Source organism: Dendrobates tinctorius, unplaced genomic scaffold (assembly GCF_039654945.1).
Source record: "Dendrobates tinctorius isolate UK_male_01 unplaced genomic scaffold, ASM3965494v1 ptg000080l, whole genome shotgun sequence".
Classification (NCBI taxonomy): domain Eukaryota; kingdom Metazoa; phylum Chordata; class Amphibia; order Anura; family Dendrobatidae; genus Dendrobates; species Dendrobates tinctorius.
In genome coordinates this window covers 14,037-86,125 of record NW_027361748.1, presented here as the reverse complement: position 1 = coordinate 86,125, position 72,089 = coordinate 14,037, and the positions used below count along the sequence as shown (strand labels likewise).

General features: G+C 47.9%; 1 protein-coding gene across 2 annotated transcripts; it reads right to left on the bottom strand.

Annotated features, from left to right (window-relative positions):
• Window positions 1-12,346: 12,346 nt before the first annotated feature.
• Window positions 12,347-69,004, bottom strand: INCA1 (inhibitor of CDK, cyclin A1 interacting protein 1). Of its 2 annotated transcripts, XM_073583677.1 has the most exons (7): window positions 68,879-69,004; window positions 61,417-61,476; window positions 61,098-61,214; window positions 60,963-60,990; window positions 55,176-55,366; window positions 20,131-20,317; window positions 12,347-12,529 (listed from the first exon to the last, which is right to left on the bottom strand). In XM_073583677.1, the coding sequence occupies exons 2-7, from the start codon at window positions 61,458-61,460 to the stop codon at window positions 12,434-12,436; spliced, it is 663 nt and encodes a 220-aa protein (XP_073439778.1). In that variant the 5' UTR covers window positions 61,461-61,476; window positions 68,879-69,004; the 3' UTR covers window positions 12,347-12,433. The 2 variants fall into 2 exon arrangements, with proteins under 2 accessions (XP_073439778.1, XP_073439779.1); XM_073583678.1 differs by lacking the exon at window positions 68,879-69,004 and having other exon boundaries at window positions 61,417-61,535.
• Between the last annotated feature and the right edge of the window lie 3,085 nt (window positions 69,005-72,089).

Below are 72,089 nucleotides of genomic sequence, written 5' to 3'. Positions count from 1 at the left end.
CGGTTGGTGGAAAGCGCAGCTTTCCGCGAACTCATGGCCTATGCAGTACCACGCTATGACCTACCCAGTCGCCACTTCTTCTCTCGCAAAGCCATCCCAGCCCTCCACCATCATGTGAAAGACCGCATTGTCCATGCACGCAAGCAGTCAGTGAGTGGAAAGGTGCACCTCACAACTGATGCATGGTCCAGTCGGCATGGCCAGGGCCGTTACGTGTCCATCACTGCGCACTGGGTTAATGTGGTGGATGCAGGGTCCACAGGGGACAGCGGTGGTGGGACAGTGCTGCCTAGCCCACGGTATAGGAAAGAGTTGGCTGTAGGCGTTCCACCCTCCTCCTCCAGAAGCGAAAGCTCGTCCACAGAGCGCAGTCGTACGAGCACTCCATCTGCAGCTGCCACTGTTGCACACGAGGTGTCCCCCTATCGAGCAGCTAGTGGAAAGCGTCAGCAGGCTGTGTTGCAGATGATGTGTTTGGGCGACAGACACACCGCCGAGGTGCTGGCCGAGTACTTGAAGCGACAAACTGAGTCATGGCTGGGCAGTGTACATCTTGAGGCAGGCAAGGTAGTTAGTGATAACGGCCGTAATTTTGTGGCAGCCATAGCCCTTTCAAAACTCAGCCACATACCTTGCTTGGCTCACACCTTGAACCTGGTGGTGCAGTGCTTCCTCAAAAATTATCCGGAGTTAACAGCCCTGCTCCATAAGGTGCGAAGACTGTGCGCGCACATCCGCCGGTCGCCTGTACACTCCGTTCGTATGCAGAAGCTGCAGCGATTGCTCCACCTTCCCAACCACCGCCTCATTATCGACATTGCAACAAGGTGGAACTCCACCCTGCACATGGTGGAGCGGCTGTGCGAGCAGAGGCAGGCCATAATGCATTTGTGGGAGGATACACGGCCAGGCACTTTGAGAGCAGACATGGAGTTGATAGGTGTGCAGTGGTCGAAGCTGAATGACCTCTGTAAAGTCCTTCAGTGTTTTGAGGAATGCACACGGCTGGTAAGCGCAGACGACGCCATCCTAAGCATGAGCATCCCACTTATGCGTCTGCTCATGCAAACTTTGACGCACCTTAAGGAGCAGGCGTCTGCAGCCAATGTTGATGAGGAGGAAGAGGTGGAGGGAATCCTTGATGACATTCAGCCATTGTCTGCTCAGGGACCTCTCCTGGACGAGGTGGAGGAAGAAGAGGAGGAGGAGGATGATGATGGGGATGATTACTTAGGGAAGGAGGATGCATCTCGTGGGGCAAGTGAAAATGTTGGCGTGGCAAGGTCTGGTACAGGGTTTGTGCGTGACTGGAGGGATGTGGATTTGCCAGAAAGTGCTCCTCCAACCAGCACTCGCAGTGCATCATTGACACCGGGAACATTGGCCCACATGTCAGATTATGCCTTGCGGATCCTAACAAGGGACCCCCGCATTGCCAAAATGATGAACGATGACGACTACTGGTTGGCCAGCATCCTGGATCCACGCTATAAAGGCAAATTACAAAACATCATGCCACAGGAGAACCTTGACCTAATATTGGCTGATAAACAAGCAACTCTGGTAAATCGGTTGCTTGAGGCATTCCCAGCACACAGCAGCGGTGATGGTTCTCACACGAGCCGTATGGGCCGGGGGCAGCTTGGCAGAGGTGTTCATGGTGCACACAGCAGAAGTGGCGTTGGAGACAGGGGTTTCATGACAATGTTGTGGACTGATTTTTCAAGTACCGCTCACACAACTGGTAATACAGCATCGATGGAAAATGACAGGAGACAGCAGTTGTCAACTATGGTTACAAACTACTTTTCCTCCCATATCGATGTTCTCCCACACAGGTCATTCCCCTTTGACTATTGGGCCGCTAAACTGGACACCTGGCCTGAATTGGCCCAATATGCCTTACAGGAGCTCGCTTGCCCAGCTGCAAGTGTGCTATCGGAAAGAGTCTTCAGTGCAGCTGGATCAATCCTGACAGAAAAAAGGACCCGTCTGTCAACCCAAAATGTGGATGATCTAACCTTCATTAAAATGAACCATGCATGGGTTTCCAAGGATTTTGTCCCACCTTCCCCTGATGACACATAGGGTGACAGAAAAATGGCTTGCTTTGGTCCACCTCTTCCTGGGACTTGACCTATTTCGCCTTTTGCATCAGCTGAATGTCCAACATCAACATATGCCACTTTCTAAAACTCCCTAACTGTGCTGCCTCCCCCCCCATGGCCGGGGTCACCACCTAGCGCACGACACCGTGCGAGTGCCGTTGCCCTGGACAGGTGGGTAGGCCGACTCTTGGGCGCGGGCACTGGCACAGGGTCCCTCATAGTGCAATCAAGTGTCTCTGACGGTGGTGGTGCACACCCGCCGTCAGATACAACGCCGTACTATGAGGGGCCCAGTGCCAGTACCGACGCCCACGAGTGGGCCCCCCTTGCTTGGGCAGGGCCTCAGCATTTGCAATCTTTACCTCTCCCTGCTCCTCCGCTGTGTAGTCTGGGCCGTCAAATCCATACTGTGCCTGACACCGTCTGAGCCTGCCTCCTGATGTATAGACATATCTTTTGAATGTGTACGCTATCCATACATGTTATCCGGGGATACGGTACCCTTTCTCACCTTTGTGCAATCACTTGCAAGCCATACTGGGCCTTACACCGTCTGAGCCTGCCTCCTGATGTATAGACATATCTTTTGAATGTGTACGCTATCCATACATGTTATCCGGAGATACGGTACCCTTTCTCACCTTTGTGCAATCACGTGCAAGACATACTGGGCCTAACACCATCTGAGCCTGCCTCCTGATGTATAGACATATATTTTGAATGTGTACGCTATCCATACATGTTATCTGGGGATACGGTACCCTTTCTAACCTTTGTGCAATCACGTGTAATCCATACTGGGCCTGACACCGTCTGAGCCTGCCTCCTGATGTATAGACATATCTTTTGAATGTGTACGCTATCCATACATGTTATCCGGGGATACGGTACCCTTTCTCACCTTTGTGCAATCACTTGCAAGCCATACTGGGCCTTACACCGTCTGAGCCTGCCTCCTGATGTATAGACATATCTTTTGAATGTGTACGCTATCCATACATGTTATCCGGGGATACGGTACCCTTTCTCACCTTTGTGCAATCACGTGCAAGCCATACTGGGCCTAACACCGTCTGAGCCTGCCTCCTGATGTATAGACATATCTTTTGAATGTGTACGCTATCCATACATGTTATCCGGGGATACGGTACCCTTTCTCACCTTTGTGCAATCACGTGTAACCCATACTGGGCGTGAGAACGGCTGGCGAGCTGTTAAGCAAGCTACAGCACCTGTGGTTTGCACACGTAAGTTTTTCATTTTTTTCAGGAATGACGGTTAGGCCTAATTCCGGAACTACGGTTGACCTGACGCTGTTTGGAGGGTCATGACTCGTGGGAATAACGCCGCCCAATCAGTTAACCTGCTAGAGAGATCCTTCGTTGCTCCCAAGCATGACATCACACTCCCTAGGAAGAAGGTAATGCCACTGTGGCGACCGTACTCCTGGGGGCGACACAAGTGCACTGATGCCCAGCCACTGCTCGATGAATCTGCTGGTACATTGACCCAGACCACTACATTCCCCTCGCACGCTACCCGGCCTGAATCTGACCCTGATGAAACTCAGGTTACCCTTCCCATATACAGTTCCATCTTACACGGTGACAAAGAGGAAGCTGCAGATGAAAGTGCAGGTTCGGCCCACCCGCCATCAGACACACCACCGTACTATCAGGGGCCCTGTGCCAGTGCCGTCGCCAACAAGTGGGCCCCCCCTGCTTGCTCAGGATCACAGCACTTGCAAGGTTGAAATACTGTGCAGTGAGATGGAAGATGGGGACGACGAGGAGTCCAGACTAGTACAGGGATTCCCTAGCGAGGAGACTTATTTGATTGTTTTCAATGTTGGGACAGCAATTTTTGGGGAGCACTATACTCTGGAGAATGATAGATGGGGCCCACCATACACTGAAACATTCCAAAGGTGGACATCAGACACTGGAGCAGCATTTACAGGGCCCATTATACACTAGAGCATTAGAAATGGGGCCCATTATGTTTGGAGCATTATTTGGGCCCATAAGACAGTGGAGCTTCATCCATGGGGACCAACATATACTGTAGCATTATGTGGAGCTCATCATATACTGTTTCAAACATTATCTGGGACCAATGATTCTGTATGGAGAAATAGATGGGCCTCGTCATGAGATGTAAAAAGTGAAGTATTTTTCATTGTACTATACCGCTATTTCTCTGCCGTATCGGAGCATGATGAGTTGTGGTATTATGTGTCAAAGGGGCGCTCTTTCGCCCAGGGCACATGAAAACCTGGAGCCAGCCCTACCCCCCCACAACTTTAGCCAAATAACCCCCATTTTTCAGTGCGTAACTTGTATTATGAAGTTAATTAAGGTTGACCAGCTTAAGTAAGAATTGATGCTTTTGGCATTCAAATGAGCACTGTAGGTGTGTTTCCTGTCCTCCTCTCACTGCCGACTTTTATTCCCCATTGACTTACATTGGGTTTCGTGTTTCGGGACGACCCCGACTTTTCCCTATAATCGGCCGATCTTGCTCGACCCGACTTTTGGAAAAGTCGGGTTTCACGAAACGAAACTCGACCATAAAAAACCAAAAGTCACTCAACTCTAGCGCTGAGAAGAAGCACTTCTTCATTTTATATGTTTATTTCTTCTGTCAGAACAGGGGCTGATCGGCCATGTTGAAGATCCCTGTGCTCACAGCTGAGCTCGGTTAGCCACTCCTTTTCCCTTTATAATCTGGGCTCTGATACAAATACTTGTCAGAGCTAGCATTTGTTGCATGGTGTCACGGGGTCCTTCTCCGATACCACACAATCAACAGAGCGAGGGAAGGGTGAACAATCCCAAGACCTTTATTACAGGCAAAATTAGAAGGTCCATAAACAATCCACCACACTGAGGATACAATAGTCCAGAACAAGAATGTAGTCCAGTAACAGGATAAAATGTCCAGGGAGACGAGATTCCAAAACTAGCACCAGAGGATAAAAATGGGTCCTTCTCTCTGAAGTGCTGTCTTTACACAATCCACTCCAAACAGGAACTGACTTGCCCAGCTCCTGTTCTCCCCACCCCCTTCCTTGTGTCCATGGGTAGTCAAACAGGTTGGGGCGGTTTCCATGCCTCCCAGAGGAGAACAAAGGAGCCTTGGGGATTAATGCACTACAGGGGGTCATCAAGAGACAGACACAGTCAGGCTGTAGACCCACAGGGCATCAAGAAAAACACTATGAAAACAAGTGAAATAGAAATATACACAAAATGACATCCACATAGCATATCACACCATCACAACCTCCCCCCATAATAAGTGAGCACGCCATGAGGTCTACACAGACCTCTGGCCTGCTCACTTTAGTCCACATTGCTGTTATTTATAATTCCTTGTACAGTGGCAGGGGTAGGTCGGCCTGGGGAACCTATGGTTCTTCTTGTCAAGACAGCCCATCGGCGTTCTGGTGTCAGCTTCCCCGCTTGTATTGGATGGAGAAGCTGTAGGGTTGTAAGGGCAAGCTCCACCGCAGCAATCTTCCATTGTCCCCTGATACGCGGTTCAGCCATGTGAGGGGGCTGTGGTCTGTAAGAATTGTAAAGTCTCTGCCATACAAGTATGGCTGCAATTTTTTTAGCGCCCATACGATGGCAAGGCACTCCTTTTCAATAGTGGCATAGGCAACTTCCCGATCCAGTAGTTTCCAACTGGCAAAAGCTACAGGATGTTCTTCTCCGGCGGCGTTCACTTGGCTAAGTACTGCCCCAATCCCAAAGGAGGATGCATCTGTCTGCACGCGGAACCTGCGTTTATAATCAGGGGCAGCCAAGACAGGAGCAGTGATGAGGGCGGTCTTTAACGCTGAAAAGACATCCTCGCATGCAGGCGTCCACGTCACATTCCTAGGCATGTTCTTGCGGGTCAGGTCGGTTAGGGGCTTGGCCAAGGGGCTGAAGTTAGAAACAAATTTGCGATAGTATCCAGCAGTTCCTAAAAATGCAAGTACCTGCTTTTTAGTCTGGGGTCTACACCAGTTGCTAATGGCTTCTACCTTGGCAGGCTCAGGCCTTAGGGTCCCACCCCCTACTCTATACCCGAGATACTGCACCTCAGCCATCTCTATCTGGCACTTACCAGGGCGAATGGTCAGTCCTGCAGTAAGGATACAGTCCAGCACTATGCCCAAGTGTTTAAGATGTTCCTCCCAGGTTGTGCTAAAAATGGCAATGTCGTCTAAGTAAGCACAGGCAAAGTCCTGACATTGTTGTAACAGTCGATCCACCAGTCTCTGGAAAGTAGCGGGGGCAGTTTTCATCCCAAAGGGCATTCCCAGGAACTCAAAAAGCCCAAATGGAGTAATGAAGGCTGAGCGCTTCCGAGCGTCCTCCATTAGGGGTATCTGCCAGTACCCCTTGCTCAAGTCTAACGTGGTCACAAATTGGGCACTGGCCAGACAATCCAATATCTCATCAATCCTGGGCATGGGATAAGCATCAATCTTGGTGGCATCATTTAATCGTCTATACTCAAAGCAGAATCGTGTTGTACCATCCTTCTTGGGGACCAGGACGACAGGAGAGGCCCAAGAACTGTGAGATGGCTGAATAACTCCCAGTCATTTCATCTCCTCCAGTTCATTCTTTATCATGCCTTGAACAGCCTCTGGAACCCGGTAGGCAGCCTGCTGGATGGGGCGTTGTCCGGGGGTTTCCACATGGTGGCTGGTGAGAGTAGTCTTCCCCGGCTTTGAGGAGAAAGCAGCAGCCCTCGGCCTTAGTACGGCGACAATACCGTCCTTTTGTATATCCGATAAATGGAAGCTCAGGGGTACTTGTTCCAGTGATCCTCCCGCTTGGGAAACCTGGAGGAGATCGGGGAGATATTCGGCGGCGGCGGTATCACTAGGGGGGTGGCAGACAGCTAGAACAGGCAGAGATCGGTCGTGGTAGTCTTTCAACATGTTAATGTGGACGGTTTTCTGTCGTGACCACTAGAGTCCAGGGCAATAACATAGTTAGTGTCATTAATTTTCTTGACAACCTGATAAGGGCCTTCCCACACTGCTTGAAGCTTGTTGGCAGGGGAAGCAGTAATCATGAGCACTTGCTGTCCTTCCATAAATTCCCGGTTCCTGGCATTACGGTCATACCAGGTTTTTTGTCTGGACTGGGCCATTCGCTGATGTTCTTTAGCCAAGGTAGCTAGCTGGGCGAGACGGCCTCTGAGCTCTAGAACATAGGGAACGATGGGCATTCCGGTATCTGAGATGTCTCCCTCCAAATCTTCTTTCAGAAGAGTGAGAGGCCCACGGACCTTCCGACTAAACAGTAGTTTGAAGGGAGAGAACCCTGTGGACTCTGGGGGAACCTCCCGATAGGCGAAGAGGAGATGTGGCAGGTACTTTTCCCAGTCTTTTTCAACGTCAACAAAAGCCCTCAGCATATTTTTTAGGGTTCCATTAAAGCGTTCACATAGTCCGTTGGTCTGCGGGTGGTATGGGGTGGTGCGAATGGCTCGAACACCACAGGTATGCCATAGGGACTGGACCAGATCTGACATGAACTGAGTGCCTTGATCCGATAATATTTCACTAGGAAACCCTACCTGGGTAAAGATGGTAACAAGGGCCTCGGCTACCTATACTGCTGTAATACTGGACAGGGCCACAGCTTCAGGATACCTAGTGGCATAGTCCACCACGGTCAAGATATATTTTTTCCCCGACCGGCTGGGGTGGGCCAGAGGACCTATGATGTCGACAGCTACACATTGAAATGGTTCCTCAATTATGGGCAGGGATTGCAGGGGTACCTTATGTCGAGCTCCTGGATGCCGCATTCGCTGGCACACATCGCAGGTGCGGCAATAATGGGCTACCGACTGCGAGACGCCCTGCCAGTAAAAACTTTGGGTGAGTCTCTTTTCAGTCCTTTTTCTCCCTTGATGCCCAGCCAAGGGGATGTCATGGGCCAGTTGGAGTAGCTGTGCCCTGTACTTCTGAGGGACAATGAGTTGCCTGGTTGTTGCGTCAGGGTTGCTCTGGTCACTGCCCTTTGTTACACGATAATACAGTCCGTTTTCTCGATTGAAGCCATCCCCATTATCTCCCATGTGCCCAGTTTCTGCCTTTCGCCTAAGGGCTGCTAAGCTAGTGTCACCCTCTGTTTCTCTCCTAAACTCCTCTCTGTCCCAAGACTCTCCCAATGTAGTAGCAGCGAAAGTATTGCTTACCGACTCTGATGCGGTTCGTGGTGGTTGGTCCCCAGTGGGGTCCGGATGACGTAGTGCTTGAAGGGCCTGTAGTCGGGTGACTGCTCCCACAAATTGGCACTGTAACTCCCCAATGTCGTTACCAAGGAGGATATCTGCAGGAAGTCCTCCCATAACTCCAATCCAACACAGTTTTTCTCCACAACCATAATCCAAACGCACAGAAGCTCGCTGTATATATTTGCGGGCACCCCCCGCCAGAACAATGGGAATACCCGGACCCTGGTAAATTTCCTCGGGTCGAACCACACGGGGGGTCAGCGATAGTCAAGAATGCCCCCGTGTCTCTATATCCTGACACTTTGTATCAATCAATTAAGACATCCTGCAGGTGGCGTTGCCGTTGCTCTGAGTAGCTAAAAGACAGAGGCCGGAGTCCGTACACTCCAGGAGGAGTATCTATGGTGCCGTGGTCAGTGGTCCACTCTGGTGGGGGTGGTGGTAGCTCTTCCTCAGGCGTGGTGGAGTGCACAAGATTCACTGGACGAGGTGGGGCTGCATGGGGCTCCCTCCGAATCCTGGAGGGACAGCCAGACTGCAAATGTCCAGGTTGCCCACACCCATAACACCTCCTCTCTGTGATACCCCCAGGTTGTGGTTGGAACTGTTGGGGTCTAGGATTGTGAGGCGTGATTGTCATCGGCTTGTGACTAGGTGGAAGGGCAGATATAACTGGAGGGGGACGGGGCGCGGGAGCAGGCCGTGGTTCATTGTCCAGAAGTCTCCTCCATTGCGGCCGGATAGTAAGGGCTTCATCGGCCAGGGCTGCAGCTCTATCCACGGTACACGGCGTGCGCTCCCGGACCCATTCCCGTACCTCTGCGGGGCACTTGGCAAGAAATTGTTCTATAAGGAACGCCTGTATAGCATCTTCTACAGTAAATGCGTTTTCTGCTTCTAGCCATCTCCAACATGCCTGGGACATCTTATGTGCATACATCCTAAACGATCCCCCCGTGGTGCATGGGAGGTCTCGGAACTTGGCCCTATATGAGTCTGGGGTGATAGCATGGTAATACAGGATAGTCCGCTTTACAATGTTATAATCCCGATTCCGAGGTGCGTCAATGGTTCGGTAAGCCTCCTCCATGCTTCCGTTCAGGAGCCCCACTAACAAACGCATCCAGCTAGAGTGGGGCACCTCCATCACAGCACACTGCTGCTCAAAGTCTTTGAAGAACCCCTCCACATCTCCAGAAGCCTCATAAAATGGCTTAAACTCTGTCCGGGTGATCCTTACAGGCTGCCGGATCGTTGGGATTACAGTCCACATTGCGTTACTCCCTCTTTCAAGCTCCATTGCTTCTTGCCTCCGCTGTGCCTGGCGGGCAGCCTCCTCCTTGTACTCCTGAGAGACGTCGGGGCCCAGAACCGCCATCTCTTCTACGTACCACACCAACCACTGGCTTTTCTGGATGGGGATCCCTGTCTCCAGTGCTCGCCCTTCAGACATCTGGGATGAGGTGGCCGGGCTAGCACCCACCAGTAGGTCAATTAAGGAATCTTTAGTCAGTCCCTGGTAGTTCAGGCCCAGGTCTCTGGCTCTCTCCTGTAAACTGGATACAGTCCGATTTCTGTACTCACTCTGTGGGTGGTTCTCCATTGGGTTATGCTCTGTTGATCCCACTGCTGCCACCAGTTGTCACGGGGTCCTTCTCCGATACCACACAATCAACAGAGCGAGGGAAGGGTGAACAATCCCAAGACCTTTTAATACAGGCAAAATTAGAAGGTCCATAAACAATCCACCACACTGAGGATACAATAGTCCAGAACAAGAATGTAGTCCAGTAACAGGATAAAATGTCCAGGGAGACGAGATTCCAAAACTAGCACCAGAGGATAAAAATGGGTCCTTCTCTCTGAAGTGCTGTCTTTACACGATCCACTCCAAACATGAACTGACTTGCCCAGCTCCTGTTCTCCCCACCCCCTTCCTTGTGTCCAGGGGTAGTCAACCAGGTTGGGGCAGTTTCCAGGCCTCCCAGAGGAGAACAAAGGAGCCTTGGGGATTAATGCACTACATGGCCTCAACAAGAGACAGACACAGTCAGGCTGTAGTCCCACAGGGCACCAAGAAAAACACTATGAAAACAAGTGAAATAGAAATATTCACAAAATGACATCCACATAGCATATCACACCATCACACATGGCTAATGGAGGGAGAGGAGTTCTTATGAGAAGGAGAGTTGGAGGATCTATTAGTGACTGATGCTTGATTTCTATGTGTGGTAAATCTCTATCCTTCCCTATTTTGGTTTATTCCCCCACCTTCACACCTCAGTGCATTCCTCTGTTATATGTGAATGAATATTTTGTATGCCTGGAGTTTTCCGTCCACTCTTGTTTGTGTTGCCTTGTTTGTCGGGTTGGTGTACTACGGCACACAATAGCACCCCTTTTCAATGGGTGGGGGAAGAGAACAAACAGTGGGCTAACACGGGAGATAAGGCAAAGGTGGAGGCACCGATATCTTCACCTTCAGAAGTATCCCGGGGAGTAGGGCGAGCTAGGGCGACCCCTAGTGTTAGGGACAGGGAAGGAGCCCCTGGTCCTGGGTCGACCAACAGCTGTGATGTGACATCCATCTTCCAGAACCACTGCCAAATCCAATCCGGAAGTTCTTCCCACATTAACCCCGCTATTCTACACCTTACCCTGACACATTACATAGGGACTGTATACATACACATTAAATGCATAAAAAAACTCATAACGCTGTTCACATTACACTTATGCATATGGCGGCTGCTTTGAAGGCAAGACCGAGTAAGGCAGTCCACATCATCACAAGGGTATAAACTCTTTCCAACATCTATGCCAGGGCACAGGTCTCAGGCTGTAGCCATTTTTGCACCAAATGACAGGTAAACCAAGTGGGACCTGTGAAGCTTGTCCCTGTGGTAGCACCAGAGGTGCACATGCTATGCCCTGACTGCCAGGGTTCCGTCCAGACAAGCCATAATCTCTGCCTTCTGGACTACTTTGTCATCCTGTAAGACAAGGTCATAGTTTGCCTTCTGTGGTTCCCCAGTCAGGTACTGCTCTGGGACCTCTGCCATTGCTCTGTGGGAAGTTTCTCCCTCTCTGCCACCCTTTAAAAGATAGTAACGAAAGCTCAATGTCGTCCTCCAGTCATTTTCTGCAAGGCCTCCTGTACTATTCACCTCACACGGTTACCATCACCTTGGCTGGCGAGAGGTGCCATCTCCCTGAGGCGGGCTGTCTCTGCCAAAAAGAGCTATCTGATGCTGCTGCCGAACTATTGCTAAAAATGCTGCTGTTGCTGAAGCTGCTGGATCAATAGTTTATTAGTTTCTTGTTGGGCCTGCTACTGCTGTTACTGCTGCTGCCAGTGACCAGGACATTTAGTCTTCACACTGCAATCACTGTGCCCTTTAGGACTTCATGCCCAACACCAATTGTAGGGCTTCAAGCTCTCTAGCAGCTGTCAGAGCACGCACAGGCACCGGGCTCTTCCACAACTCTCAAATGAAAAGGAACAGCATTTTTCCAGCACAATCAAATAATAAAGCAGTCCTTTCACTGGGCAGAAAAAAATAGTTCACCCATTCAGTTGTAAATCCATCTCCCACTCTAGCAGTGACTGTCTATAATTGGTCTTTTCCCTCTCTAAACACCACAGACGCTGCTGAGCTAGCCCAGCTGCCTGTTATTACACGAGTAAACCCCGGGCTTGAGTGTATGGGATTGACCTTTCCCACCCAAGCTCTTTTGGTTGCTCCTAAATCCTGGACCCAAATGCAGTCCACTCAAAAATCTTTGAAGTAACCTGTTGTTCCTGGTGTATTTTCTTCAGGGACTTACATCACAGAGGCCAGACATCTGGGTTACACATGCCTGCCATCCAGGACTTTACTTCCTGTTTCCGTACGAATTATATAGAATATTAAAAGCATATCAGTAGAAAAATACAGAAAGCCCTGGCAAGAGTATGTGAATGATAAGAACAGTGACCGCAGTCCATGACACAACATCTGCTTTATTATAACTCTAATAATATAATAAACTGATAAAAGAAGCAGTAAGAACATTATAACATCGGCTGCTCAGAAAAATCTCCCGGCCGGTCCCCACCCATCAAAGCTTCTGTCCATGAACGGTGTGGTGGTATCATGCTGGGGGCTCAACCACGGGAACACTGCCTGTGTGATAAAATACCAGTATTAGTGATTTGTCATCTAGGATTATAAACTACCTCATATTAAATCTGTGGATGTTCAAGTCCCCTCACACCTTACTTATCACCTTTACTCACCGATGCTGACTCCAGCCCCAGCTCTACCACATCACACATTACTGCCTGTTACATCTTTAACACCACTTTGCCCAGACTCATTGGTCCTGCTGGACCAGCATTACCTGTTCACATTGCTCAAGAACTGCTCTTCTGGACCAGCAGCTTTGATTATCTACCTAATCAGATGAGACATAACACTGCCAGCCACTACACCTAATCGTATTCCCTCCTATGAACTTCTAATCCACCCTTACCATATTCAGTCACTCCACCCTAGTCTCTTCCTACTCACATACAGCCGCTCCTCTCTCGTCTCTTCCTACTAACATACAGCCACTCCACCCTCGTCTTTTCCTTCTCACATACAGCCGCTCCACCCTTGTCTCTTCCTACTCACATACATCCCTTCCACTCTCGTCTCTTTCTACTCACATTCAGCCCCTCCACTCTCATCTCTTCTTACTGTCCTGTCACACTTAGCGATGTACCAGCGATCCCGACCAGCGATATGACGCGGTCAGGATCGCTGGAACATCGCTAAGTGGTCGCTAGTGAGCTGCCACACAGGCAGATCTCACCAGCGACATCGCAGGGGTCGGGGGTCGCTACTTACCTGTCAGACGAGGCGATCCTGCGTCCTCCCGCCCGAGTCCACGCTCGTCGCTCATCTCTCCACAGGAAGCGCAGCAGGAAGCTGACGACGAGAAAAGGTCCTGGACGTTCTCGCGCGATCAGCGATAACCAGCGGGGGAGTTGGTAGGAGGTAAGTATCAGACATAGCGATATCGCTAGCAATATCGCTATAACGTCACAAGTTATAGCGATATTGCTAGTGATATCGCTTAGTGTGAGAGTACCTTTACTCACATACAGCCGCTCCACCATCGTCTCTTCCTACTCACATTCAGCCGCTCCTCTCTCATCTCTTCCTACTCACATTCAGCCGCTCCTCTCTCATCTCTTCCTACTCACATTCAGCCGCTCCAACCTCGTCTCTTCCTACTCACATACAGCCCCTCCACTCTCATCTCTTCTTACTGACATACAGCTGCTCCACCATCGTCTCTTCCTAGTCACATACAGCCACTCCACTCTCATCTCTTCTTACTCACATACAGCCGCTCCACCATCGTCTCTTCCTACTCACATACAGCCACTCCAACCTCGTCTTTTCCTACTAACATACAGCCGCTCCACCCTCGTCTCTTCCTTCTCATATACAGCCGCTCCACCATCGTCTCTTCCTACTCATATTCAGCCGCTCCACCCTTGTCTCTTCCTACTCACATACAACTGCTCCACTCTCGTCTTTTCCTACTAACATACAGCCACTCCACTCTCGTCTCTTCCTTCTCACTTACAGCCGCTCCACTCTCGTCTTTTCCTACTCACATACAGCCGCTCCACCCGTCTTTTCCTACTCACATACAGCCGCTCCACCCTCGTCTCTTCCTTCTCACATACAGCCGCTCCACCATCGTCTCTTCCTACTCACATACAGCCACTCCACTCTCATCTCTTCTTACTCACATACAGCCGCTCCACCATCGTCTCTTCCTACTCACATACAGGCCCTCCACTCTCGTCTCTTCTTACTCACATACAGCCGCTCCAACCTCGTCTTTTCCTACTAACATACAGCCGCTCCACCCTCGTCTCTTCCTTCTCACAGTCGCTCCACCATCGTCTCTTCCTACTCATATTCAGCCGCTCCACCCTTGTCTCTTCCTACTCACATACAGCCGCTCCACTCTCGTCTCTTCCTACTCACATAGAGCCGCTCCACCCTTGTCTTTTCCTACTCACATACAGCCGCTCCACTCTCATCTCTTCCTACTCACATACAGCCACTCCACCCTGGTTTCCTACTCACATACAGCCGCTCCACCCTCGTCTCTTCCTACTCACTTACAGCCGCTCCACCCTAGTCTCTTCCTACTCACATACAGCCGCTCCACCCTCGTCTCTTCCTACTCACAGCCACTCCACCCTGGTTTCCTACTCACATACAGCCGCTCCACCCTCGTCTCTTCCTACTCACATACTGCTGCTCCACCCTCGTCTCTTCCTATTCACATACAGCCGCTCCACTCTCGTCTCTTCCTACTCACATACAGCCGCTCCACTCTTGTCTCTTCCTACTCACATACAGCCACTCCACCCTGGTTTCCTACTCACATACAGCCGCTCCACCTTCGTCTCTTCCTACTCACATACAGCCGCTCCACCCTCGTCTCTTCCTATTCACATACAGCCGCTCCACTCTCGTCTCTTCCTGCTCACATACAGCCACTCCACCCTGGTTTCCTACTCACATACAGCGGCTCCACCCGCGTCTCTTCCCACTCACATACAGCCGCTCCACCCTCATCTCTTCCTACTCACATACAGCCGCTCCACCCTCGTCTCTTCCTATTCACATACAGCCGCTCCACTCTCGTCTCTTCCTACTCACATACAGCCACTCCACCCTCGTCTCTTCCCACTCACATACAGCCGCTCCACCCTCGTCTCTTCCTACTCACATACAGCCGCTCCACCCGCGTCTCTTCCCACTCACATACAGCCGCTCCACCCTCGTCTCTTCCCACTCACATACAGCCGCTCCACCCTCGTCTCTTCCTACTCACATACAGCCGCTCCACTCTCGTCTCTTCCTACTCACATAGAGCCACTCCACCCTCGTCTCTTCCTATTCACATACAGCCGCTCCACCCTCGTCTCTTCCTGCTCACATACAGCCACTCCACCCTGGTTTCCTACTCACATACAGCGGCTCCACCCGCGTCTCTTCCCACTCACATACAGCCGTTCCACCCTCGTCTCTTCCTACTCACATACAGCCGCTCCACTCTCGTCTCTTCCTACTCACATACAGCCGCTCCACCCTCGTCTCTTCCTACTCACATACAGCCGCTCCACCCTCGTCTCTTCCTACTCACACACAGCCGCTCCACCCTCGTCTCTTCCTACTCACATACAGCCGCTCCACTCTCGTCTCTTCCTACTCACATACAGCCGCTCCACCCTTGTCTCTTCCTACTAACATAGAGCCGCTCCACTCTCGTCTCTTCCTACTCACATAGAGCCACTCCACCCTTGTCTTTTCCTACTCACATACAGCCGCTCCACTCTCGTCTCTCCCTACTCACATAGAGCCGCTCCACCCTTGTCTCTTCCTACTCACATACAGCCACTCCACCCTTGTCTTTCCCTACTCACATACAGCCGCTCCACCCTTGTCTCTTCCTACTTACAGCCACTCCACCCTGGTTTCCTACTCACATACAGCCGCTCCACCCTCGTCTCTTCCTACTCACATACAGCTGCTCCACCCTCGTCTCTTCCTATTCACATACAGCCGCTCCACTCTCGTCTCTTCCTACTCACATACAGCCGCTCCACTCTTGTCTCTTCCTACTCACATACAGCCGCTCCACTCTCGTCTCTTCCTACTCACACACAGCCGCTCCACCCTCGTCTCTTCCTACTCACATACAGCCGCTCCACCCTCGTCTCTTCCTACTGACATACAGCCGCTCCACCCTCGTCTCTTCCTACTCACATAGAGCCACTCCACCCTTGTCTTTTCCTACTCACATACAGCCGCTCCACTCTCGTCTCTCCCTACTCACATAGAGCCGCTCCACCCTTGTCTCTTCCTACTCACATACAGCCACTCCACCCTTGTCTTTCCCTACTCACATACAGCCGCTCCACCCTTGTCTCTTCCTACTAACATAGAGCCGCTCCACGCTCGTCTCTTCCTACTCAGATAGAGCTGCTCCACCCTTGTCTCTTCCTACTCACATACAGCCGCTCCACCCTTGTCTCTTCCTACTCACATACAGCCGCTCCACTCTCGTCTCTTCCTACTAACATACAGCTGCTCCACCCTTGTCTCTTCTTACTCACATAGAGCCGCTCCACTCTCGTCTCTTCCTACTCACATACAGCCGCTCCACCCTTGTCTCTTCCTACTCACATACAGCCGCTCCACTCTCGTCTCTTGCTACTCACATACAGCTGCTCCACCCTTGTCTCTTCCTACTCACATAGAGCCGCTCCACCCTTGTCTTTTCCTACTCACATGCAGCCGCTCCACTCTCGTCTCTTCCTACTCACATACAGCTGCTCCACCCTTGTCTCTTCCTACTCACATAGAGCCGCTCCACCCTTGTCTCTTCCTACTCACCTAGAGCTGCTCCACTCTTGTCTCTTCCTACTCACATAGAGCCGCTCCACTCTCCTCTCTTCCTACTCACATACAGCCGCTCCACTCTCGTCTCTTCCTACTAACATAGAGCCGCTCCACCCTTGTCTCTTCCTACTCACATACAGCCGCTCCACTCTCCTCTCTTCCTACTCACATAGAGCCGCTCCACCCTTGTCTCTTCCTACTCACCTAGAGCCGCTCCACTCTCGTCTCTTCCTACTCACATACAGGCACTCCTTACATCTGCAGGTAAACAGCATTTCTGCATATGACAGGTTCCTATTCAGTCCAGTTTACTTTAAGTAATCCATCACTCATAGATTTCACTGTGGTGAATGTTTTCCTTTCATTGTTTTTTGATTTGCACAATTGTTACCTTGTGTTGTTCACCTGTCCCAGCTCCAGCACTGGGTTTTGTGTCATCGTTCCTCTACGGCAGGCTTCCTCTGAGCTAGGGCACGTTGGCCCACTATAGGAACCCAGCAGGTCTCTCTCATGTCGTCATCTCAGGCCTTGTGAAGTGGACTACTAAGCTGACTACTGTGCTGGCTACTGCGCTAGCGTGCCACCTGAATATTTTGACAAGAATACTACCATGCAATTTCCAAGAGTGTAATGCCACTACTCACTTGGCTGTGTTACAGTCAGATGCCTGACTGTGTATTTAGCTCAGCTGTTTCTGAGTGTCAAATGCACAATAGTCTCTTCTACAACAAAGTGCCTGATTGTCTACTCAGCTCTGTTGTTTCTCAGTGCTGTCTGCACACCCAGCTCTGCTTCAACGAGGTGCATGTCTACTTAGCCCTATTGTTTCTGAGTGCCATCCGCACACCCAGTTCTGCTGCTACAAAGTGCCTGATTGTCTACTCAACTCTGTTGTTCTCAGTGATGTCTGGATAAGAATGAAGTGATTGAACAGAGTCAGCATGGGTTTGTAACTAATAAGTCATGTCAGACTAACTTAATTTCCTTCTATGACGGAATCACTGATTAGGTGGATCAGGGAAATGCTGTAGATATAGTATATCTTGACTTCAGCAAAGCATTTGACAAAGTATCTCATACAATCCTTATTGAAAAAATGACTAAGTATGGAATGGACAAGGCAACTGTTAGGTGGATTCATAACTGGCTTGGTGATCGGACCCAAAGAGTGGTCGTAAATGGCTGCACATCCAGTTGGAAGAATGTCTCAAGTGGGGTACCACAGGGCTCTGTCCTGGGCCCTGTATTGTTCAACATCTTTATCAACGATTTAGATGAAGGAATTGAGGGTAAACTGATTAAATTTGCTGATGACACAAAGCTAGGAGGGATAGCTAATACTAGAGAAGAGAGAGAGAGAGAGGATTCAAAAAGATATAAATAAACTGGAGAAGTGGGCAGCAACTAACAGAATGGTTTTTAACAGGGAAAAATGCAAAGTACTACATCTGGGCAATAAAAATGAAAAAAGCATATACAGAATGGGAGGAATAGGGCTAAGCAACAGCACACGTGAAAAACACTTGGGTATACTAATAGATCACAGACTTAATATGAGTCAACAGTGTGATGCAGCAGCAAAAAAGGCAAATGCAATTCTAGGATGTATTAACAGAAGCATACAGTCTAGATCACGTGAAGTCATTATTGCCCTCTACTCCTCTTTGGTCAGACCTCATCTGGAATATTGTGTCCAGTTTTGGGCGCCACATTTTAAAAAAGACATCAACAAACTGGAACAAGTTCAGAAAAGAGCGACCAGAATGGTGACCGGTCTGCAAACCCTGTCTTATGAGGAAAGGTTGCAGGATCTGGGAATGTTTAGCTTGCAGAAGAGAAGACTGAGAGGAGACTTAATACCTGTCTACAGATATCTCAAGGGCTGTCACATTGTAGAAGGATCAACTTTATTCTCATTTGCACCAGGAAAGACTAGAAGCAATGGAATGAAACTGAATGGGAGGAGACACAGATTAGATATTAGAAAAAACTTTTTGACAGAGTGATCAATGCGTGGAACAGGCTGCCACGAGAGGTGGTGATTCCTCCTTCAATGGAAGTCTCCAAACAGAGGCTGGACAGACATCTGACTGGGATGATTTAGCGAATCCTGCTTTGAGCAGGGAGTTGGACCAGATGGCCCAGGAGGTCCCTTCCAACTCTACGATTCTATGGGTCTATGATTCTATCTACCTCAGGGGGCTTCTCTGCCCTCATCTACATCCATAGACATTAATATGGAAGAAAGTATGTGCCCCCCACATCCACCTCCGGGGGCTTCTCTGCCCTCATCTACATCCATAGACATTAATATGGAGAAAGTATGTGCCCCCCACATCCATCTCCGGGGGCTTCACTGTCCTCATCTACATCCATAGACATTAATATGGAAGAAAGTATGTGCCCCCCACATCCACCTCCAGGGGCTTCTCTGCCCTCATTTACATCCATAGACATTAATATGGAGGAAAGTATGTGCCCCCCACATCCACCTACGGGGGCTTCTCTGTCCTCATCTACATCCATAGACATTAATATAGGGAAAGTATGTGCCCCCCACATCCACCTCCGGGGGCATCACTGTCCTCACCTACATCCATAGACATTAATATGGAGGAAAGTATGTGCCCCCCACATCCACCTCCAGGGGCTTCTCTGTCCTCATCTACATCCATAGACATTAATATGGAGGAAAGTATGTGCCCCCCACATCCACCTCCGGGCGGGGGCTTCTCTGTCCTCATCTACATTCATAGGCATTAATATGGGGAAAGTATGTGCCCCCCACATCCACCTCCGGGGCTTCACTGTCCTCATCTACACCCATAGACATTAATATGGACAGTAAAATGGCCTTACCAAAAATTGTTCCCGTAAAGTTGAAAGCTACAATTGTTTCTAATGCTTTGTACATTAAACCATTAGATCTTAGGGGCCAAGGCCGAGCCCAGAGCATTTTCCCTACTCCACCAAACTTTACAGCCAGCAAAATGTAACCATGCTTATCTAAAGCATACAGACTATCTACCACTACGTAGTATGGACTGGCCATCTGTTGCCACATCTTGGGATTTCTGCCCCTCTACCTTGGATGTCTTGATACTCTCATTTATGGATACCTTCTTTTCCAGTTTTTCACATCAGCTTTGATTTTATTACCTAGTGCTCTCTATTATTTTGTATTATCTGGGTGTTAACATTTACAGTATGTGTGTTTTTCAGGCAGATGATCTGATCACGGTCCTATGACAGGAAACGTTTTCAGAATCTCACTGGATTAATAATATGATATCCTGAAAACTTACTCCACGAGGGCTGCGAGTTGGTGAGCCCCTGAAGATGGGCCCGTCTGGATCGCTGCCCCTGACGTCATCATTCAGGAAAGGGAAGAAGGTGTCCTGATCTGGGTCGGGTCCGCTGGCTTGGCTTTGTAGTTCCTCTTTGTTCCTGTCTTCATAGGCGTTGTACCCTCCCCACTTTGTGGTCTTCAACCTGTGAGAGACGAGACACAGCCTTACTAGTACGATCATTGTCTGTAGGCATTTTGGTTTTATCAGTAATCTTTCTAGTCTAGACGGGTCCTTGTGCCAATGTTTTATGTTGTTCGTGTTGCAGCATTTCCTGGCCGTTGTGAATACCAGTATACCCTCTGTGAATACCAGTATACACTTGTTATGGCATATTTGCAGGTGGTAACAAGTCAACTGGTTGCTCCTTGTACACAGCTCCTTCTCTGACCCAGGAGAGCCCAGCATAAAGAATTATCACTGATACACAGGGTGCACGCCTATTGTCTTTTTTCATTTAACAAGGCTGAACATGTTCTGAAATATACCGCCACAGCGGGCACATTCCTCTTCTTCACCAAGGTGATATGATAAATACAGCATACTCCAGAAGAAGGGCAAGGCGAGGTACACTGTAGAGCCTTGCAGTTCAATTTTGTTAATCCCTTTCCCCTCCCCGCTGCTTGTCAAATACCAGTCTGGGGAATGCCAAAAATGTCCTTTTTTTCTGGCTTTTGAGGAACACAAGGCCTGAATCTCTGCAAAGACAACGACATTCCCCTCATCAGGTATCTGCTCCTTCCTAAATCACAATGCACACGGTACCACTGGGCACTGCAAGAAAGGAAGCAACATTTAGGGGTTTTTGTACCATTTTGCAGAGCCCATCTTTGCGTCATTTTTCAATCCCGCACTCCCACGACACAGGAGAGAAGATCCCTGTATGACAATGTAGCAAGAAGTCTTCTGTCAAGGTCAGGGGTGGATTAAGGGTAGCCAGGGCCCGGGGCAGTTCAGACTCTGTGGGCCCCCCTCGTCACGTGACGGGGGTCACGAATCGTAGAGCCACACTCTACATAGAGAATAATGGAGCCTCCAGCACCTACCTCCACCCGCAGAGCCGCACTCCACATAGAGAATAATGGGGCCTCCAGCACCTACCTCCACCCGCAGAGCCACACTCTACATAGAGAATAATGGGGCCTCCAGCACCGACCTCCATCCGCAGATCTGCACTCCACATAGAGAATAATGGAGCCTCCAGCACCGACCTCCACCCGCAGAGCCGCACTCCACATAGAGAATAATGGAGCCTCCAGCACCGACCTCCACCCGCAGAGCCGCACTCCACATAGAGAATAATGGAGCCTCCAGCACCAACCTCCACCCGCAGAGCCACACTCCACATAGAGAATAATGGGGCCTCCAGCACCTACCTCCACCCGCAGAGCCACACTCTACATAGAGAATAATGGGGCCTCCAGCACCGACCTCCACCCGCAGAGCCGCACTCCACATAGAGAATAATGGAGCCTCCAGCACCTACCTCCACCCGCAGAGCCGCACTCCACATAGAGAATAATGGAGCCTCCAGCACCGACCTCCACCCGCAGAGCCGCACTCCACATAGAGAATAATGGAGCCTCCAGCACCGACCTCCACCCGCAGAGCCGCACTCTACATAGAGAATAATGGAGCCTCCAGCACCGACCTCCACCCGCAGAGCCGCACTCCACATAGAGAATAATGGAGCCTCCAGCACCGACCTCCACCCGCAGAGCCACACTCCACATAGAGAATAATGGGGCCTCCAGCACCGACCTCCACCCGCAGAGCCGCACTCCACATAGAGAATAATGGAGCCTCCAGCACCGACCTCCACCCACAGAGCCACACTCCACATAGAGAATAATGGAGCCTCCAGCACCGACCTCCACCCACAGAGCCGCACTCCACATAGAGAATAATGGAGCCTCCAGCACCGACCTCCACCCGCAGAGCCACACTCCACATAGAGAATAATGGAGCCTCCAGCACCTACCTCCACCCGCAGAGCCACACTCCACATAGAGAATAATGGAGCCTCCAGCACCGACCACCACCCGCAGAGCCACACTCCACATAGAGAATAATGGAGCCTCCAGCACCGACCTCCACCCACAGAGCCACACTCCACATAGAGAATAATGGGGCCTCCAGCACCGACCTCCACCCGCAGAGCCGCACTCTACATAGAGAATAATGGGGCCTCCAGCACCGACCTCCACCCGCAGAGCCGCACTCTACATAGAGAATAATGGAGCCTCCAGCACCGACCTCCACCCGCAGAGCCGCACTCCACATAGAGAATAATGGGGCCTCCAGCACCGACCTCCACCCGCAGAGCCGCACTCTACATAGAGAATAATGGAGCCTCCAGCACCGACCTCCACCCGCAGAGCCGCACTCTACATAGAGAATAATGGAGCCTCCAGCACCGACCTCCACCCGCAGAGCGGCACTCCACATAGAGAATAATGGGGCCTCCAGCACCGACCTCCACCCGCAGAGCCGCACTCCACATACAGAATAATGGAGCCTCCAGCACCGACCTCCACCCGCAGAGCCGCACTCCACATAGAGAATAATGGGGCCTCCAGCACCGACCTCCACCCGCAGAGCCACACTCCACATAGAGAATAATGGAGCCTCCAGCACCGACCTCCACCCGCAGAGCCGCACTCCACATAGAGAATAATGGGGTCTCCAGCACCGACCTCCACCCGCAGAGCCGCACTCCACATAGAGAATAATGGAGCCACCAGCACCGACCTCCACCCGCAGAGCCGCACTCCACATAGAGAATAATGGAGCCTCCAGCACCGACCTCCACCCGCAGAGCCGCACTCCACATAGAGAATAATGGAGCCTCCAGCACCGACCTCCACCCGCAGAGCCGCACTCCACATACAGAATAATGGAGCCTCCAGCACCGACCTCCACCCGCAGAGCCGCACTCCACATACAGAATAATGGAGCCTCCAGCACCGACCTCCACCCGCAGAGCCGCACTCCACATAGAGAATAATGGGGCCTCCAGCACCGACCTCCACCCGCAGAGCCGCACTCCACATAGAGAATAATGGGGCCTCCGGCACCTACCTCCACCCGCAGAGCCACACTCCACATAGAGAATAATGGGGCCTCCAGCACCGACCTCCACCTACAGAGCCACACTCTACATAGAGAATAATGGGGCCTCCAGCACCGACCTCCACCCGCAGAGCCGCACTCCACATAGAGAATAATGGAGCCTCCAGCACCGACCTCCACCTACAGAGCCGCACTCCACATAGAGAATAATGGAGCCTCCAGCACCGACCTCCACCTACAGAGCCGCACTCCACATAGAGAATAATGGAGCCTCCAGCACCGACCTCCACCTACAGAGCCACACTCTACATAGAGAATAATGGGGCCTCCAGCACCGACCTCCACCCGCAGAGCCGCACTCCACATAGAGAATAATGGGGCCTCCAGCACCGACCTCCACCCGCAGAGCCGCACTCCACATAGAGAATAATGGAGCCTCCAGCACCGACCTCCACCCGCAGAGCCCCACTCCACATAGAGAATAATGGAGCCTCCAGCACCGACCTCCACCCGCAGAGCCACACTCCACATAGAGAATAATGGGGCCTCCAGCACCGACCTCCACCCGCAGAGCCGCACTCCACATAGAGAATAATGGAGCCTCCAGCACTGACCTCCACCCGCAGAGCCGCACTCCACATAGAGAATAATGGAGCCTCCAGCACCGACCTCCACCCGCAGAGCCGCACTCCACATAGAGAATAATGGAGCCTCCGGCACTGACCTCCACCCGCAGAGCCACACTCCACATAGAGAATAATGGGGCCTCCAGCACCTACCTCCACCCGCAGAGCCGCACTCCACATAGAGAATAATGGAGCCTCCAGCACCGACCTCCACCCGCAGAGCCGCACTCTACATAGAGAATAATGGGGCCTCCAGCACCGACCTCCACCCGCAGAGCCACACTCCACATAGAGAATAATGGGGCCTCCAGCACCGACCTCCACCCGCAGAGCCACACTCCACATAGAGAATAATGGGGCCTCCAGCACCGACCTCCACCCGCAGAGCCGCACTCCACATAGAGAATAATGGAGCCTCCAGCACCGACCTCCACCCGCAGAGCCGCACTCCACATAGAGAATAATGGAGCCTCCAGCACCGACCTCCACCCGCAGAGCCACACTCCACATAGAGAATAATGGGGCCTCCAGCACCGACCTCCACCCGCAGAGCCACACTCCACATAGAGAATAATGGAGCCTCCAGCACCGACCTCCACCCGCAGAGCCGCACTCCACATAGAGAATAATGGGGCCTCCAGCACTGACCTCCACCCGCAGAGCCGCACTCCACATAGAGAATAATGGGGCCTCCAGCACCGACCTCCACCCGCAGAGCCGCACTCCACATAGAGAATAATGGGGCCTCCAGCACCGACCTCCACCTGCAGAGCCGCACTCCACATACATGGCTGCTCTCAGTGCTGTGCGCACAGGACCTGTGATGAGGTCACAGGAGGGGAGGAGACAGGGGTCACATGATCGGGGGCCCTGACACCTTCCCTCCTGTGATCTCATCACAAGCCTTTGCACGCTACTTGTAGATGCTGCTGGTAGCAGAGCACATAATGCCGCCCCCACGGTCACTCACTTTTAGGTGGGGAGAAGATGGAGTGCCATTGCAGCAGCCAGCAGGAATGTGGTGGGGGCCCCCTTAGAAGCTCTTGTGGTGGGGGCCCCGGGGCTGAAGCCCCGCCTGCCCTGCCTATAATCCGGCCCTGTGCGGTGGCGGATTATAATGGGGCAATTTACTGGCCTGGGCTGTGGGCCCCTTAACCCCACTGGGCCCGGGGCAACTGCCCAAATTGACCTCATTATAATCCGCCACTGGTCAAGGTAACAAAACTCATTGGACGAAACTACTTGGTGGTCCGTCATCTTGTAGTTGTTTTTAGGGATCTGACGTCAATTATTGGGTTCTATTCAGACTACTAGGTTCAGGATCTTCGGGCAGAACGGTTACTGACTCAGAGTCTCAGACAGGGCTGATTCAGAGACAAGGACTAGGGACCTTGGGTTCAGGACTGGCCACACAAGGACCAGGGTCTTTTGGTTCAGGACAATAGCCATACAAGGACCAAGGACTTTGGGTTCAGGACACTGACCACACAAGGACCAGTGACTTTGGGTTCAGGACACAGACCACACAAGAATCAGGGACTTTGGGTTCAGGACAAGGACCAGTGACTTTGGGTTCAGGACACTGGCCACACAAGGATCAGGGACTTTGGGTTCAGGACACTGGCCATACAAGGACCAGTGACTTTGGGTTCAGGACACTGGCCACACAAGGATCAGGGACTTTGGATTCAGGACACTGACCACACAAGAATCAGGGACTTTGGGTTCAGGACACTGACCACACAAGGACCAGTGACTTTGGGTTCAGGACACTGACCACACAAGAATCAGGGACTTTGGGTTCAGGACACTGGCCATACAAGGACCAGTGACTTTGGGTTCAGGCCACTGGCCACACAAGGACCAGTGACTTTGGGTTCAGGACACTGGCTACACAAGGATCAGGGACTTTGGGTTCAGGACACTGGCCATACAAGGATCAGGGACTTTAGGTTCAGGACAATGGCCACACAAGGACCAGTGACTTTGGCTTCAGGACACTGGCCACACAAAGACCAGTGACATTGGGTTCAGCACACTGGCTACACAAAGACCTATGACATTGGGTTCAGGACACTGGCCACACAAAGACCAGGGTGCCACGACACAGCTGACGTGTGACCCGGGACCAGGGGCTCCTTCCCTAACCCTACCACTAGGGGGTGCCTTAGCTCGCCCTATTCCCTGGGATACTTCTGACAGTGAAGATACTGGGACTTCCACCCTTGCCTTATCTCCTGAGTTAGCCCTCCGTCTGTTCTCATCCCCCACCCAGGAAAGAGGGGCGCGATTGTGCACTGTAGGCTACACAAACAAGTGTTAACAGAAAACTCCAGGCATACAAAATATTCACTCACATATAACAGAGGAATGCATCGGGGAGTGGAGGATGAGGAATAAACCAAAATAAAGAAGGGGAGGGAATTACCACACTTACAAACTATGCAACAGTCACAGGTAACTCCTCCAACATATGAACTCCTCCTTCTCATATGAACACCTCTTCCTCCTGAAGCCATGCAGCAAATCCTAGCTCTGATAGGGATTTGCATCAGAGACCAGATTATAAAGGGAAAGGGAGTGGCTAACAGAGCTCAACTGTGAGCACAGTTTTCCAACACGGCCGATTAGCCCCTGTTCTGCCAAAAGGAATAAACACCATTTAAAATGAAGAAGTGCTTCTTCTCCGCGACGGAGTAGGAGCAATCAGATGCTGCGATCTACTGGCTCCTCTCTGTTGCGGTAACCCCGTGACACTGGGACTTTGGGCTCAGGACATTGGACACACAAGGATGAGGGACTCGTGTTTAGGACACTGGCTGCACAAGGACCAGGCACTTGTGTTTAGGACACTGGCTGCACCAGGACCAGGGGTTCAGATTCAGGACATGGCCACACTAGGACCAGGGGACATCACAACTCACCAGTAGACCACCACACTACCTAATAGTTCTATGTTGCTTCGACATCTCCCCATTGGGGAATGCGCTTTTTAAACAAGATGCCTCCCAGCTATTGGCTGGGAGCCATCTTAAAGGTGCGCTCACTGGCCTCTTAAGAACGGACAGTGTCGGTGTGTTAGGCGCGCTGCCAATAACCAGGAAGCAGGGAAAATGCCGAGGGACACACCATGTGGACTGGAGCAGTGAGTATGCCAGTGTCTCTGCATGAAGGAGGGAAGAGAGCTATGCGTGGGCACCGACAGTAGCGTTACAACATGGTTATCTAAAGATGCCCGCACTGAAGTTGCATCGGGGCTTGGAAGTATTGGAGAAGAATGAGTTAATTGATAAGGACAATTTTGCTTTCTTTAGCTAAAGAGCAATAAGACAAGAAGTAACAAGATTGATGTTGCAGTAATCATGAGCACAGGGATGAGAAGCCTAAAGAATCTCATAAGATGAGCGGCTTCATTTACAGGACATGAGTCTATGTGCACATGACCCTGCAGAGATGTCATCTGTGTGCCGGGGCCTCTGTAGACATGACACTGACCTCCTGGGATATTCTGTCGTCTTTCACCAGGGCCTAAATGTTCACTGATCTATTCCCTTATAAGAAAAGATGCTGCATCTAAAGCCACATTAGGAATTGATAGCTGGGGAGGGCAGCAATGATCTTTTCATCTACCAACGTCCATTATGAGGTAATTGGCTCATATAATGATCAGCGAGATGAAGACATGTCATATGTACTCCCTGGGATGTTGGAAGGATTTAATTAATGGTTGTGATGGTGTGATATGTTATGTGGATGTCATTTTTTGTATATTCCTATTTTTAACAATTCCAGTTATTTTCATAGTGTTTTTCTTATTACATTGTAAGTCTACAGCCTCACTGTATCTGTCTCTTGATGACCCCCTGTAGTGCATTAATCCCTAAGGCCTTTTGTTCTCCTCTGGGAGGCAACTTGTTGGACTACCCCTGGACAAGGAAGGGGGTGGGGGGAAGAACGGCAGCTGGACAGGTCAGTTCCGGTATAGACATGATGGTGAAAAGGCTGCATTTCAGAGAGAAGGATCCATTTTTATCCTCTGAATGCTAGAGTTGTGGAATCTCGTTTCCCTGGACATTTTATCCTGATACTGGACTGCCTTCTTATTCTGGACTATCTTATCCTTTGTGTGGTGGACTGAATATGGACCTTTTCGTATTTTTGCCTGAATAAAGGTCTTGGGATTGTTCACCCTTCCCTCGCTCTGTTGATTGGGTGGTATCGGAGAAGGACCCCGTGACAACTGGTGGCAGCAGTGGGATCAACAGAGCATAACCCAATGGAGAACCACCCACAGAGTGAGTACAGAAATCGGACTGTATCCAGTTTACAGAAGAGAGCCAGAGACCTGGGCCTGAACTACCAGGGACTGACTAAAGATTCCTTAATTGACCAACTGGTGGGTGCTAGCCCGGCCACCTCATCCCAGATGTCTGAAGGGCGAGCACTGGAGACAGGGATCCCCATCCAGAAAAGCCAGTGGTTGGTGTGGTACGTAGAAGAGATGGCGGTTCTGGGCCCCGACGTCTCTCAGGAGTACAAGGAGGAGGCTGCCCACCGGGCACAGCGGAGACAGGAAGCAATGGAGCTTGAAAAAGGAAGTAACGCAATGTGGAGTGTAACCCCAACAATCCGGGAGCCTGTACGGATCACCCGGACAGAGTTTAAGCCATTTGATGAGGCTTCTGGAGATGTGGAGGGGTTCTTCAAAGACTTTGAGCAGCAGTGTGCTGTGATGGAGGTGCCCCACTCTAGCTGGATGCGTTTGTTAGTGGGGCTCCTGAACGGAAGCTTGGCGGAGGCTTACCGAAGCATTGATGCACTGCGGAATCGGGATTATAACATTGTAAAGCGGACTATCCTGGATTGCCATGCTATCACCCCAGACTCATATAGGGCCAAGTTCCGAGACCTCCCATGCACCACGGGGGGATCGTTTAGGATGTATGCACATAAGATGTCCGAGGCATGTCGGAGATGGCTGGAAGCAGAAAACGCCTTTACTGTGGAAAATGTTATACAGGCGTTCCTTATAGAACAATTTCTTGCCAAGTGCCCTGGAGAGGTACGGGAATGGGTCCGGGAGCGCACGCCATGTACCGTGGATAGAGCTGCAGCCCTGGCCGATGAAGCCCTTACTATCCGGCCGCAATGGAGGATGTTGTGAGTTCATTTTCCCCTCCGTCACTGAGGCCTGGTGAACTCCCTATTCTAGTGAAGGAAGGTAGTGAGCCTGATTATCAGGCACCTGGGACTAATGAAGACGATTGGCTGAGTGGAGTCACTGACTGGATTTAAGGCAGCCTACGCCCTTTCTGCCCTGCGGGTGATTTCTCTGTGGACTCTTGGACACCAGTCTGATTCCTGCTCTCCTAAAGCTAAGTTTTCTGTTTTGCCTTTTTGCATTTAAGATTTGTTTTTGTTTTTCTTGCTTTTTGGATTCTGCCACTCCCTGCTGGAGTGTGCAGTGTTCCGTAGCTCTGTCTTCTGAAGGTGCCTGAGTGCTGATTTAGTTTTTGAAGCTTAGTTGCTTCAGGGCCATTTTTATATCAGCTTGTTGGCTTTTGTCTCTGATAGGGTTTTGGCAGATTGCAGACAGCAGCCTTCCTATCCGTTCCTATCTAGGTAGTTTTTGGGCCCCGTCTTTGCTCAGTCTGTCTTTCTGTCTGTGTTGGTGTTTTCATCTTGCTTCACCGTCATTATATGTTGGGGGCTGCCTATTGCTTTGGGGTCTGCTCTGGGGCAGTTAGATTTCCCCTTTCCTTCTTTAGGCCTATGTATCTCTCCGGCTGTGATCGAGGGGTCTAGGTCATCGTAGGAACCCCCCCACGGCTACTGCTAGTTGTGTTGGTAGGTTCAGGGGTCTGCAATCTGATAGTTGCCAACTTCTCTGGTTTTCTGGACTTAGCTAGCATTTCTGTTTTTGCCTCCTACGGTGACTCATTCATAACAGAAACACACGCCAAACCGCAGATCCTTGGGTACTCAATAGCAGGAAAGAATTGTGTTTAAAAAAATAAAAAAAGTGTGTGTATATTCTTTCCTCTATATCTCTGAGGCCGTAGGGGGAATTTTTTTTTCTCTCAATGGAGATAAAGCAAGTGTCTGATCGTGTGGAGCAGCTCGCTGCTGAAGTGCGAGGAATTTCCGCCTATCTTGCTCGTTCACATGCTGTTGAACCAAAGATCCCCACACCTGATGTATTTTTTGGGGATCGATCTAAATTTTTGAGTTTCAAAAATAATTGTAAATTATTTTTTGCTTTGAAGCCTAACTCGTCAGGGAGCCCCGCGCAGCAGGTTAAAATTGTCATCTCTTTGCTGCGCGGCGATCCCCAGGATTGGGCGTTTTCTTTGAAACCAGATGACCCTATTCTGACTAGTGTGAACGCATTTTTTCAAGCCTTGGGGTTGCTGTACGACGAACCTAATGCTATTGATCAGGCTGAAAAGACCCTGTTAGCATTGAACCAGGGTCGAGAATCTGCAGAGTTGTACTGTCAAACGTTCCGAAAGTGGGCGGTCCTTACTACCTGGAATGATAGTGCCTTGGCTGCTCTCTTTCGGAAGGGTTTGTCAGAAGCCGTAAAAGATACTATGGTGGGATTTCCTGTTCCCTCTGGTCTGGACGATTCTATGTCTTTAGCCATTCAGGTTGATCGGCGTTTACGTGAACGCAGGATTACACGAGAGGTGTTGCCACCGGTTGAACAGACGTCTGAACCTATGCAATGTGATAGAGTTTTGTCTAAGGCGCAACGTCAGGAATTCAGAAGGCGTAATAAGCTGTGTTTTTTCTGTGGAGATGCCTCACATATTATTTCTGTTTGTCCTAAACGTGAGAAACGCTTTGCACACACGTTTTCTGTTGGTGGGGTCCAGCCTAAGTTTCTTTTGGCGATTACTCTGATCTGTTCCCTGTCCACATTTTCCGCCAAGGCTTTTGTGGATTCGGGAGCAGCGCTAAACCTAATGGACTTGGATTTTGCTAAACGTTGTGGATTTCCGTTGACACCTCTGCAGACGCCTATCCCTTTGAGGGGGATTGATGCTACCCCTCTGGCTAAAAATAAACCTCAGTTTTGGACCCAGTTGGTCATGCGGATCGCCCCAGACCACCAAGAAAATTGCAGATTTTTGGTGTTGCATGGTCTGCATGATGCTGTTGTTCTGGGGTTTCCCTGGTTGCAGATTCATAATCCAGTTTTGGATTGGAAGTCTGTGTCTGTGGTGAGTTGGGGTTGCCGGTGTACCTTTAGTGAGGCTCCGTTTTTTTCCACCTCTCCTCAGTCGCATGAGGTTCCTGACTATTTGGCGGACTTCTATGATGTATTTAGTGAGAATGAGTCTGCGTCCTTGCCTCCTCATAGGAATTATGACTGTACAGTTGAACTAAGCCCGGGGTGTAAATTTTCTAAGGGTCGGCTCTTCAATTTATCTGTACCCGAGCACGAGGCTATGAGGTCCTATATTAAGGAGGCGTTGGAGAAGGGTCATATTAGACCATCCTCTTCACCCTTAGGTGCCGTTTTTTTTTTTGTGGCCAAGAAGGATGGTTCTTTAAGGCCTTGTATTGATTATCGTGCCCTCAATAAAATTACTATCAAATATCAGTATCCGTTACCCCTGATTTCGGATCTATTCTCTAGAGTCAGAGGTGCTTGCTGGTTTACCAAGCTTGACCTCAGGGGGGCGTATAATCTTATCCGCATTAAGCAGGGGGATGAATGGAAGACGGCGTTTAATACTCCGGAGGGACATTTTGAGTACCTAGTGATGCCTTTTGGGCTCACTAATGCCCCTTCTGTCTTCCAGTGCTTCATGAACGATATTTTCCGAGACTTTGTCGATAAATTTTTGATTATCTATCTGGACGATATTTTGATCTTCTCAAAGGATTGGGATGCTCATGTGGAACATATTCGGACAGTGTTCCGGATCTTGAGAGAGAATTCTCTGTATGTCAAAGGATCAAAATGCCTTTTTGGAGTACAGAGGATTTCTTTTTTGGGATTTATTTTGTCTCCGTCAACTATTGAAATGGACCCGGCCAAGGTACAGGCCATTTATGATTGGGTTCAGCCCACTTCTTTGAAGGCCCTCCAGAAGTTTTTGGGTTTTGCTAATTTTTATCGGAAATTTATAGCAAAATTTTCTAGTATTGCCAAACCATTGACTGACCTGACCAGGAAGGGTGCGGATCTGTTGAATTGGTCTCCGGAGGCGGTTGCTTCCTTTCAGGAGCTGAAGCGTAGATTTACCTCCGCCCCGGTTCTGCGGCAGCCTGATGTCTCACTCCCGTTTCAGGTAGAGGTGGATGCTTCTGAGATTGGTGCAGGAGCGGTGTTGTCCCAAAAGGATCCGGTAACATCTAAAATGAATCCCTGTGCTTTCTTTTCCCGAAAGTTCTCTTCATCTGAAAGTAACTAAGATGTGGGGAATCGGGAACTGTTGGCCATGAAATGGGCATTTGAGGAGTGGAGACATTGGTTGGAGGGAGCCAAACATCAAGTTGTGGTCCTCACTGACCACAAAAATTTGATTTACCTAGAGTCGGCTAAACGCTTGAACCCTAGACAGGCTAGGTGGACCTTGTTTTTTACACGTTTTGATTTTGTGGTCTCTTTCCTTCCTGGACTAAGAATGTCAAGGCAGACGCCCTCTCTAGGAGTTTCTTTGCTGATTCTCCTGTGATGACCAAGCCTGCTACCATCTTAGGCGAAGGGGTAGTTCTTTCTGCCATCTCGCCCGATTTGAGACTTGCTCTGCAAGAGTTCCAGGAGGACAAACCTGAGCGTTGCCCCAGTGGAAAGTTGTATGTTCCTGACCAGTGGAAGAAGAGAGTGATGTCTGAAGTTCATTGCTCTGCATTGGCTGGTCATCCAGGTATTTTTGGTACTAGAGATCTGGTGAGTCGCTCTTTTTGGTGGCCCACCTTGTCTCATGATGTCAGGAATTTTGTGCAGTCCTGTGGGACTTGCTCCCGTTCTAAATCTTGTTCTCGCTCTAGTGGGTTGTTGATGCCTTTGCCGGTCCCCAGGAGGCCATGGACCCATATTTCAATGGATTTCATCTCTGATATGCCGGTCTCTCAAAGAATGACTGTTATTTGGGTGATTTGTGATAGGTTCTCTAAGATGGTTCATCTTGTACCACTCCCTAAGTTGCCATCTTCCTCTGAGTTGGTGCCCCTGTTTTTGCAACAGGTGGTTCGCTTGCACGGGATTCCTGAGAACATTGTATCTGACAGAGGAGTTCAATTTGTGTCTAAATTTTGGAGGACGTTCTGTTCCAAGTTGGGAATTCAGTTGTCCTTCTCCTCTGCTTTTCACCCTCAGACCAATGGGCAGACAGAGAGAACAAACCAGACCTTGGAGTCGTATTTGAGATGTTTTATTTCCGCTGATCAGGATGATTGGGTTTCATTTTTGCCCTTGGCCGAATTTGCTTTAAATAATAGAGCTAGTTCTGCCACTTTGATGTCACCTTTTTTTTGTAACTTTGGGTTTCATCCTCGATTTTCTTCAGGGCAGGTGGAGCCCTCTGCCTGCCCAGGTGTTGACACTGTGGTGGAGAGAATGCACCAGATCTGGGACCAAGTGATGGATAAGTTATCTCTCTCCCAGGAAAAGGCCCAGCGGTTTTCCAATCGACATAGGACCATTGGTCCCCAGTTTAAGATTGGTGATATGGTGTGGTTATCATCAAAAAATATTGCTATGAAGGTGGCTTCTCCTAAGTTTAAGCTTAGATTTATTGGACCTTACAAGATTTTGGAGATTATTAATCCGGTCTCTTTTCGTTTGGCTCTTCCTGTCACATTTAAGATCCATAATGTGTTCCATAAGTCCTTGTTGAAGAGGTTTGTTGAGCCAGTTGTGCCTGAGGTGGCACCTCCGGACCCTGTATTGGTTGAAGGTAACTTGGAATATGAGGTAGAGAAAATTCTGGATTCCCGTCTGGCTAGACGGAGACTCAAGTATTTGGTTAAGTGGAAGGGTTATGGTCAGGAGGATAATTCCTGGGTCTCTGCCTCTGATATTCATGCCAAAAGATTGGTGCGTGCCTTTCATCGGGCTCACCCTGATCGCCCTGGTGGCGTTGTTGAGGGTTCGGTGACCCCTCCTCAAGGGGGGTACTGTTTTGAGATCATTTTCCCCTCCGTCACTGAGGCCTGGTGAACTCCCTATTCTAGTGAAGGAAGGTAGTGAGCCTGATTATCAGGCACCTGGGACTAATGAAGACGATTGGCTGAGTGGAGTCACTGACTGGATTTAAGGCAGCCTACGCCCTTTCTGCCCTGCGGGTGATTTCTCTGTGGACTCTTGGACACCAGTCTGATTCCTGCTCTCCTAAAGCTAAGTTTTCTGTTTTGCCTTTTTGCATTTAAGATTTGTTTTTGTTTTTCTTGCTTTTTGGATTCTGCCACTCCCTGCTGGAGTGTGCAGTGTTCCGTAGCTCTGTCTTCTGAAGGTACCTGAGTGCTGATTTAGTTTTTGAAGCTTAGTTGCTTCAGGGCCATTTTTATATCAGCTTGTTGGCTTTTGTCTCTGATAGGGTTTTGGCAGATTGCAGACAGCAGCCTTCCTATCCGTTCCTATCTAGGTAGTTTTTGGGCCCCGTCTTTGCTCAGTCTGTCTTTCTGTCTGTGTTGGTGTTTTCATCTTGCTTCACCGTCATTATATGTTGGGGGCTGCCTATTGCTTTGGGGTCTGCTCTGGGGCTCAAAGCCGGGGAAGACTACTCTCACCAGTCACCATGTGGAAACCCCCGGACAACGCCCCATCCAGCAGGATGCCTACCGGGTTCCAGAGGCTGTTCAAGGCATGATAAAGAACGAACTGGAGGAGATGAAACAACTGGGAGTTATTCAGCCATCTCACAGTTCTTGGGCTTCTCCTGTCATCCTGGTCCCCAAGAAGGATGGTACAACACGATTCTGTGTTGATTACAGACGACTAAATGATGCCACCAAGAGTGATGCTTATCCCATGCCCAGGATTGATGATCTATTGGATCGTCTGGCCAGTGCCCAATTTGTGACCACGTTAGACTTGAGCAAGGGGTACTGGCAGATACCCTTAACGGAGGACGCTCGGGAGCGCTCAGCCTTCATTACTCCATTTGGGCTTTATGAGTTCCTGGGAATGCCCTTTGGGATGAAAACTGCCCCCGCTACTTTCCAGAGACTGGTGGATCGACTGTTACAACAATGTCAGGACTTTGCCTGTGCTTACTTAGACGACATCGCCATTTTTAGCACAACCTGGGAGGAACATCTTAAACACTTGGGCATAGTGCTGGACTGTATCCTTACTGCAGGACTGACCATTCGCCCTGATAAGTGCCAAATAGGGATGGCTGAGGTGCAGTACCTCGGGCATAGAGTAGGGGGTGGGACACTAAGGCCTGAGCCTGACAAGGTGGAAGCCATTAGCAACTGGTGTAGACCCCAGACTAAAAAGCAGGTACTTGCGTTTTTAGGAACTGCTGGTTACTATCGCAAATTTGTTTCTAACTTCAGCACCTTGGCCAAGCCCCTAACCGACCTGACCCGCAAGAACACGGCTAGGAATGTGACGTGGACGACGGCATGCGAGGATGCCTTTTCAGCGTTAAAGACTGCCCTCGTCTTGGCTGCCCCGGATTATAAACGCAGGTTCCTCGTGCAGACAGATGCATCAACCTTTGGGATTGGGGCAGTACTTAGCCAAGTGAACGCCGCTGGAGAAGAACATACTGTTGCTTTTGCCATTCGGAAACTACTGGATCGGGAAGTTGCCTATGCCACTATTGAAAAGGAGTGCCTTGCCATCATATGGGAGCTAAAAAAATTGCAGCCCTACTTGTATGGCAGAGACTTCACAATTGTTACAGACCACAACCTCCTCACATGGCTGAACCGCGTATCAGGGGACAATGGAAGATTGCTGCGGTGGAGCTTGTCCTTACAACCCTACAGCTTCTCCATCCAATACAAGCGGGGAAGCCAACACCAGAACGCCGATGGACTGTCTTGACAAGAAGAACCATAGGCTCCCCAGGCCGACCTACCCCTGCCACTGTACAAGGAACTATAAATAACTGAGCAATATGGACTAAATTGAGCAGGCCAGAGGTCTGTGTAGAACTCATGGCGTGCTCACTTATTATGGGGGGGAGAGGTTGTGATGGTGTGATATGTTATGTGGATGTCATTTTTTGTATATTCCTATTTTTAACAATTCCAGTTATTTTCATAGTGTTTTTCTTATTACATTGTAAGTCTACAGCCTCACTGTATCTGTCTCTTGATGACCCCCTGTAGTGCATTAATCCCTAAGGCCTTTTGTTCTCCTCTGGGAGGCAACTTGTTGGACTACCCCTGGACAAGGAAGGGGGTGGGGGGAAGAACGGCAGCTGGACAGGTCAGTTCCGGTATAGACATGATGGTGAAAAGGCTGCATTTCAGAGAGAAGGATCCATTTTTATCCTCTGAATGCTAGAGTTGTGGAATCTCGTTTCCCTGGACATTTTCATAGAATCATAGAATCATAGAATCGTAGAGTTGGAAGGGACCTCCTGGGCCATCTGGTCCAACCCCCTGCTCAAAGCAGGATTCGCTAAATCATCCCAGTCAGATGTCTGTCCAGCCTCTGTTTGAAGACATCCATTGAAGGAGAACTCACCACTTCTCGTGGCAGCTTGTTCCACTCATTGATCACTCTAACTGTCAAAAAGTTTTTTCTAATATCTAATCTGTGTCTCCTCCCATTCAGTTTCATCCCATTGCTTCTAGTCTTTCCTTGTGCAAATGAGAATAAAGATGATCCTTCTACAATGTGACAGCCCTTGAGATATTTGTAGACAGCTATTAAGTCTCCTCTCAGTCTTCTCTTTTGCAAACTAAACAATCCCAAATCCTGCAACCTTTCCTCATAAGACAGGGTTTGCAGACCGGTCACCATTCTGGTTGCTCTTTTCTGAACTTGCTCCAGTTTGTTGATGTCTTTTTTAAAATGTGGTGCCCAAAACTGGACACAATATTCCAGATGAGGTCTGACCAAAGAGGAGTAGAGGGAAATAATGACTTCACGTGATCTAGACTGTATGCTTCTGTTAATACATCCTAGAATTGCATTTGCTTTTTTTGCTGCTGCATCACACTGTTGACTCATATTCAGTTTGTGATCTATTAGTATACCCAAGTCTTTTTCACATGTGCTGTTGCTTAGGCCTATTCCTCCCATTCTGTATATGCTTTTTTCATTTTTATTGCCCAGATGTAGTACTTTGCATTTGTCCCTGTTAAAAACCATTCTGTTAGTTGCTGCCCACTTCTCCAGTTTATTTATATCTTTTTGAATCCTCTCTCTCTCTTCTCTAGTATTAGCTATCCCTCCTAGCTTTGTGTCATCAGCAAATTTAATCAGTTTACCCTCAATTCCTTCATCTAAATCGTTGATAAAGATGTTGAACAATACAGGGCCCAGGACAGAGCCCTGTGGTACCCCACTTGAGACATTCTTCCAACTGGATGTGCAGCCATTTACGACCACTCTTTGGGTCCGATCACTAAGCCAGTTATGAATCCACCTAACAGTTGCCTTGTCCATTCCATACTTAGTCATTTTTTCAATAAGGATTGTATGAGATACTTTGTCAAATGCTTTGCTGAAGTCAAGATATACTATATCTACAGCATTTCCTTGATCCACCCAATCAGTGATTCCATCATAGAAGGAAATTAAGTTAGTCTGACATGACTTATTAGTTACAAACCCATGCTGACTCTGTTTAATCACTTCATTCTTATCCAGGTACTGACATACATGTTGTTTAATAATTTGTTCAAAGATCTTTCCTGGTATAGAAGTCAGACTCACCGGCCTATAGTTGCCTGGGTCCACCTTCTTCCCCTTTTTGAAGATAGGAACAACATTTGCTCTTCTCCAGTCTTCTGGGACTTCTCCTGTTCTCCAAGAATTTTCAAATATTATGGAGAGGGGTTCAAAAATTTCTTCTGCTATCTCCTTCAGTACTCTGGGGTGTAATTCATCTGGACCTGGAGACTTGAATTCATTTAGGTTAGCTAAGTGTTTCCTCACTATCTTTCTGTTTATAGATATCCTGGATTCTTCTATACCCTTAATAGGACAGTGAAGAACAGTTGATGTCACATTTCCTTTCTGAGAGAAAACAGATGCAAAATAGGAATTTAAAAGTTCGGCCTTCTCAACATCCTGTCTTACCATTTCATCATTTTCATCCTGTAAAAATCCTATAGCATCTTTGACTTTTCTTTTACTTTTGACATATCCCCAAAATCCTTTATTATTGCTTTTGACATCTCTTGCAAGCCTCAATTCATTGTCAGCTTTAGATAATCTGATTTGTGCCCTGCAGGTTCTACAGACAGCATTATATTCTTCTTTAGATATGCCTCCCTCTTTCCATTTTATAAACATTTTTTTCTTCCTTTTTAGCATGTGCTTAAGTTCTGTGTTCATCCATCCTGGCTTCCTTAAATGCTTCCTATTCTTCCCTCTTTTCAGAATTGTTAACAATTGTGCTTTGAGAATTTCATTTTTCAAGATTTCCCATCCTTCCTGGACATTTTTGTCTTTAAGGATATCCAGCCATTTTATCCTGATACTGGACTGCATTCTTATTCTGGACTATCTTATCCTTTGTGTGGTGGACTGAATATGGACCTTTTCGTATTTTTGCCTGAATAAAGGTCTTGGAATTGTTCACTCTTCGCTTGCTCTGTTGATTGTGTGATACCAGAGAAGAACCCCGTGACACCGTAATACTCGGACTCGGAAGACTGCAGCCGTTCACCCTCCTCAAATCCATAAGTTGCCCTAGCTGAGAGGGGCTGTTAGGAGCTCAGCCGGAGTGACCACCATGCAGGAGCTGAGGTCATGATTTTCTGGCTATAATGGATGCTAGTCTACATATGGACAGACTAGGGGAAGACACGAATGAAAGCAAAAGGATCCAAGGATGGAGGCAGTGAGTGACACTACACAGGAGCCCGCTCACCATCAGAAGCTGCTGGTCCAGCTGATAACTCTGCCTCCCATAGTGCAGTCGGGAGGACTAAGCAGGACCGGGCGTGCATGTGCTCGGGGTAAGAAGAGTCATAGAGAGAAATTAAAATCCATAAGACATCTCTGGAAAGGAGACAACTCACATTGAACATATGGGATTAAGAGAATGTGAGAGAAACTTATTATAACTGAGGAAGTGAGAGAGCTAACACTTCAACCTCCATTGAAGCAGGGACCTCCTGCAGTTGTAAGGATATGGACATGCTGCTCATGTTTAACCTTGAAGAATCAAGTTTTATTACTGTAGTGTGTGCAATGTGATAAGTGATAATATGTAATGTGAACTGTGTTGTGAATAGTGATGTATGTTAGATACAGTATGTGTAGTTTGACTGTGAGAAGAGCTAGAGTTAATGTTTGGGATTAGCCCACATTTCGAGGGGCTAGTGCAAGGAAAAGTTTCCTACTAGGAAGTGAGTGCATATTGAGTGGACTACAAGATCCAAGGTAGTCAGTACCGGATTTAAGGGCCACCCTAAATGAGAGGAGAAGGGATAGCAATATTCTGAGCATAAGTGACAAAGAGACAGAGTGGCCTTCCAGAGATGGATCCTAGGAGAGGCCACCGAACCATGAGACCCCCTAGCTTACAACACTGGAAAATAACGGGCATAAGCAAGACTGAATACGAGGAAATAGTGTAGGGTCACAAGTGGAAGTTCCAGGGCGACAGCAGTGGAAAGAGGACGCAGAACCGCAGAACAAGTAGATGACACTATTTGATCATGACTGTAGCATTAAATCCAGGTTGTGGAGTAGTGAGAAACAGTGGACATAGAAAGTCCTGAAGTAAACTACTGAGGAAGGCAACTTTAAGTTGTAAAGGAAACGTCCATAAGATTTTGTACCTGCTATCCCTTATACGTGACCCCTACCAAGTTACTGTTCAGTAAAGAGTTTATTTTTGAACAGTGGTCTCCCTCAATGAGCTGTGAAATATCTGGTCCTGACAAACCTGCAACATCGGTTATACACTGTGTTCCAAATTATTATGCAAATTGGATTTAAGTGTCCTAAAGATGTAATTTTTTGTTTTTCAAATAAACTCATAGATGGTATTGTGTATCAGGGCTCTTTGGATCACTGAAATCAATCTCAAACACCTGTGATAATTAGTTTACCAGGTGAGCTCAATTAAAGGAAAACTACTTAAGAATGATGTTCCACATTATTAAGCAGGTCACAGGTTTCAAGGAATTTAGGAAATAAAAAGGATCTCTCTGCTGCTGAAAAGCATCAAATAGTGCAATGCCTTGGTCAAGAGATGAAAACATTAGATATTTCCCAAAAACTTAAACGTGATCATCGTACTGTTAAGAGATTTGTGGTTGATTCTGAGCACAGACATGTTGTGCTGATAAAGGCAGAATGAGGAAGGTTTCTGCCAGGCAAGTTCATCGGATTAAGAGAGTGGCTGCTAAAAAACCATTACAAACCAGCAAACAGATATTTAAAACTGCTGGTGCCTCTGGAGTCCCTTGAACCTCTATTCGGCCACCCCTAAACAGAGTTCACGAGCAGAAATTGTAGCAGTGGGTCCAGACATACATGAAGACTAATTTTCAAACAGTCTTGTTTACTGATGAGTGTCGAGCAACCCTGGATGGTCCAGATGGATGGAGTAGTGGATGGTTGGTGGATGGCCACTATGTCCCAACAAGGCTGCGACGTCAGCAAGGAGGTGGAGGAGTCATGTTTTGAGCCGGAATCATGGGGAAACAGCTGGTAGGGCTCTTTAAGGTTCCCGAAGGTGTGAAAATGACCTCTGCAAAGTATATAGAGTTTCTGACTGACAGCTGTCTTCCATGGTATAAAAAGCAGAACCGTGCCTTCAGGAACAAAATCATTTTCATGCATGACAATGCACCATCTCATGCTGCAAAGAATACCTCTGAGTCATTGGCTGCTATGGGCATAAAAGGAGATAAATTCATGGTGTGGCCACCATCTTTCCCTGACCTCAACCCTATAGAGAACCTTTGGAGTATCATCAAGCAAAAGATCTATGAGGGTGGGAGGCCGGTCACATCAGAACAGCAGCTCTGGGGGCTATTCTGACTTCATGCAAAGAAATACAAGCAGAAACTCTCCAAAAACTCACAATTTCAATGGATGCAAGAATTGTGAAGGTGACATCACAGAAGGGTTCCTATGTTAACATGTAACTTGGCCTGTTAGGAATGTTTTGACGTTAAATAGCTTTTTTGTTCAGTGAATGTGACCTCCTAATGCTGCAAATTCCACAAATGAGCATTTTCAGTTCTTTAAAACATATCAAATGTTTAGAAATTCTAATGTGCATAATAATTTGGAACAGTGCAATTTGAGTTTTTATTCATTTTGGAGATTATACTGTTATCATTGGGAGGTTTCTTCAATAAAATTTGATGTATACTCTAACTGGTGATGACTTTTATTAGACTGACTGTCACTTGTACCGACTATTTAGGAAAATCAGAGAAAAATATCATTTGCTTAATAATTTGGAACACAGTGTATGGGACATGTATGGGTGTAATGCCCTCAAAGCATAAGTCCCCTAACCCCACAAGCATCCATACTTTCATGTAACATGTAGACGAGTGCCTCGCCCACAGTTACCGCCTCATGCCTAGTTACACAGTGACTAGGTGATTACAGCAGAGAAATACTTTGAGAAGACACCAAGTCTAAATTTTGTTTAAGCAGAGGCGGAGAAGTACGCTTTTAAGGCGTATGTGTCACGGTCACGGTGTTACACCGCCTCCAGTTGGGCGAATTTAAATAATAACACGTGCAGCTGGATACGCCGCCTCCAACATGCGAATTTAGGTAATAAACATAAGTCTGGAAACCCCACCTCCAGTAAGGCGAATTTAAATAAAGGTAAAACCTGGATTACATTAACAACGGAGGGCCCTGCGATAGGGAAATGGGGAAGTGGAGACCTCCTGCACTCCCCTGAGTCAGTGTCACTACACTCCTAACGTTCCCTATGCCGGTTCCGCACCGGGCGACGCACAGGAACCTCAAAACCCTGACTCGCCCTGCACCTAAACCCTCACTAGGGAATTGGTCGGTGCGGAAACTAATCCCACCACTGCACTAAACACACATAAGGAAAAGTGACAAAACAGGGGAACACCACTTAACTTTGCTCTGTTGCTTATGCTCCCCGCAACAGAGCCCACCACCTGCGTGCATCTTCTCCTTCAACCGGATCCATCACCATAGTGCAGCCTTGGAGCAGAGTCCACCACTAGTTGCAGCTGCCCAGTAAACAGAGTCCCAAAGATGAGTCCAGCTTCTGCCAAAAAGTCCAGCATGCTTGAGTCCAACTTTTCTGCCAATAAGTCCAGCATGCTTGAGTCCAGTTTTCAGCAACCAAGTCCAGCATGCTGAGTGCAACTCTCACCATAGTCGCCACTCCACCAAGCCATGCAAGCACTTCCTGCTGACACCATAAACTGCGACTCCACCACGCCATGCCAGCCCTTCTTGCAGACCACATCGCTGGACTCCACCAATCCATGCCTGCACTCCCTGCAGACTCCATAGCTGCCACTCGTCCCCTCTGGCTGGGCTGCCCAGGACTCCTGTTCAGCTCCATCTTTCACCCAGACTTTCTTGTGACTGACGAACTATAGACCTATCACCAACAGTGATTGAACACACCTGACACTCTTTTATAGAGCCTCACACCTGATTTGTAATTACGTGCACATTAAACCAACAACTAAAGTGCGATACCGCTCACCACCACCAGGGAAACTTAGAACAAACGACACCACAGTGCAATAATTCTCATCGCCACCGGGGGCAATCACACCACACTTTGACACACAGCCAAAGGAAAAAAAGTTCAATTGTGCATTTAAACTGTCAGATCCAACCAGGATCATGACAGTATGCTTCCTCTGATCAAAGAATCTTTCTGAGATGCTTTGTAGCCAGAGGTCAGTGATGAAAATTGGGATTAGCATTGATCCGATATTTGTGGGAGATATATTTTCGGCATCACAGCGAAGGGACAAGTATAACGCATTCACTTATATCACTGTGAGACTATTCTAACCCCTCCAACTTCATAACATTCTGATAGATGATGCTATCCAGGCCATGTTTCATCTCTATAGACAGAGAAAATTGCGAACAGAAACCTAATGACAAAATTTACTGCCTGGGACCTCCAGGGCTGAAGATATCTTGAAAGTCTGGGATCTCAAGGAATTCTGAAGGACTTGGCACATCCCACAACCAGCCCACATGTGAGCTCAACAAGGGTGGGGTATGTGGGTGTAGCAATGAAAGCTTGGGTCTCTGTCTTTGTTCATACTGGGAAGACATTGTTTGTTGTAAGTTTCCATTTTCCTAATCGCAGACCCTTCCTCTGCTAAGCTGTGAGCCATTTACATGACATCAGGTTTAGTACTTCTACTTTGTTATTCCTTTTTATCTCATGTAATTGTATATAGCGTGTTGTTTTGTTCCCATTTTGTATCTTCTTATACTTTTTATTAACAACGCCTACATTTCTGGATTAAATATAAAATTTAATCGCTCTGTTCCTCTTGCTCTGTAAACCGCACCCCTGAAGTCATAGAATACCTGTAACAGGTGTCCAATCGGCCTGTATAAACGAATTGTGGTGGCAGCTAGTAGTGGTTCCTTTTTTGGTGTTATTGTGGAGCTGATAGTATCTAATCCTACCGGATATACAGTGTACAGTGAGTACGGAAAGTATTCAGACCCCTTTAAATTTTTCACTATTTGTTTTATTGCAGCCATTTGGTAAATTCAAAAAAGTTCATTTTTTTTCGCATTAATGTACACTCTACACCTCATCTTGACTGAAAAAAAACAGAAATGTAGAAATTTTTGCAAATTTATTAAAAAAGAAAACCTGAAATATCACATGGTCATAAGTATTCAGACCGTTTGCTCAATATTGAGTAGAAGCACACTTTTGAGCTTGTACAGCCATGAGTCTTCTTGTCCTCTGCCATTCTTCCTTGCAGATCCTCTCCAGTTCCGTCAGGTTGGATGGTGAACATTGGTGGACAGCCATTTTCAGGTCTCTCCAGAGATGCTTCATTGGGTTTAGGTCAGGGCTCTGGCTGGGCCAGTCAAGAATGGTCACAGAGTTGTTCTGAAGCCACTCCTTTGTTATTTTAGCTGTGTGCTTAGAGTCATTGTCTTGTTGGAAGGTGAACCTTCAGCCAAGTCTGAGGTCCAGAGCACTCAGGAAGAGGTTTTATCCAGGATATGTCTGTACTTGGCCGCATTCATGTTTCCTTCAATTGCAACCAGTCGTCCTGTCCCTGCAGCTGAAAAGCACCCCCAAGGCATGATGCTGCCACCACCATGTTTCACTGTTGGGATTGTGTTGGGCAGGTGATGACCAGTGCCTGGTTTTCTCCACACATACCGCTTAGGATTATCACCAAAAGTTCTAACTTCATCTCATCAGACCAGAGAATCTTATTTCTCATAGTCTGGGAGTCCTTCATATGTTTTTTAGTAAACTCTATGCAGGCTTTCATATATCTGGCACTGAGGAGAGGCTTCCGTCGGGCCACTCTGCCATAAAGATCTGACTGGTGGAGAACTCTTTATGCATGAAATGGACAAGTTCTCTAAAAAATATGACATAGTGGTCATGGGAGATTTCAACTTTCCAGACATTTGTTGGGAATCTCTCTCAGGCAAAACTAACAGGTCAAGCAAATTCTTATCCTCTCTTGCTGACAACTATATCTTCCAAAAGGTAAAGAAGAAAACAAGCGGAACTGCTACCTTGGATCTAATCCTTCTAAATATGGAGGAAATGGTTGAGGAGGTAAGAGTGGCTGGGACCCTAGGAGGTAGCGACCATGCTATTTTAGAATTTTGGATAACTAGAGGAGGAAGACCTGTGAAGACTCAGACGTCAAGGTTAGATTTCAGAAAGGCAGATTTTAAGGGACTCGAAGAATCGGAGGGATCCAATGGCTGGATTTCCTTAAGGACAAAAATGCCACGGAAGGATGGGAAATAATGAAAAATGAGATTCTCAAAGCACAATCGTTAACAATTTCAAAAAGAATACAAAGCATTTAAGGAAACCAGGATGGATGAACACAGAACTTAAACACATGCTAAAAAGGAAGAAAAAAATGTTTATCAAATGGAAAACGGAGGCATATCTAAAGAAGAATATAATGCTGTCTGCAGAACCTGCAGGGCACAAATCAGATTAGTAAAGTTGACAATGAATTTAAGGCTTGAAAGAGACATCAAAAGCAATAAAAAAGGATTTTGGGGATATGTCAAAAGTAAAAGAAAAGTTAAAGATACTATAGGATTTTTACGGGATGAAAATGATGAAATGGTAAGACAGGATGTTGAGAAGGTCAAACTTTTAAATTCCTATTTTGTATCTGTTTTCTCTCAGAAAGGAAATGTAACATCAACTGATCTTCACTGTCCTATTAAAGGAATAGAAGAATCCAGGATATCTATAAGCAGAAAGATAGAGAGGAAACACTTAGCTAACCTACTGTAAATGAATTCAAGTCTCCAGGTCCAGATGAATTACACCCCAGAGTACTGAAGGAGATAGCAGAATAAATTTTTGAACCACTCTCCATAATCTTTGAAAATTCTTGGAGGTCAGGAGAAGTCCCAGAAGACTGGAGAATAGTAAATTGTAACAACCCTGCCAGCATCACTGCATGGCCACCCATCTCCCACCTGCCTTACTCACTACTCCAGGCCATGCTGTGAGTTCTGTCTGCTGCCGGCTCCATGCTGTATGCCTCTTGCCTCCTGCCTGCTTTCTGCATACTTCCTAGCTGTGTGCATAGGGGGGTGGCGCCGGCATTCTCTGGCTCTTATAGAATCAGTGTGCACTTGCCTATGATGTTCCCAGCCAATTACCAAGAGACCTCTAGTATTTAGGGCAGCTCCACCTGGTGGAAGCTGCCTGAGCAACGCCTATACTCAGTGTCTTGCTGCTGAGTTGCCAGGTCCTGTCATCTCTCTGCCTGCTCTGGGGGCATCATACCCAGATCTGTGCTTTGTGTCGTTTTCCGCCCACCAGGAGGCAGAACATCCTGGTCTCTGTATCCCTGTCTTTACGCCTTGTGCATTTCTCATTGCGCCTACCAGGAGGCAGAATATCCTGGTCTGTGTCCTTGTTCCTGTGCATTGACTTGTACCTTGCCTTGTCTGAACTCCGTCCTATACCTGTGTTTGTCTTATCCCTGTCTCTGTGCCTTTCCCTGTACGTTGCCTAGTCTGAACTCTGTCCTATACCTGTGTCTGTTTTATCCCATTCTCTGGCTTTTCCTTCCCTGCTTGGTGTACCCTTGTCTTTACTCCCTCTGTCTTGCTGCTACTGCAGCTCCACTCCACTTTTGCTGCAGAACCTCTTGCTGCAGCTTTTCTCCGCATACCTTGCAGTTCCGTCTTGTTTCGCTCTTGCTGCTGCAGAACTTCTTGCTGCAGCTTCTCTCTGCATATCTTGCGGTTCCGCCTTGCTTCGTTCTTGCTGCTGCAGAACCTCTTGCTGCAGCTCCACCGCATACCTGCGGTTCCGCTCTGCTCTCCTTCACTGTGGCATGTGCTATTGCAGGACCTCCTGCTGCAAATTGTAGCTCCTCTCCACAGTCTTGCAGCTCTACCCTGCTTCGCTCCTTGCACTTCTTCTCTGCTCTGCAACCCTGCGGTTCTGCTCTGTTTCCCTTCCGTATTCCGTGGATCCTTGTCCAACCCGTCTGTATCTTTTGTGCGAACAGCTCTCTACCTGTTTCTCATACCCTTCATACCTGTCTATGTTCCCATCCTTCCTGAACCAGTTCCTGCATCTTCTGTGTCAACAGACCCCTACCTGTTCACATATACTACTCGTCCCAGTCCGAGTCTCTGTCCTGTCACTACCGAGTCAGTTCCTGTCCCACCTGCCTGCCAGTGCCTCAGCCGTGCCCGCCTGCCTGCTAGTGCCCCAGTCATGCCTGCCTGCCTGCCAGTGCCTCAGCCGTGCCCGCCTTCCAGTGCCTCAGCCGTGCCTGCCAGTGTCTCAGCTGTGCACGCCTGCCTGCCAGTATCTCAAGCCGTGTCCGCTAGAGTACCTGTCGTGTCCATTTGTACTAGCCCGCACCTGCTCACAGTATCCAGCCCCTCAGTGTGATCAGAAGCCACAGCCAGACACCACCCTGGAGTGGCACCTGGCAGCTATCTGCCGCACAAGCCTGACCTCACCATCAGAGGCTCCAGTGAACACCAAGGTAGCTGCTTAGTTACGCCCTGTTACAGAACCCCCCAGCATCCCGAACAGGAGATGCATGTATGATAGTTGTAATGTGAGATGTATGCCCTTAATGCAGCAATCAACGGGCTGCCCCCCTGGGCAGAGGTAAACCAGATATCCCACTTCTGACCTCCCCCCACCTTTGTAAATCCCCCGGCTATTGTCTGGCGTCTTAATTGGAGCCTATTATCTACTGGCCGGACACACATTGATTGTCCTGCCCTCTGTATGTATATAGATTCTGAGACTGATGAGGGAAATGTGTCACATTGGAAAAAAATGGAGAAGCAGTGATCTTTTATATGTTCCCATGTTACAAAGCCTTTCGAACCAGCGTCCTTCATTCAGAAGCGAGGAGAAGCAGAGTGAACCTCCTGAGAAACGGGGTGGTAATGTAAAGAGGTATTACAGCACAGAAGACCCCGTTAAACTGGTGGCAGACAGCGGGATATGATACCCCGTCAAGAGGAGTAAAGGACTGAATCGAAAACAACAACCAGAAGTTAAAGAGCAATACAATAAAAGACCTGGTGGAAGCTCGAGGATTAATCGCCAGCAACAAAACAAAAGCGGATTTGATAGCAGCCATCATGGAACACGAAAGTGCAGCGCCCCCCAATGTGAACCTGGAAGAGACTGAATTCCAGAGGGAGGAAAAGAGCAGACTGGCGTTCTATGGCCCAAACCCTGCAGTAGAGATCGTACAAGAGGTGATGGCTGATGTGCGCACTGATCTGAAGGAAAAGATGGCAGAGCGGACCAGGATAGAGCTAGCCAAGATGGAGATGGCAGAGCGGACCAAAGTAGAGCTGGCCAAGATAGAGCTAGCCAAGATAGAGATGGCAGAGCGGAGAGAGGAGAGTCAGCGAGCAGGGGGAGCTCTGGCCTCCGCCCAGGTACTGTCAGCAGTAAGCCACAAAAAAATCCAGTATATTGCTTTCCTACAGTTGTTGGGAGGCAGAGGAAGACATTGATGGCTTTCTGCAGGACTTTGAGCGGCAGTGTGCCCTTTATCAAGTGAAGCAACGATTTGGATTTCTGGATCACGGAGTGAACTACTTATACGATGGACTACTTGCTAGAGATGGGGTGCACCTTACGAAGACTGGAAAGCATGTATTTGGAAGTCGCCTTGCTACACTTGTAAGGAGAGCTTTAAACTAGAACAACATGGGAAGGGAAGCAAAAGACCAGAAAAAGCCATACACCTGACAAATGCTATTGAGAACTCTGCTATTAGAAGTGGAAAGGAAGAACAAAGACGAAAGAATCTAATTAATAAAAATATTGGAGAAAGAGAAACCAATCACAAACTAAAATGTTTCTATACTAATGCACAAAGCATGGGCAACAAACAAGGAGAATTGGAACTACTAACACAGGAACAGAAATATGATGTCATTGGAATCACTGAAACTTGGTGGGACAATACACATGATTGGAATACAAGACTAGAAGGATACAACTTATTTGCAAGAAACAGACTTGATAAACGAGGAGGGGGTGTCGCATTGTATGTTCGAAACGCGTATATCTGCACAGAGATTGAAGCTTCAGAGACTGGGAGTTCTGTGGAAACTGTTTGGGTAAGAATACAAGGACAGAACAATGGAAAGGACACCATTGTAGGCATTTACTACAGGCCGCCTGTGCAAGCCGAAGATATAGATGAACTCTTTATGCATCAGATGGCCAAGTTCTCCAAAAAATATGACATAGTTGTCATGGGAGATTTCAACTATCCAGACATTTGTTGGGAATCTCTCTCAGGCAAAACTAACAGGTCAAGGAAATTCTTATCCTCTCTTGCTGACAACTTTATCTTCCAAAAGGTAAGGGAGAAAACAAGGGGAACTGCTACCTTGGATCTAATCCTTATAAACAGGGAGGAAATGGTTGAGGAGGTAAAAGTGGCTGGGACCCTAGGAGGTAGCGACCATGCTATTTTAGAATTTTGGATTACTAGAGGTGGAAGACCTGTGAAGACTCAGACGTCAAGGTTAGATTTCAGAAAGGCAGATTTTAAGGGATTTAGAAAGAGAATTGGAGGGATCCAATGGCTGGATATCCTTAAAGACAAAAATGTCCAGGAAGGATGGGAAATCTTGAAAAATGAAATTCTCAAAGCACAGTTGTTAACAATTCCGAAAAGAGGGAAGAATAGGAAGCATTTAAGGAAACCAGGATGGATGAACACAGAACTTAAGCACATGCTAAAAAGGAAGAAAAAAATGTTTATAAAATGGAAAGAGGGAGGCATATCTAAAGAAGAATATAATGCTGTCTGCAGAACCTGCAGGGCACAAATCAGATTAGCTAAAGCTGAAAATGAACTGAGGCTTGCAAGAGATGTCAAAAGCAATAATAAAGGATTTTGGGGATATGTCAAAAGTAAAAGAAAAGTCAAAGATGCTATAGGATTTTTACAGGATGAAAATGATGAAATGGTAAGACAGGATGTTGAGAAGGCTGAACTTTTAAATTCCTATTTTGCATCTGTTTTCTCTCAGAAAGGAAATGCAACATCAACTGTTATTCACTGTCCTATTAAGGGAATAGAAGAATCCAGGATATCTATAAACAGAAAGATAGTGAGGAAACACTTAGCTAACCTAAATGAATTCAAGTCTCCAGGTCCAGATGAATTACACCCCAGAGTACTGAAGGAGATAGCAGAAGAAATTTTTGAACCCCTCTCCATAATCTTTGAAAATTCTTGGAGAACAGGAGAAGTGCCAGAAGACTGGAGAAGAGCAAATGTTGTTCCTATCTTCAAAAAGGGGAAGAAGGTGGACCCAGGCAACTATAGGCCGGTGAGTCTGACTTCTATACCAGGAAAGATCTTTGAACAAATTATTAAACAACATGTATGTCAATACCTGGATAAGAATGAAGTGATTAAACAGAGTCAGCATGGGTTTCTAACTAATAAGTCATGTCAGACTAACTTAATTTCCTTCTATGACGGTATCACTGATTGGGTGGATCAAGGAAATGCTGTAGATATAGTATATCTTGACTTCAGCAAAGCATTTGACAAAGTCTCTCATACAATCCTTATTGAAAAAATGACTAAGTATGGAATGGACAAGGCAACTGTTAGGTGGATTCATAACTGGCTTAGTGATCGGACCCAAAGAGTGGTCGTAAATGGCTGCACATCCAGTTGGAAGAATGTCTCAAGTGGGGTACCACAGGGCTCTGTCCTGGGCCCTGTATTGTTCAACATCTTTATCAACGATTTAGATGAAGGAATTGAGGGTAAACTGATTAAATTTGCTGATGACACAAAGCTAGGAGGGATAGCTAATACTAGAGAAGAGAGAGAGAGGATTCAAAAAGATTTAAATAAACTGGAGAAGTGGGCAGCAACTAACAGAATGGTTTTTAACAGGGAGAAATGCAAAGTACTACATCTGGGCAATAAAAATGAAAAAAGCATATATAGAATGGGAGGAATAGGGCTAAGTGACAGCACATGTGAAAAAGACTTGGGTATACTAATAGATCACAGACTGAATATGAGTCAACAGTGTGATGCAGCAGCAAAAAAGGCAAATGCAATTCTAGGATGTATTAACAGAAGCATACAGTCTAGATCACGTGAAGTCATTATTTCCCTCTACTCCTCTTTGGTCAGACCTCATCTGGAATATTGTGTCCAGTTTTGGGCACCACATTTTAAAAAAGACATCAACAAACTGGAGCAAGTTCAGAAAAGAGCGACCAGAATGGTGACCGGTCTGCAAACCCTGTCTTATGAGGAAAGGTTGCAGGATTTGGGAATGTTTAGTTTGCAAAAGAGAAGACTGAGAGGAGACTTAATAGCTGTCTACAAATATCTAAAGGGCTGTCACATTGTAGAAGGATCAACTTTATTCTCATTTGCACAAGGAAAGACTAGAAGCAATGGGATGAAACTGAATGGGAAGAGACACAGATTAGATATTAGAAAAAACTTTTTGACAGTTAGAGTGATCAATGAGTGGAACAGGCTGCCACGAGAAGTGGTGAGTTCTCCTTCAATGGAAGTCTTCAAACAGAGGCTGGACAGACATCTGACTGGGATGATTTAGCGAATCCTGCTTTGAGCAGGGGGTTGGACCAGATGGCCCAGGAGGTCCCTTCCAACTCTACGATTCTATGATTCTAAGCCGGAGGATTGGGTTCAGGTTCTGGCCAGCAAGCTGACAGGCCGGGCAGTGGACGCCTATCGCACGGTACCTGTTGAGAACTGTATGGACTATGAGCGGGTCAAAGAAGTGATCTTGGCCCGGTATGCGCTGACACCAGAGGCCTACCGCCAAAAGTTCCGCGGACTTATAAAACAGGTAACAGATACCCACGCTGAATGGGCCTGTAAACTACGGCGGTCACTGCTACAGTGGGCACTCAAGAAGTTACAACCATATTTGTACGGATGACAGTTTTCCCTCCTAAAGGACCATAATCCCCTAGTGTGGCTTAATCGGGTCTCTGGAGACAACGCCAGATTACTGCGGTGGAGTTTAGCCCTACAACCTCTAGACTTCACCATCCACTAGAGACCCGGCAAACAAAATGGTAACGCCGATGGATTAAGTCGACAAACGGAATTTGTACCAACCCCATAGACTTCGGTCTTCCCCAAGCCGATCCGTTAAGGATCAGACTGTGCATGCCGATCGCGTCGCTGAAAAGGGGGAGCCCTGTTACAGAACCGCCCAGCATCCCGAATAGGAGATGCATGTATGATAGTTATAATGTGAGATGTATGCCCTTAATGCAGCAACCGACCGGCTGCCCCCCTGGGCAGAGGTAAACCAGATATCCCACTTCTGACCTCCCCCCACCTTTGTAAATCCCACGGCTATTGTAATGTACATCTGGCGTCTTAATTGGAGCCTGTTATCTACTGGCACGACACACATGATTGTCCTGCCCTCTGTATGTATATAGATTCTGAGATTGATGAGTAAAATGTGTCACACTGGAAATACATGGCGTAGCAGTGATCTTTTATATGTTCCCATGTTACAAAGCCTTTCGAACCAGCGTCCTTCATTCAGAAGTGAGGAAAAGCAGAGTGAACCTCCTGAGAAACGGGGTGGTAATGTAAAGAGGTATTACAGCACAGAAGACCCCGTTACACGCCCCTTCCAGGGTAGTCTGGTTTGTGGTCCAGTGGGGCCACACACCCCCACGCTTGCGCCAACCAGTCAGGGTGCGAGCGTTACACAAATGTTGTTCCTATCTTCAAAAAGGGGAAAAAGGTGGATCCAGGGAACTATAGGCCAGTGACTTCTATACTAGGAAAGATCTTTGAGCAAATTATTAAACAACATGTATGTAAGTACCTGGATAAAAATGAAGTGATTAACCAGAGTCAGCATGGGTTTGTAACTAATAAGTCATGTCACACTAACTTAATTTCCTTCTATGACAGAATCACTGATTGGGTGGATCAGCGAAATGCTGTAGATATAGTATATCTTGACTTCAGCAAAGCATTTGACAAAGTATCTCACACCATCCTTATTGAAAAAATGACTAAGTATGGAATGGACAAGGCAACTGTTAGGTGGATTCATAACTGGCTTAGGCTAGTTTCACACTAGCATTCTTGGGCGCAGCGCAGGGCCGCCGCTAAGCCGCGCCCCCGGCCGCGCCCCCTCCTGTCAGTTCCTCCTCTGATTGCATGAGGCTGCATGTGATCAGCGTATCCTATATTTAGCGCCGGATACGCTGATCATGTGCTGACCGTGCTCTGATCTGATTTTGCTGGCGCTGCGCCCTTTTGGCGCTGCGCCCAGAGCACAAAAATGCAACACAGCGCGTTTTTGTGCGCTGGGCACAGCGCCAAAAGGGTGTATCGCCAGCAAAATCAGACCAGCGCACGGTCAGCGCACGATCAGCGTATCCAACGCTAAATATAGGATACGATGATTGCATGCAGCCTCATGCGACCAGAGGAGGAACTGACCAGAGGGGGCGCGGCCAGGGGCGGGGCTTAGCGGCGGCCCTGCGCTGCGTCCAAGAACGCTAGTCTGAAACTAGCCTTAGTGATCGGAATCAAAGAGTGGTCATAAATGGCTGCACATCCAGTTGGAAGAATGTATCAAATGGGGTACCACAGAGTTCTGTCCTGGGCCCTGTATTGTTCAACATCTTTATCAATGATTTAGATGAAGGAATTGAGGGTAAACTGATTAAATTTGCTGATGACACAAAGCTAGGAGGGATAGCTAATACTAGAGAAGAGCGAGGATTCAAAAAGATATAAATAAACTGGAGCAGTGGGCAGCAACTAACAGAATGGTTTTTAACAGGGAAAAATGCAAAGTATTACATCTGGGCAATAAAAATGAAAAAAGCATATACAGAATGGGAGGAATAGGGCTAAGCAACAGCACATGTGAAAAAGACTTGGGTATACTAATAGATCATAAACTGAACATGAGTCAACAGTGTGATGCAGCAGCAAAAAAGCAAATACAATTCTAGGATGTATTAACAGAAGCATACAGTCTAGATCACGTGAAGTCATTATTGCCCTCTACTCCTCTTTGGTCTCAACTCATCTGGAATACTGTGTCCAGATTTGGGCACCACATTTTTAAAAAGACATCAACAAACTGGAGCAAGTTCAGAGAAGAGCGACCAGAATGGTGACCTGTCAGGAAACCATGTCCTATGAGGAACGGTTAACGGATTTGGGAATGTTTAGCTTGCAAAAGAGAAGACTGAGAGGAGACTTAATAGATGTCTACAAATAACTCAATTGTGGAAGGATTATCTTTATTCTCATTTGCACAAGGAAAGACTAGAAGAAATGGGATGAAACTGAATGGGAAGAGACAGTTAAGGTGATCAATGAGTGGAACATGATGCAACGAGAGGTGGTGAGTTCTTGAGTTCTCCTTCAAAGGAAGTCTTCAAACAGAGACTGGACAGACATCTATCTGGGATGATTTAGTGAGTCCTGCTTTGAGCAGGGGGTTGGATCAGATGACCCAGGAGATCCTTTCCAACTCTACCATTCTATGATTCAATGCTGGAAGATACATTGCCGTGTAGGCTTGATCCACGTTTTTCAATCAGATTTCTTCCATCTGCTAAGTTCTGAAGTCATTACAGTGAAAAAAGTTTAATTATTTTCTTTTGTTAATCCTGTTTAATTTATGTAATTGTATATGCTGTATTGTTTAGTAAAATATTTTGTAGATTTTTATAAATTAAACATTGCCTATCTTTCTGGATTAAATATAAAATTTAATAATTCTGTTCCTCTTGTTCTGTAAAACGTACCACCAAAGACATACACTACCTGTTATGGGTGTCCAATAGACATGTAAACGATTGGTGGTGGCAGTGAGTAGTTATTGTGGAGCTGGCAGTGACCATACTGGGGGTATATACATATAATCCATGCGTTGGAATCAGAGGTGTATATGCCATATGCTTACTGTTAGTTTCCCAATAACCGGCCTAGTAGTGGTAACAGCCTCCTCTGTGAATTGTCGGCCAATTGTGCACTTGTCCTGACGATATGGGGTTCATGACAAAAAGGTAACAGCGTGGTGGATTCAGCGTGACCTCCCCAGCTATGATCTTTGATATGTGTGTAGATAAATGTATATTTCATTTGTTGGAATCGCAGGTATATATACCATCACTGTTAGTTCCCCAATAACCGGCTTAGTAGTGGAAACAGTGAATTGAGTAATTTTCCTGACTATTGGAGGCAGAGGATTTGCGTCCCCTAACAAACTGGTGACAGCGGTGGGATCTATGTGATCTCTCCGGTGTCATCAGTGACAAAGTGGTAACAGTGTGGGGACCTGCGTGACCCCCCCCTGGCTGTTATTCTTATACAAGTACCGATGTTAAATTTTATGGCGGTTCTGTCATGATTTGTGTATCCCCCCCATAGTACACAGTGTGTGGATGCATGAGCTACACTGACTGGTCTATGGTGCTCTGCTTCTTCCGCAGCTCTTGGATATAGTTTTCCACAGACATGGCGCTCCTCTCAGCCAGAGACTTCTTCTTTTTCTTCCCCTTGAACATTTCTGATGGATGCGGCAGGGTGTCCAGGAGCGGTGGTTGCACGCTATTCCATTTAATGTCTGTCCTCCAAGTTTCATAACCGGACATCTGAAAGGGTCCAAAAAACAAAAGCAGTAAGAACATAAAGAAGAGTGGCTATATACAGTCATGGCCAAAAGTATTGACACCCCTGCAATTCTGTCAGATAATACTCAGTTTCTTCCTGAAAATGATTGCAAACACAAATTCTTTGGTATTATTATCTTCATTTAATTTGTCTTAAATGAAAAAACACAAAAAGAATTGTCCTAAAGCCAAACTGGATATAATTCCACACCAAACATAAAAAAGAGGGTGGACAAAAGTATTGGCACTGTGCGAAAAATCATGTGATGCTTCTCTAATTTGTGTAATTAACAGCACCTGTAACTTACCTGTGGCACCTAACAGGTGTTGGCAATAACTAAATCACACTTGCAGCCAGTTGACATGGATTAAAGTTGACTCAACCTCTGTCCTGTGTCCTTGTGTGTACCACATTGAGCATGGAGAAAAGAAAGAAGACCAAAGAACTGTCTGAGGACTTGAGAAACCAAATTGTGAGGAAGCATGAGCAATCTCAAGGCTACAAGTCCATCTCCAAAGACCTGAATGTTCCTGTGTCTACCGTGCGCAGTGTCATCAAGAAGTGTAAAGCCCACGGCACTGTGGCTAACCTCCCTAGATGTGGCCGGAAAAGAAAAATTGACAAGAGATTTCAACGCAAGATTGTGCAGATGTTGGATAAAGAACCTCCACTAACATCCAAACAAGTTCAAGCTGCCCTGCAGTCCGAGGGTACAACGGTGTCAACCCGTACTATCCGTCGGCATCTGAATGAAAAGGGACTGTATGGTAGGAGACCCAGGAAGACTCCACTTCTTACCCCGAGACATAAAAAAGCCAGGCTGGAGTTTGCCAAAACTTACCTGAAAAGGCCTAAAACATTTTGGAAGAATGTTCTTTGGTCAGATGAGACAAAAGTAGAGCTTTTAGGGCAAAAGCATCAACATAGAGTTTACAGGAGAAAAAAGAGGCATTCAAAGAAAAGTACACGGTCCCTACAGTCAAGCATGGCGGAGGTTCCCTGATGTTTTGGGGTTGCTTTGCTGCCTCTGGCACTGGACTGCTTGACCGTGTGCATGGCATTATGAAGTCAGAAGACTACCAACAAATTTTGCAGCATAATTTAGGGCCCAGTGTGAGAAAGCTGGGTCTACCTTAGAGGTCATGGGTCTTCCAGCAGGACGATAACCCAAAACACACTTCAAAAAGCACTAGAAAATGGTTTGAGAGAAAGCACTGGAGACTTCTAAGGTGGCCAGCAATGAGTCCAGACCTGAATCCCATAGAACACCTGTGGAGAGATCTAAAAATGGCAGTTTGGAGAAGGCACCCTTCAAATATCAGGGACCTGGAGTAGTTTGCCAAAGAAGAATGGTCTAAAATTCCAGCAGAGCATTGTAAGAAACTCATTGATGGTTACCGGAAGCGGTTGGTCGCAGTTATTTTGGCTAAAGGTTGTGCAACCAAGTATTAGTCTGAGGGTGCCAATACTTTTGTCTGGCCCATTTTTGGAGTTTTGTGTGAAATGATCAATGTTTTGCTTTTTGCTTCATTCTCTTTTGTGTTTTTTCATTTAAGACAAATTAAATGAAGATAATAATACCAAAGAATTTGTGTTTGCAATCATTTTCAGGAAGAAACTGAATATTATCTGACAGAATTGCAGGGGTGTCAATACTTTTGGCCATGACTGTACGAGTAGTATTGTTGCACTTATCGGTACTTTATGTGGACCGCATTGCATAGCTCCTGCCTAATACTCTGTTCAGGACAATATAGTGAATGGTTTGGACTCATTCCTGCAGTGCTGTGATGTCTCCCATCCTCTTCCTCTCCACCAGTAGAGACGGCATTATGTAGAGAGTGTAACGCTCGCGCCCTGACTGGGTGGCGCAAGTGCGGATTGTGGCCCCACTGTGCCACAAACCAGATTACCCTGCAGGGGCGTGACTAAGCAGCTACCTTGGTGATCACTGGAGCCTCTATTGGTGAGGTCAGGCTTGTGCGGCAGGTAGCTACCAGGTACCACTCCAGTGCGGTGTCTGGCTATAGCAGCTGATCCCACTGGGGACAGAACACTAATGACAGGTGCGGGCAAGTACAGATGGACACGACTGGAACTCTGGCGAGCACGGCTGGCACTCTGGCAGGCGGGCACGGCTGGCACTCTTGCAGGCAGGCACGGCTAGCACTCTGGCAGGCAGGCGCGGGTAGGATAAGAGAAGAGGTAGGAACCTGCTCAGACTGGAGGGACCGGAATCGTAGGACATGGGACAGGAGCAGAGCAGAACCGCAAGGTGCGAGGCGGGAAAAGAGCAGAACCGCAAGGTTCGGAACGGGAACGGAGCAGAACTGCATGGTTCAGAATGAGAGCGGAGCAGAACAGCAAGGTGCAGAATGGGAGCGGAGCAGAGCCGCAGGGTGTAGAGCAAAGAGCAGAGCCGCAGGTTGCGGAGCAAAGAGCAGAGCCGCAGGTTGTGGAGGAAAGAGCAGAGCTGCAGGGTGCAGAGCAAAGAGAAGAGCAGAGTCCCAGGGTGCAGAGCAAAGAGCAGAGCCGCAGGGTGCAGAGCAAAGAGCTGTGCAGAGTTGCAGGGTGTGGAGCAAAGCCGTTGCTAGGGACGGCGAAACGCACTAAATAATAAATAATAAGTGCGTTCGCCGCCCGGGGTCCACCGTGCAGAAGGTGTTACCTCTGCTGCTAGGTCATGGCGGACACTCAATATGGCGGTATATCGCACGTGGGTTGAACGTCACCTGGTGTGCGCTGGGCGTACTCTGTTGATTCACAGAGTCGCCAAAGCAATAAACATAAATACCGAGCCTGTTGAACTCACAGGTCTCAGCGCAATGCACGCACGGTATATAGTCACAGGACTAGGGCCCAAGGCACAGGGTCAGTGTCCGTCTAGACCTACCATGTGTGCAGCGTCGCTACCGCGGACGCCAAGTGCTGCTGACTGCAGCGCGGCGACTGACACCGCCGCTATACGACAGTGCCCAGGAGAGGGCGCACTGTCGGACATTAGTTCTGTGGAGATATGCACAGTGGCCTGTAGCGTGCCACTGACTGGCGCTGACTCTAAGACTAAGTCCCTATCCACACAAGTAATATAACAGAGGGAGGGGAATCTTAATGAGTCATTCACAGGTTCATGCATCCGTCATCATTCACACAGGTAGTAACTAGAGTCTATACTAGCGCATGGCCGAGCGGCCATGTGAACCTTTTATAGCCAGGACCTTCCGGAAGCTTCCAGATCCCTGAGATGGACCAATCAGATCTGGAGAAGGACCTGAGCATGTGACTCCCGATCTCCAATGGGAGATCATCTCGTGAACATGCTCAGTGGAGCGACGGAAGGACTTAGCCTCTGGAGTGACTTGCTGCTGATCAGCCTGCACTGCTATTGCTGGAACAGAGGTGGCAGCAACAGCCAGACCCACAGAGCTGGTCGGAGCAGAGCATCAGGAACGATGGGGCTGCTGAGCAAGCTCCTCTGCGGTCGAAGGGGAATGGGAGACCGCAGGATGTGAGGCTCTGGATCCCTGCTGTGCAGTTGCAGGAACCCGACGCCTAACAGCCATAGAGTGCAGAGCAAAGACCTGAGCAGAGCTGTGGGGTGCGGAGCAAAGAGCAGAGCTGCGCAGTGCGGAGCAAAGAGCAGAGCCGCAGGGTGCAGTGCAAAGAGCAGAGCAGAGCCGCAGGGTGCGGAGCAAAGAGCTGAGCAGAGCCGCTGTGTGCAGAGCAAAGAGCAGAGCCGCGGGGTGCAAAGCAAAGAGCAGAGCAGAGCTGCAGGGTGTGGAGCAAAAAGCAGAGCCGCAGGGTGTGGAGCAAAGAGCAGAAGGAGTAGACACAAGGCTACACAAAGCTGAGTAGGGAAGGAAACAGACAAGGACACAAACAGGTACAAGAAACGGACTTAGTACAGACAAGGACAGACATGGGAACAAGCTAAAGGCACGAGATTCAGGAATGAGTATGCAACCCTCAGGGAGGCAGAACACAAGACACAACGAGCACAGAAACGCGTCTGAGTATGCAGCCCCCAGAGAGGTGGAAAACAGGACAGGACCTGGCAACTCAGCAGCAAGGTACAGACTGAGAATCTTTTGCTCAGGCATCTCCCTATGGGTGGAGATGCCTTAAGTACCCGATTGCTTCTTAGCAATAGGCTGGGGCCAAATTTGGGGCGTGCATACTGTCTCTATAAAACTCAGGAAGTGCCGGCGCCGTCCCCCTAAGGCCTCTTTCACACTTCAGTTTTTTGCATCAGTCAAAATTCGCCAAAAGGACGGATGGCGGATCTGTTTTAGTACTGATGACAACGGATGGCACCTGTCCGTTTTTTTGACGGATCCGACAAATTAAGAATTTTAAAGGAATCGCAGCCTGGAAAAAGAGAGAGAGAGAGTTTTTTTTTGTCCGGCACCCAGAAAGAATTTCCGGTTAAATCAATGTCTGGAGGATCCGCCAGAGGAAAAAAAGTTGCAAGCTCCGTTTTGAAATCTTTGAGGATGGTGACGGACAGCAACTTTTGGCGGATCCTCAAAAAAAACGGACGGCAATCCGTCACAATCCACCATTAATGGAAGTCAATGGGGAAAAAAAACGGATCCTCAAAAGAAAATTGAGGATCCGTTTTTTACAAAACCTGGCGGATTGTGACTGATTGTAAAAAACTGAAGTGTGAAAGAGGCCTAAGCATACAGCCAGGAAGTATGCAGTGAGTAAGATGCGAGATGGGAACCCATGCACTGATGCCGGCAGGAATGCTACAGAGAACCTCTTCTGAACATGTAAAGTTCTGCTGCGTCTGCCGCTGGGCCTTCTGATATGACTTCCTCTGTGCTGCACAGGTCACTTTTCAGCAGTCACTCCTGTGAAGATGCCCATGAGAACGTGTTTCGCTCCAGCACTTTTTGGCTCCAACCATCCTGCAATTTTCTGACCTGGCTCTTGCTATTCTCATTGATCTTCACCACATACATTTGTTCTTAACCTCTTACTGACAAGTGATTTATACACATACAGGGCTTCATTGTAAATCATTAAATTGACAAAACACTCCAAAAAGTGTTGCAAATATACAAATAAATGAGGTTCAAGTTCCCTAAGGACAAAAAAAGTAATAATCATTTATTTATTATTTTTATTTGAGTTTGTTCTTTATTCCCAATTTGTAAAAAGAAAATGAGAAATTAAAAAAATTTTTTTTTATTGCTGTATCCATAAAAGTCAGGAATTTTTAAAATGCGATCATTTATCTTTCACGATAAATGCTGTAATAATTATGCCAAACTTTACATTTACTTTACTTCAACTGCCCCAAAAGTTGGAAAAAAAAGCAAGCAAAAAGTCTTACGTCTCAAAAATGACAGCTTAAATAAAACAAAATTCACCAAAAATAAAGACGCTATGATCTGGGAATGAGGTGACACAAACCAAATGTAAATTTTTGGAATAATTTATAACCCCCCCACCAAACATAATAAACTAAAAAGATGTAGTAAAGGCACTGACCGCGGAGTACAGCTAACAGGTGATATGTACTGAACAGTAGATGCCGTACAAACTTGCAACAAAGGCAGAATTTCTTACCGATCCTGGGATTGCAGGGTTATAGGTGCTAAAAGAAACAGAATAAAGTTATTATATGATAAAGCCCCAGAAAATAAATGGGTTTCAGATGGATAAGGATGAGGGATTCGTGCCGGTGAAGTGGTCACTATTTACCTGGGCTGTCTCATGATACGATCCCAAAACTCAGGGCCGTAGCGCTTCTCCGGGTGAAGCAGTGGTGAGTGAGGAACGATGGGCTCAGGGAGCAGACGGCTGACGGTCCGGGATCGTCTGCGGGATATAACAATGATCAGGACAGGCTCTATATCGTGATCAGTAGAGAGGAGGGCACGGTGCGCTCCTCCATGTGTGATTGATAGGAGGCCATACGCGCAGGCCATCACCAATCTCATAAGTGAAGGGGCTGCTCAGTGAGCAGGAGGGGGTATCAGCTCTACTACACATAATCCGACATGTCGGGATATCCACTTACGTTATATAGGGAATGTAGTTTTCGCTGCTAAATTCATCGTACATCTTTACAGACGTCCAACTAAACCCGGAAGAAACAACATAGTGATCATTATCCATCTGTGACTTGTCATGGCCTCAGATTCACCTACCGCTCCCATGCCGCTTTGAGAGTCTCTGACGACATGGCGTCCTCTTCTGTCTCCTGTCAGCGCCATGTGATGGAGCCAGATCATCCACACCAATGCCCAAAGTATCACTGCCCGACACCGCGCGATGTACACAGGAATGTTGGGAACAGCCAAGACATGTTAATGGCGCTGTGCCACAAACAACAAACGTTTGAATTAATAAATATTGGAATAAAAATAAGTTCCACAATTGGATATTAAAAAAAATTGCCCCTGTGCTGAGATAATCATAGAATCGTAGAGTTGGAAGGGACCTCCTGGGCCATCTGGTCCAACCCCCTGCTCAAAGCAGGATTCGCTAAATTATCCCAGTCAGATGTCTGTCCAGCCTCTGTTTGAAGACTTCCATTGAAGGAGAACTCACCACTTCTCGTGGCAGCCTGTTCCACTCATTGATCACTCTAACTGTTAAAAAAAAATTTCTAATATCTAATCTGTGTCTCCTCCCATTCAGTTTCATCCCATTGCTTCTAGTCTTTCCTTGTGCAAATGAGAATAAAGTTGATCCTTCTACAATGTGACAGCCCTTTAGATATTTGTAGACAGCTATTAAGTCTCCTCTCAGTCTTCTCTTTTGCAAACTAAACATTCCCAAATCCTGCAACCTTTCCTCATAAGACAGGGTTTGCAGACCGGTCACCATTCTGGTCGCTCTTTTCTGAACTTGCTCTAGTTTGTTGATGTCTTTTTTAAAATGTGGTGCCCAAAACTGGACACAGTATTCCAGATGAGGTCTGACCAAAGAGGAGTAGAGGGAAATAATGACTTCACGTGATCTAGACTGTATGCTTCTGTTAATACATCCTAGAATTGCATTTGCCTTTTTTGCTGCTGCATCACACTGTTGACTCATTCAGTCTGTGATCTATTAGTATACCCAAGTCTTTTTCACATGTGCTGTCACTTAGCCCTATTCCTCCCATTCTATATATGCTTTTTTCATTTTTATTGCCCAGATGTAGTACTTTGCATTTCTCCCTGTTAAAAACCATTCTGTTAGTTGCTGCCCACTTCTCCAGTTTATTTAAATCTTTTTGAATCCTCTCTCTCTCTTCTCTAGTATTAGCTATCCCTCCTAGCTTTGTGTCATCAGCAAATTTAACCAGTTTACCCTCAATTCCTTCATCTAAATCGTTGATAAAGATGTTGAACAATACAGGGCCCAGGACAGAGCCCTGTGGTACCCCACTTGAGACATTCTTCCAACTGGATGTGCAGCCATTTACGACCACTCTTTGGGTCCGATCACTAAGCCAGTTATGAATCCACCTAACAGTTGCCTTGTCCATTCCATACTTAGTCATTTTTTCAATAAGGATTGTATGAGAGACTTTGTCAAATGCTTTGCTGAAGTCAAGATATACTATATCTACAGCATTTCCTTGATCCACCCAATCAGTGATTCCATCATAGAAGGAAATTAAGTTAGTCTGACATGACTTATTAGTTACAAACCCATGCTGACTCTGTTTAATCACTTCATTCTTATCCAGGTATTGACATACATGATCCCCTGCTGTGCCCTGTGTAATGGCCGTGTCTGACCGTACAGGGACATGGTCTGATCATATCACAGCTCCTGGCCAGGAGGACGCAAAGAAGCACATGTAGGCAGTGAAAACCAACAGACAGTGTGACGCTCTGGAAGAAAACATTGCTGCTGAGATATCAGTGTGCTGCTTATTTGTGACAAACCAACCCAACCAACTAAATGGTGCGTATCATAACACAAAAAGATGGTCGCTCTCAGACCCCATCTGTCATCCTCACATATTACACTCTGTGAGAATCATGTGGGAATAGTGGATGAGGGCAGGTATATCTCACCCAGATACCTTTCCTATGTGGCCTAGTCTGGTCAGTATCTCACCTGGTGACTAATGAATAATGGGAGGCGGATATAAAAGGATGCCAGGTGGTTGTGTGAGTGTCTCAGCCTGGGGACACAGAGAGCCTGTCTGTGTGAGAGACACACGTGAGTGAAAGCAGTGCCCACTGCAACTGTGGCTTGGCTGGACGGGAGAAGCCCACCAGTTGGTAGTTAGGTTGTACCTTGTTTAGTTAGTGCCGGACAGGCAAGGATTTGTTTTATGTTTTTTTTTCTTTATGCATTGCTTTCACCGTTAATAAACCTGACCCAGGGTCAGTTATACCCAGACCCCGGCTGCGCGCCTGAGTTTCATGCTGAACGCACGTGACCTTTGACCCCAGCAAAGGCGATCCCGCAGTGTTTTATCACACTGTGGTGGAGAACGCGGTCATCACGTTGGAAGCATGAACATGGAGGACGTGGTGAAAGCGCTGGTACAGTCCACCGCCGTCCAGCAAGAAGCTAATCGGGTGATGATGGCCCAGCTGAAGGAGTTGGTGGGCATGACAGTTACCGATCGTTCGCTTCTCCAGCAGGTGGCGCAGCGCTTGGCAAGCTTACCTGAGGTTAACCTGGAAGCCGAGTCGAGAGTGATTCACGTGAGTCGGTACTGGCAGAAGTTGACGACCGAAGATGACGTCGACGCATACCTGATCACGTTTGAACAGACGGCGGTGCGAGAAAAATGGCCGAAGGCACGATGGGCCGGCCTGATTGCCCCGTTTCTTTCCGGTGAGGCCCAAAAGGCTTATTATGACTTAGAACCCGAAGCCGCGCAGAACTTTGACAAACTGAAAGCCGAGATCTTGGCCCGGCTGGGAGTGATGACCGCTGTCTGTGCACAGAGAGTGCATCAATGGACTTATCAGCCGGATAAACCACCGCGGTCACAGATGTTCGACCTGATCCACGTGACGAAGAAGTGGCTACAACCCGAGGTGCTGACCGCGCCAGAGATAATCCAGAGAGTCGTCATGGACAAGTACCTGAGAGCTCTACCGCCAGCCCTGAGAAAGTGGGTAAGCCATGGAAATCCTACGACGGCAGATCAACTGGTGGATCTGGTTGAACGTTACTCCGTGGCGGAAGGACTCCGAGACGACGCTACCCCTCTTCGTTCTTCATCATCTCCACGTGGAACCGGTAAGACTGTTCCAGGGAGTAGGGGAGAAGGAAAAATCCCTAAGACAGTGGGGGAGGAAACCAGGACTGCCCGCAATGCGAGGCCGAGAGTAACGAACTATGGTCTAAGTAAGGGGCCCGTTAGGTGTTTCCGCTGCCAAGAGATGGGCCACATTGCTGCGAACTGTCCGGTCACTACTGAACCCATGCAGTGCGACGTCACAGACTCTAAAAACCGCATGTCTATGGTTGCACGGGTAGTGAGTGTGAATGCCGGTCAAAAGGATGTGGAAAAACACTTGTGTGATTTAACTGTTGATGGCAAAAATGTGGTGGCATTGTTAGACTCGGGAAGTGTGGTGACTCTGGTGAAGGCTAGTCTGGTGTCAGCCCCGACTGGACCATCAGACAAATTTTCTGTAACGTGTGTGCATGGAGACACCTGTTCGTACCTCACCACGGTCATATGCATTACTACTTCCTATGGGTCTGTGCAACATAAAGTGGGACTCGTCCCTGCGTAATTGCATGATGTTATCTTGGGCTGGGATTTTCCCCACTTCTGGCAATTGCGGGAGAATCAGTTGATGCCCTCGGGTAATAGTGGACATGATTCTTCTCCCAGGGCGCGTGTGGGTCACGAACCCCTGGAAGAGGTCTCCCCGGAAGACTCGGGGGAAGAGTCTGCTGGAAATGACCTGCAGTTCCCGTTTTCAGTCATGGCGGGTGATACGGTGGAGACCAGGGAAAAGGAGGAGGCCGACAGCCGTCCACCTCCCCGTTTGCCGGATTTGGAAGTTCAGAAAGATGACTTCCAAAGCGAGCAAATAAAGGATCCTACCCTTTCTCAGGCTAGGACAAATGTAAAAGTGATAAATGGGGTACCCGTAGAACCTGGCTCTAGGCTGGCATATCCTTACATGGTCCTGGAGAATGATTTACTATATCAGATAGAGAAAACGGGGGAAGACACGGTGCAACTACTAGTCGTGCCAAAACCCTACAGGCGGCAGGTGCTGGACCTGGCCCACGGACATGTGATGGAAGGTCACCTGGGTGTCCAGAAAACGACCCAAAGGATATTACACTGTTTTGTTTGGCCAGGCATGCATCACGATATTCGTGTATATTGTGAGTCTTGTCCTGACTGCCAAGCCTCTGCACCTAAGCCCCGGTTCTGTAGCCCTTTGGTACCCCTACCTATTATTGAGGTCCCGTTTGAGAGGATTGGGATGGATTTAGTTGGGCCCCTTTCACGGTCTGCACGTGGACACCAACATATCCTGGTCATCTTGGATTATGCCACTCGTTACCCGGAGGCCATCCCTTTGCGTAACACGGCCACCAAGACGATTGCCAAGGAACTGGTGCATGTGTTTAGTCGGGTCGGTATACCAAAACAGATACTCACCGACCAGGGGACCCCCTTTATGTCCAGGGTAATGAAGGAGCTCTGCCGGTTGTTACAAATCGAACCGTTACGCACATCCGTGTATCACCCTCAAACAGACGGGTTGGTTGAACGGTTCAATAAAACTCTGAAGCAGAAGCTGAGAAAGGCGATAGACAAGGATGGGAAGAACTGGGACTATTTACGTCCATATTTGCTTTTTGCCATCAGGGAAGTGCCCCAGTCTTCCACGGGGTTCTCGCCTTTCGAGTTATTGTACGCCCGACGTCCTCACGGACTGTTAGACGTTGCCAAAGAATCCTGGGAGGGTCAGGTCACTCCGTTTAAAACGGTGATAGATCATGTATCCCAAATGCAGGACCATATTGCGGCTGTTATGCCTATCGTCAAAGAACACATGATGCAGGCTCAGGGAGCCCAAAAAAGAATCTATGATAGGGGCGCCAAGATCCGTACGTTTGCACCCGGAGATAGGGTGTTGATCCTGGTCCCCACAGTGGACAGTAAGTTCCTAGCAAAGTGGCAGGGCCCCTTTGAGATTAAGGAAAGAGTTGGTGAAGTAAACTACAAAGTATACCAGGCAGGTAATCGGAAACCTGAACAGGTTTATCATGTAAATCTGAAAAAACCCTGGAAAGATCGGTCTGCCTTGTCAGCGGAGCTGGCCCGTCCCGTCTGCTCGCATACCGTACCGGAGGTACGGGTTGCAGAGACTCTCTCGGAGCGGCAAAAGACTGAGATCAGGCAGTTTCTACTTCACAACCAAAAGTTTTTCTCAGAAAAACCCGGGCAGACTACGCTAATGAAACATGACATCGTAACGGAACCTGGTGTCACAGTTCATGTGAAACCCTACAGAATTCCGGAAGCGCGCCGTGAAGCCGTTTCCCGAGAAGTGAAGGCAATGTTAGAGTTAGGTGTCATTGAGGAATCGCACAGTGCTTGGTCCAGCCCGATTGTGTTAATTCCTAAACGGGACGGCACAATCCGGTTCTGCAATGACTTCAGGAAACTGAATGCGGTCTCAAAATTTGATGCCTACCTTATGCCCCGGGTCGACGAGTTAATAGATCGGTTAGGAAAAGCCCGGTATATTACGACCCTAGGCCTAACAAAGGGGTATTGGCAGATCCCTCTGTCGGAGGCTGCCAGAGAAAAGACGGCATTTGCTACGCCGGAAGGTCTATTTCAGTATGTGTATATGCCGTTTGGACTGCACGGAGCACTGGCGACCTTCCAGAGACTGATGGATCGAGTCCTGAGGCCACATAGGCAGTACGCTTCGGCCTATTTGGATGACATTGTCATTTACAGCTTGGACTGGGAGACTCATCTCCAGAAAGTACAAGCTGTGATTGACGACCTGTGGGAGGCAGGTCTAACCGCGAACCCCAAGAAATGTCACATCGGGCTAGAAGAAGCCCGGTATTTGGGGTATGTAACACCCTCCGGGTGTTGTGAAACCCCAGGTTGATAAGATTCAAGCGGTTCAGGACTGGCCGCAACCTGTCAACAAGAAGCAGGTGCAAGCCTTTCTGGGGATCGCCAGCTATTATCGCCGGTTCATACCCAATTTTGCCGCCATCGCTACCCCCTGACGGATCTTACCAAAGGGAAAGACTCCGTCATGATTGAATGGAATTTAGCGGCTGAAGAAGCCTTCCATAGCCCAAAATGGGCTCTTTGCTCTCAACCCGTACTGGTGACTCCGGACTTCCGCAGCGAGTTTGTGGTACAAACGGATGCCTCTGATACTGGTATCGGGGCCGTACTGTCACAAGTGAGGGACGGAGTGGAACACCCAGTCCTCTATCTCAGCAGGAAGCTGAATAAACATGAGCAAAAGTATGCGGTAGTAGAAAAAGAGTGCCTAGCCATTAAGTGGGCTCTAGGTGCCCTCAAATATTAACTGGTGGGCAGAAAGTTCAGGCTGATCACTGACCATGCCCCTCTCAAATGGATGCACTTGCACAAGGAACGGAATAGCCGGGTGACCTGGTGGTTCCTTGCCTTGCAGGCTTACACTTTTACCGTGGAGCACCGCCCAGGGGTACAGATGGGGAATGCAGATGCCCTGTCCCGAGTGCACTGTTTGGCGGGTGTCATTGCTCGACCAGAGTGGTCTGAGCAGAGGGGGGGGGGGGATATGTGAGAATCATGTGGGAATAGTGGATGAGGGCAGGTATATCTCGCTCAGATACCTTTCCTATGTGGCCTAGTCTGGTCAGTATCTCACCTGGTGACTAATGAATAATGGGAGGCGGATATAAAAGGATGCCAGGTGGTTGTGTGAGTGTCTCAGCCCGGGGACACAGAGAGCCTGTCTGTGTGAGAGACACACGTGAGTGAAAGCAGTGCCCACTGCAACTGTGGTTTGGCTGGACGGGAGAAGCCCGCCAGTTGGTAGTTAGGTTGTACCTTGTTTAGTTAGTGCCGGACAGGCAAGGATTTGTTTTATGTTTATTTCCTTTATGCATTGCTTTCACCTTTAATAAACCTGACCCAGTGTCAGTTATACCCGAATCCCGGCTGTGCGCCTGAGTTTCATGCTGAACGCACGTGACCTTTGACCCCAGCAAAGGCGATCCCGGAGTGTTTTATCACAACTCTCTGACCTGGTTTCCTCATGCCCTGTGGTTCCTCCCACCAAAACTTATCTTCTTCTCCTCCTCACTCCCTGTCCACCTTCTTCTTTTCACACTCTCACTCCTATCAACCTATCTTCTCCTCACATCCTGTACTATTGTTCTCTCATTTTTAACTTTTCTTCTACTCACATGCTATTTTGTTTCCTCACCCTTCTCAAACTTTTCTTCTCTTCACACTCATCGCTATACACTCCTCTAATTGTCTCACTTTTCTTCTCCTAACACTGACTTCTTCTACTCACCCTTCTCTTCACCTAATATGCTGTCTTCTTCTCCTCACACTTCTCTTCTCATCTCATCACTCTTCTCTTCAGACCCTCTCCTCTTCTCCTCGCCATCCTCTTCTCCGCTAACTTCAATGTACTTCACCCTTCTCCTCACACCCTATCCTTTCATTCTCAACCTCACTTCTGTTCTCCTCCCACTTCACTTCCTCTCACACTGTTTTTATTTTCCATAACCAACTCCTCAAACTATTCTTCTCACTCTACTATTGTCCTCACAGTTTTCTTCTCCTGAAACTTTTCTTCTCCTCACACTCCTCTCACTTTTATTCAACTAGCACCGACTTCTTCTGCTCACGTCTTCTTCACCTCACTCTTCTCCATATAGTTTTTTCCTTACCCTTCTCCACAATCTTTTCTCCTCCTTACACTCCCCTCCTCCTCACACTGTTTTCTTTTCCTCACCCTTCTCCTCAAACATTACTTTTAAAACTTCTCTCAATGTCCTAACACGGTGTCTTGTTCTCCTCACCCTTCTCCTTACACTGCTTTTCTCTTCTCACACTCCTCTTCTCCTCCCACCATGGGCATTCTCTCCTGTCTGATTCCCTGTTGCTCCAGACAGTGGATGAATTTTTTCTGGCACTGGGTATGATGACCCCGATTGCATCTCTCTGGCTGAGTCCACACTACCTCAGCTTCAGCAGGGAGACCGGCCGCCGGAGTATTGCTCCGGGTTTTGGAGGTAGTCCACTGACACTAAGTAGAATGACCCTGCGCTCCGTAGGCAGTTCTGTGAAGGACTATCAGTATGAAGGATACCTTAGCCCTATATGAGACTCCAGTTTCCCTTGATGTGGCAATGTCTCTGGGTATCCAGGTGGCTCACCGTCGTCGCCAGAGACATAAAGAGACACCCCAATGTGCGGGAGGTCTGAGGCTAAGGAAACCTGATTTGAGTCATCTGAATAACCCATGCAGTTGGGTGATGCAACTCGTTCTGAAAAGCAGTCTGTTGTTCGGTGCAAAGGGGAGTATTTTACTGTAGTAGAAAGGGACATTTTATAGGCATGTGTCCTTCCCTATCTCATGGCAAACAGCCGCCGGAAAACTGAGGAGCCCAGGTTACCGGGGAGGGTTAGCAACCTGGGTGAACATATCTCCTCCATGGGTAGGACACAGTTTTTTCTGCCTGCTGAAATACATCTGGGCAAAACTAAGATGGTTATCTCTGCATTTCTGGACAGTGGAGTGGGGTTTAACTTGAGCGACACTAAGTTCATCCAGGTCCAGGGCTTCAAACCACATACGCTGTCCAGACCTATACCCATAATCGCCATTGACTCTTCACCCTTGAGATGTAGGTATTTTACTCAAGCTGTCCGAGCGTTACATTTATAGGTAGGGGCCATGCACTCAAAAGGTATTGACTGTTATGTGCTAGAGGGTCTGCCCTCTCTGTGGTTCTTGGACTTTCTTGGCTGACTCTGTACAAACCTGTGGTAGACTGAAAGAGTTCAGAGGCGGAGTGAGTATTGTCAAGGACACTGCTAGGGCACCTAGCTTGCAAGGGTGGACACCCAGACTGTGTATAAATACCTGTCTGGCTTTGGGGATGTTTTCACATAGCCGGGGTGCCAAGAACTTCCTCCCATCGCCCTTATGACTGCGTCGTTAATCTTGTCCCTGGGGCCAAGCTGCCAAAGAGCATACTATATAATATCTTTGATTCAGAGAGGCAAGCCATGAGGACTATATTGTGGAAAGTTTGGCAAAGGGTCATATCAGACCATCCTCAACGCCCATTGCTATGGGGCTTTTCTTTGTAAAGAAGAAAAACGGGGGGGTTACATCCCTGCCTAGATTTCCGCCAAGTCAGATCATGGTCCAGGATCCATATCAGCTCCCTCTCATCCCGGACCACAGATTGTAAGGAGCAAAAATGTTTTTCAAAACTGGATCTCAGGGGGCATATAATCTCATTCATATTAAAGAGGGGGGATGAGTGGAAAACAGCTTTCAATATGCCTGAGGGACACTATGAGAACGTGATGTCATTTGGGTTGACAAATGCTCCCACCGTCTTTCAGCAGTTTGTAAATTCATCTTTAGTAACCTGGTAGGTAGATTTGTTGTAATCTATCTTGGCGACATATTAATTTATTCACCTGACCTTGAGTCACATCAGGTATATGTCAGGCAGGTCTTACAGATGCTCAGAGACCATAAATTATTTGTCAAACCAGAGAAATGTATGTTCTTGGTTGACGAGATCCCTTTTCTAGGACATGTGTGTTCGCATGGATCCGGCGAAAGTCCAGGCCGTACTGGATTGGGATCGTCCTGAGGATTTGAAGGCGTTACAAAGGTTTGGGGTTTCACAAACTACTAAAGTTCATCAAAAACTTTTCGGTAGTGGCCAAAATCCTAACGGATATGACAGGGAAAGGGATAGACAGTTCCAAGTTGTCCAGTTCAGCCAGGGAAGCATTCGATACCTTGAAGGAGTATTTTGCATCTGCCCTGATTCTCATACAGCCTGATGTCACTCAGCTTTTATTGTAGAAGGTGACGCATCTGAAGTAGGGGTGGGGTCTGTATTGTCGCAGGGTGCGTCTTCTGGTAAATAGCGTCCGTGTGCATACTTTTCAAAAAAATCTGTCATCTGTGGAGAAAAATTATGGCATTGGAACCAGAACTCTTGGCAATCAAATGGGTCTTTGAAGAATGGCGTCATTTTCTGGAGGGAGCAGTTCATCTGGTTATGGTAATCATGGATCATAAGAATCTCATATTTCCAGTGTCTGTGAAACGTCTAACATCTCGGCAGGCATGATGGGCATTGTTCTTCGCCAGGTTTAACTTTTTTGTTACATATAGGCCGGGGACAAGAACATTAAGAATGCCTTATCTTTTCCTGGGGGTGGAGATAAATGTGAAACAGTTTTTATGCTACAAAAGGGAGTTGGTTATTGCGTCTATATGCTCCGATCTTGAGAAAGGTTGTTGATGCTCTGGGGCCCGAGAGTTGTTAGTGAACATCATTTGGTCTTGGCCGGACATCCTGGCAATAAAGCCACCACAGATCTTCTTACTCTGCGTTTTTGGTGGTCAGGGGTATATCAGGATGTCCAGGAATATGTAGCAGCTTGCAGTGTCTTTGCACAATCTAAAACCTCTCATACTTGTCCGCCTGGGTCTCTCCAACCACTGGCGATTTCCAGTAGAC

Bases quoted from the DNA above. Each gene is read 5' to 3' on its own strand.
- INCA1 (XM_073583678.1), bottom strand. From the start codon at position 61,514: ATGGATAATGATCACTATGTTGTTTCTTCCGGGTTTAGTTGGACGTCT. The intron at 61,215-61,416 runs GTAAGTGGATAT...TATATCCCGCAG, and splicing joins AACTACATTCCCTATATAAC to ACGATCCCGGACCGTCAGCC. The intron at 55,367-60,962 runs GTAAGAAATTCT...GGACCCTTTCAG, and splicing joins ACCCTGCAATCCCAGGATCG to ATGTCCGGTTATGAAACTTG.